Source organism: Stenella coeruleoalba (assembly GCF_951394435.1).
Source record: "Stenella coeruleoalba genome assembly, chromosome: 1".
In the NCBI taxonomy this organism is placed as follows: domain Eukaryota; kingdom Metazoa; phylum Chordata; class Mammalia; order Artiodactyla; family Delphinidae; genus Stenella; species Stenella coeruleoalba.
Window position 1 is genome coordinate 115,154,187 of NC_137169.1, and position 71,679 is coordinate 115,225,865.

The 71,679-nt window shown below is 46.9% G+C and overlaps 2 protein-coding genes and 1 pseudogene across 3 annotated transcripts; 1 reads left to right on the plus strand and 2 right to left on the minus strand.

Moving 5' to 3' along the window:
• Positions 1-29,963: 29,963 nt before the first annotated feature.
• PIGM (phosphatidylinositol glycan anchor biosynthesis class M) lies at positions 29,964-33,419 on the minus strand. Its single transcript, XM_079914992.1, has one exon. The coding sequence runs from the start codon at positions 33,308-33,310 to the stop codon at positions 32,039-32,041; it is 1,272 nt and encodes a 423-aa protein (XP_079771118.1). The 5' UTR covers positions 33,311-33,419; the 3' UTR covers positions 29,964-32,038.
• A 10,189-nt stretch (positions 33,420-43,608) lies between these two features.
• KCNJ10 (potassium inwardly rectifying channel subfamily J member 10) lies at positions 43,609-44,748 on the minus strand (the record flags this gene model as incomplete). Its single annotated transcript, XM_079901158.1, has 1 exon — positions 43,609-44,748. The coding sequence occupies one exon, from the start codon at positions 44,746-44,748 to the stop codon at positions 43,609-43,611; it is 1,140 nt and encodes a 379-aa protein (XP_079757284.1).
• Positions 44,749-58,869: 14,121 nt separating this feature from the next.
• LOC307199014 (mth938 domain-containing protein-like) lies at positions 58,870-59,311 on the plus strand (annotated as a pseudogene). Its single transcript has 2 exons — positions 58,870-58,876; positions 58,940-59,311. The product of its transcript is annotated as a mth938 domain-containing protein-like (transcript).
• The last annotated feature ends 12,368 nt before the right edge of the window (positions 59,312-71,679 follow it).

A 71,679-nucleotide genomic window follows, 5' to 3' on the forward strand; every position in this document is an offset into this window, starting at 1 on the left:
CAGCAACAGAACTTGAACGGCCCATACCTTCTAGCAGAGCCAAATCCTGGGCAAATCAGTAGTGGATGTCCAACCAGCCCTACCACCTTACCCACCCCTCCCCCAATTTTCCTTTGCCACCTTCTCCTTATATCCAGTAGAATTCGGGTAGCTTCTCCAAACCAGAAGAAAAGTTTGAGGTCAGCATCTTAGGATCTCACCACCAAATACATGTAGCGGCCCAGTGGGAGATGGAAGCTGGGTTCTTAGGACAATGCAGAGCTTGGCTGGCCCACACTACACTCTCCTTTGGTGATTGACGAATGAATGTTTGGCCCTTGCAGCTCTAATCTGCTCTAAGTGAGGCCTAAACATACCCAGATGTACCCAGGAGAGGAAGTATTGAGACCCTAAGGAATACCATGTATGGCCTGAGAGACGTCTCCACAACGCAGCAGAGGAAACAGGCCTCCAGGCTCCCCTGCTCATCTATGGGAAATAACCACCACACATGGGTCAACCCTTGCCAGTTTGTGAATTGGTTTCACAACCATTAACACATTTGTTCCTCACAATAATCTGTGAGGTCATCAGTGGCAGAAACCAAAAGGGAAGAGAAACACAAGCTATTATTTATTGAACTGAACACTTGCTCTGTGCCAGACGCCACGGCTGGCACTGGGAACACAGGACAGGAGACCAAGTCCTAACCCCAGGCAGCTTTAGCCACTCCTCACCTCACCCCAGTCTATCACCAGGTTCTGGCACATTTGCCTCCCAAACACTGCTCAGATCCACCTGCTTCTCATCGCTGCCACCGCCCTGCTTCAGCTAGCAGTGACCCCAACAGGATAAGTGCTAACCCAGTCTCCCCATGGCCACCTTTGCTTGCCCTTGTTGAATTTTCTACTTTGCAGCCAGAGGACATCTATCACCATGCAAATCTGATCATATTATCTACTTGATTAACATTTCAATAGCCTCCCAGTGCTCTTGCAGTATGAACCAAAACTCTTAGTATGACCTCCAGACCCCACAAGGTCATCCCTTCTCCACCTATCCAGAAAAGGCTCACGCCAGGCTCCCTTGGTCTGTTCCTTCTGGCCACATGGGTCTTCTATCAGATCCCCGAAACACCACGCTCCCTCTGACACAGGACCTTTACACAGGCTGTCTTCTCTGCCTGACATGCTCTCTCCTCCTCTTCAAACTCCCCTGCCCCACCACACACACCTTATTTATGTGCCCTGTCCTACCCTTTAGATTATTGCTCTTCTGTCAAAGGAAGCTTTCCTGACCTCCCAGATTAGAGCAAGGGTGCAGTGATGGTAATTTTATGCGTCAATTTGGAGGTTGTTTTTGGATGAGATTAACGTTTAAATTGGTGAATTCTAGGTAAAGCAGATTGCCCTCCATTATGTAGGTAAGCCTCATATAATCAGCTGAAGGCCTGAATAGAACAAAAAGACCAGCCTCTCCAAACCAGAGAGAATTCTCCAGGAGTCTGTCTGCAGACTTCACCCGTACATTGGCTCTCCACCTGCCAACCTTGAGACTGGAACTGCACAGTCGGCTCTCCTTGGTCTCTAGCCTTCCAGCCCACACTGCAGTTTTGGACTTGCCAGCCTCCATAATCCCATGAGCCAATTCTTGATAATAAAGCTCTTTCTACATATATATTTAAATGTCTATATCTCTATCTATATTACAATTCTAACACCACTTCCAACGTGTGTGGTTTTCTCCATAACACCAAGCGATTTATTCTGACATTATCTACTCAGAGACAGCATCAGATCCCATAGGTCAAGGGCTCAGTCTCACAAGACTGTCCCCCACAACACACACATACACATTTCAGGTACCAACTGCAAGTCCAGATTGTCACCTGTGCTTCTGGTCAACCAGCTATAGCTCAGACGTTCCCACAACTCCTTCCTCAGGTTCCATTAATTTGTTACAGTGCCCCACAGAACTCAAACATTTTACTTACTAGATTACCAGTTTATTATAAAGGATATAACTCAGAAACAGCCTGAAGAGATGTGTAAGGCAAAGCATGAGGAAAGTATAGAAGCTCTATGCCCTCTCCAGGAATGGAGCATGACACTCTCCCCAAACCTCCATGTGTTCACCAAGCTGGAAGTTCTCAGAACCCAGTACTTTTGGGGTTTTATGGAGGCTTCATTACATAGTCATGATTGATTAAATCATTGGCCATTGATTGAACTCAACCTCCCTCCCCTCTCCCCTCCCTGGAGGTCAGGAGGTGGAACTGGAAGGCAACCAGGCCCCATCCATAGGTCACCTGGGGGCTTTGTCTCATTAACAAAAGACACCTTTATCTTTCTTACCACAGGAAAGTCCAAGGGTTTTAGAAGTTGCGTGCCAGGTACAGGAATGAAGACCAAATATCAAGGGGCAGGGGGCTAAATTAGGAGCTTGGGATTAACAGATACACACTACTGCATACATATTTATTTTTATTTATTTATCTATTTGGCTGCACGGGTCTTAGTTGCAGAACGCAGACCTTTGTTGCCAGGTGCGGGATCTTCGTTGCAGCATGCGGGATCTTTAGTTGCAGCAGGCGAACTCTTAGTTGCGGCATGTGGGAGCTAGTTCCCTGATGAGGGATCGAACCTGGGCCCCCTGTAGTGGGAGCGTGAAGTCTTAGCCACTGGACCACCAGGAAAGTCCCATACTATATATAAAATAGTCAAACAACAAGGTCCTACAGCACAGGGAGCTATATTCATTATCTTGTAATAACCTATAATGGAAAAGGATCTTTAATATATGTATTTTATATATATATATATATAAAACTGAATCACTTTGCTGTACACCAAAAACTAACACAATATTGTAAATCAACTATACTTCAATTAAAAAAGAAAATTTTTAAAAATCACCTATATCTCTATCATTTATCTATCTCTCATCTGTCTATCCATCCTATTGGTTCTGCTTCTCGGAGAACCCCGACTAACACAGAAACCTCCTAGGAGCTCTCATAGTGTAGTGTTTCTCTCCATCATAGCACGATTCTTCAGTTAACATAGACTCTAATTTCCATGACTGCACAGCTGGTGCCCATTTTCCCCTCACCTTTGCATCTCGAGTGCCTAACTCTGTTTCCGGCTTACCAAGTTAGGCTCCTGGTAAATATGTATTTAATACCTAATGAATACGAACAGAACTTTCACTCATGGAGCTTACAGTCTAGTAGGAAAAGACGGCAAATGAGACAATTTCAGTGCTCTATGACGAGCAGTTACTTTCAGCTCCAAATGCCATAACAGCTTGGAGGTGCAGGTCCTAACCCAAGCTACGGGGAAGGAATAAGTCGCAAAAGTCTCTCTGAAGGAGGGGACACTTGAGCTGTGCCTTAAAGGACAAATAAGGGTTAATCATGAGAAGCAGAGAAAGGAAATGTGCTAGGCAGGAGTAACAGCGCGTGCCAAGACTCCAGGCATGAGAGCCCTTATGGGAAACGGACAAGCCTGACGCGGGACCTTTGGATGCAGGGCTAGTGTGCTCGTGTATTATCCCAAAGGTGAGGGGGCTGTCGAGGTAGGCGTGACATGCTCGCTTTGTACTTTAATCAGATCGCGTGGAAGATGGATTGCAGCCTGGGAGGGAATGGAGTCAGGGAGCTCTGCTGGAAGGCTTTGCCCTAACCCAGAGGAGAGGTTGTGACCACCAGGGTTGAGGTGGTGTTAGCGCTGATGCTGAGAAGGACCAATCTGAGCTAGAGGCAGAGCAGATGGGACTTGGGAACCCAGGGGAAACAGGGCAGGAGGAAAGAATGACTCCAATGTCTGGGCTGGGCAGCTGGGAAGTACAGAAGGGGCGAGTATGAGGTCATGGGTGGGGGAGGAGGAGGGAACTGAGGGAAGTTGGGAATAAGCTGTGTTTGAAATTTGAGTCACATGGGAGGGAATTAACATTTGTTGAGCAGCTGCCACATCCCAGATCCTGCGCTGGGTGGTTTTCGTTGATCGTCTCAGTTATTCTCTGTAACTGGCCCTTTAAGAGTCCAGTGTGTGGTTTGGGAGCAAGGTCTCACTTTGAACTCACAACCACACATGGGTCATATCTCCGTCTCACAGAAAGAAGCCCGGAAAGGTCAGGTTCCTTCCCCAAGGCCGCAGAGCGGGGAAGTGGCAGAGCCGGGATTAGAACAGAGGCTCCGTCTCCCAGGAGAGGGCTCGTCCCCCATCCCAGGCTGCCCGTTGAACCCCACATTGCCAGTTCCGTAGTGGAGAAGGCCTGAGGCCTGTTCTTGGGAAAACCACAGGTACATGTGGGGTAACTCCCGTCTCTCCTTTCCTGTCTTCCCCATAGGGCTGGCGTCTCCCCGACTGAGCCAATCTTGCTTCCCTGCTGCCCGTGACCTCTGACTTCCCACCCCACCCCCAAGGCTGGATAAAGGCCAGCAGCGATATTCCTCGGAAGATCCCTGGCAGCACATCACACACGCGGGCCTTAAAATGACCACACAGGATTGGAATCTTTTTTTTTTTTTTTTTTTTTTGCGGTACGCGGGCCTCTCACTGCTGTGGCCTCTCCCGTTGCGGAGCACAGGCTCCGGACGCGCAGGCTCAGCGGCCATGGCTCACGGGCCCAGCCGCTCCACAGCATGTGGGATCTTCCCGGACCGGGGCACGAACCCGTGTCCCCTGCATCAGCAGGCGGACTCTCAACTACTGCGCCACCAGGGAAGCCTGGAATCTTAACTCTGTATTTGAAATCAGGAAAAAATCAGGGAAAGTCACCGCTTTGAGCTCAGCTCCAAGGAAAAGGTGTGGTGTTGGGAAGGAGGACATTTGTCCTGGCGGGGTGGGGAGGGAGTTGGGGGGGGAGGTGGGCGGCGCTGGGAATTGGCAATCAATTTCCCAGGCTTTTGGAGCTACGGCCAGGTTATATGATTCCTTAATCTTCTCCTTAACAGCTCCTGGGGGTCAAATGCAAACCGCCCAGTGACTCTGGCCCCAGACCCCCCAGGCGGGCCAGGAGGAGCAGCCCCTCACCATGACAACCCACCTCACCCCGTAGGAAACAGGGGAACAGAAAGTGGTCTCTGAGCCTGGAACGGAAAGGGGAAGGAGAATGCATTCTGTGGAACATACTCACAGAACACCACAGGCCTCACATAACTCAAAACCATCGGCACAGAAGCGAGGCGCCAGAGGCAGGGGCCTCGGGAATGATGAAAGGTGAATGGGAGAACCCTAGAGAATACTTCAGCACTTCCACAGAATGTGAGGGCCTTCAGGGTTCTATTTCTGTGCAACTCCTTCACTGTGTAGAGGAGAAAAGCAATTCCTAGAAAAGCGAATAGATTTATCCAAGGCCACGCAGCTAAGAACAGAGGCAGGATCAGGCCCAGAACTACAGAGTCCAGGGTCCTAGTCCCTGAGAAGGGTGGATCCCTTCCTCCCACCTGTCGGCTGCTCTGAACCCTGAGCTCTTGGGCCTGCTTGTGCAGGATGCCCACCCCCATCAACCCCAATGAGTCTGGAGTGGGGAAAACAACGACCCAGGGCTGACATTCACTACCATCCTCTGGAGCCTTCCTGGGGGCCAGTGAAGTGCAGGGACCAGAGGGCCAGCCCTTCTTGGAAAAAGGGAGAAGCAGGCACTGAGTGGCGATTAAGGTAATTAAAGCTCTAAGCACATTCCATGCCACACAGAATAAAGGATGCGGGCGTGCGGGCGCCTGGCTGTTCAACCCCCTCCCCAGTCGCACCCCCAGCCTCTGACTCTGCAGCCTCAGTGACAAGGGTGTCCCTGCCCTTCCTGGAAGCTTGCACACCTGAGTCCAGTCACTTTGGGGTCTGCTGTTCTCTTCCTCTCGCCCCCAGAACAGGCTGATGCCAGGTCCCCAGGCCCTTGGTCCACCTGGCACTAGGATGGTACAGGGGGCTGCACTGAGAGTGGCTCCCCGACCAGCGGTCCCACCAACCCTCTCACCTTCCCAGCCCCACCTGGGAGGTTGGCTATTTGCATTTTGCTGGGGGAGGAACAGAAGCAATTTGAGGACCAGTTCACGGTCCCAGGGCTTGTGAACCAGACTAAAGATTATGGGCATCAGAAAAGGGAGAAAAGGATGGGTGTGTGCAGGAGGGGTCCGAGGTGACTGAGAGGCAGAGGGGGGCTTCTAGTCTACTCTCTTAGCTTATTGTTTCCTACTTGGAATTGCCTCCTAACAGGCTCCCCTGTCTCCGGCTCCCGTGCCCTCACCTCTCCCGACTCAGTCTTTGTATAATTCAAACCTGACTGTGTCGCTACCTTGAGGAAATCTTGCAGTAACTCCCCCACTGTTAGCAGGGGGAGCCTGGCTCTTGGGCAGAGCCTGAAGCCCTGCCTCTCTGCATGCTTAGTTCTCCTCAATCCCCATCCCGTCCCCTAAGCTCAGCCTTACGCAGCGTAGGCAGGCCCCATCACCCTGTGTTCTATGGCATCAGGGCCACTCACGCCCTTCCCTCCTCACTTGGCTTGCTCCTGCTTGCCCTGGGAGACTCACCTTCCCAGCCAGGCCTGCCCTGCTCTGCCCTGCACACACCTCACAACTCCTGCCACCCTGCTGGGCAGACTTCTAGTCCAGCAATTGTCACTGTGTGCCAATGGTCTATTTGCTTTTTTTTCCCCACCTTTGAGCTGCCTGAAGGCAGGGACCATATGTTACTCATCTGTGAACCCAGGCCTGGCTCCATAAAGGCTGAAAGATGAAACCATAAATGAACACAGAAATGAATATGGTAGTAACACTTCCCCCTGCCTCCCACCAGAGCCAGCCTAGTGAACGGACCTAGGAGAGGCCAGAGGGTGAGAGCCGCCTTGGTGACCTCAGTGGTGGTCAGATAACCATCACCGAGTCCTGGGATCCTGACATGATGGATGGACCTGTTCGTTCTCCACACCCCACGAGGCTCACAGTGTTTTCCGGGATGGGAGGGGCTGCTGGCGCCTGCCCAACGCCACCTGGTGGGCAGAATCTGCACTGCATTCCCCACCCAGGAGCCAAGCAAGCTTCCCCCACTACCACCCTGCCCCACTCCCCTCCCCTCCTGGGGGAACGCCCTCGAAGGCCCCAGCCCCGATCGGGCAGCCTAGAGGGTACAGGCGCCACCCCCAGGATGCCAGGCAGTAGGGCGTGGAGTGTCAGAGCACAGTGTCACTGGCTGGAGAGGGAAGGCTGGAAGAAGAACCTCCCCTTCTTGCCCGCCGCAAGAGTTCCTCTGCGTCAACCAGCAAGGCTTGCAATTCACCCGGGAGGTGGTCTCCTGTATCCTCTGAAGTCCAGGTAGAGACACCTGCTTGGAAACCTCAGAGCTCCTCCAACGGTCACTGCCCGAGGAGGGAAAAGTCGATTCAAGCTACTAGTTTGTCTGAAGCACTGTTCTCCTCTCCGCACCCCCACCCCCAGCCTGTATGAGAGGAAACGTCCAGTTCCCCACCCTGTGCCCACCAGTCCAGATGTGTGATGTCATACAGATTGCAAGGCGTTTTGGAGACCACAGCAAGGGGTAAAACGGTCCATTTATGAAGATTTGGGAGGCAGGTCAGAGGCTAGAAGCTCCTGGCTGTGAGGTCAGGAAGGTCTTTGTATGACCAGTTTTGTCATTTAAAATAATTCGTAGATGCCCACGCCACCTCCTTTACAGTCAGTCCGAGCCCACATGGGCTCAGACTTCTTCACCCGTTGTCCACCTCAGGCCCCAGGCCAGTGTTTGCCCTCCGGACAGGGATTCTCCTCCTCCAACTTTCTCCCTCTCACCCAACAGTCAATTTAGGACTCTCAGAATTTGGAAGTATAACTCAGGGTTACATTACAACTTTCGTGGGCCCTAGGCAATTTGGTCTTTGTCGGCCCCTTGTTCCGTTAAAAAAAATTGTAAATTATATTTCACAACTGTCAGTATAAAAACAAATGTAATCTAGGCTGGATTCATTATTGTATATTCATTGTAATTATATTTATTTTTGATTTCAAAAGAAATTAAATTCAAATCATGTTCATGAGCTCCCCCCCCCCCCCTCAAATATCGCGGCCCCTAGACACTGTGATTCCCGTGCCTATAGTGGTTAAATCGGGCCCCTCAGGACTGAAGCCCGAACTGCACAGGTGCGCAAACCGGCCTTTTCACCGGGGCGCCCACGCCTGCGCCCTCTGTCGGCAGCGGCCCCAGCGGACATCGAGGAAGCCCAAGTTGCTTTTTTTTAAGGGACCAGTGACCGTGACTCTAATGGCCTCTCTGCTTCTCCCTGAATACCATGGGCACCCTTCAAAGTAGCCAGAACATCATGAGTCTCATCATACCAGTCCTTGAACTGTTTGGTTCCATGATCCAGGGGTTTCTCTGACTCTGGATTATGGAGCACGTGGAGTTGCAATGGGATTCTATCATAATCAAATTGCATCTCCTTGCAAATTACTATTTGAAATCTTAGGAATTCTGAGAAACAGAAGTTAAATGTTAGTGTAAGGTGGATTTCCATAGGAAGGTAAAACGAAATTTACATACATGTGAGGAAGAGATCCACAACACTTTGAATTATTCTTTCAATTAATAATTATCAAAGCAAAGAATATCATAAGGCCACAGATCCATGAATTCCCATTTCATTAAAGCCTCCACTTGGCAGCCTCCACAGCTAGTCAGTGAATGTAAAAGTTCCCAACCCAAATCCTGCCAAATCAGTTGAGTCAAAGCATTAAATCTGTGGCTGAAAAGTTATGAAACCATTTATATTTATTTATTAAATGATGTTTTGACTGCATTAACAGAATCATCAGTTAAGCACATCCTTTGTTTCAATTTGCCAGACTTGTTCTGGATTACTTTTGTAAGCCGAACAAATAGAATAAAAAGTAAATTTAAAAATAAACTGAACAATTTGGCATGATAGATCATTAAGTGAAGAATTGTTTTGCATTTCATCAGTTTTCTAAATTCACATGGTGACATATCAAGTTTCCCCGAGTAGGGAGGAAAGATTAGAACCAGCATGTCCTGTTTTACATAAATAATTATATTGTGTTATGAAATTGTGAAACTCAGAGAACTACTTAGCCTCTTAAGTCCCAGTTCCCACATTTTTTAAATGGAAGCTTGGACTAGTCTGTAGTTTTCAAACGATTTTAGCTATAAAAACATTTCTATCAAGTGAAATAATCATAGTTAATAATAACAGATAATGTTTGTGTTTTCACTTTTCGTCCTCACAACACCGTATGACCACTGTCCAATTTATATTGCAGTTGAAGAAACAGAGGCCAGAAGAGGTTAGCTAACATACTCAAGGTCACACAGCTAACCACAGAGCTAGAATTCAAACCCAGTTCTCTCAACCTCAAGTCTCATGCTCTTTAATCATTTGAAGCCCTCTCTGTGAAGCAAAGAGGGAGGCTTTGCTGACTGAAGAGCAAGTGGGGGCTCCCCAGAGCCCCACTAACTCTACTTCTCATCCTAGGAGTTCAGTTTAGGAAGTGCCTGTTTTTTTCCTTTAAAAAAAAAAAATTCAACTAAGAGTTTTGCCTTTATATTTGGTCAAATAACTAAAAAAATTTTCATCATGATTAAAACAGATTTTTAAATTCTCATAGCTCTCTTTGGTCATCCGGTCCCACGTCGTCGCCCCTCCCCCCCAGCTCCCCCATCTGCCTTCTTCAATAGATTCAGGGATTCCCAGGAGTCTGCAGACCCGCAATTAAGAAATTCAAGTAAAATTCAGGTGGAGACCGTATACAGAATATATGGCATATAGTGACATCTACTGGTAAATTGTGGTATTGCATTCAACTTCCTCTTACCGGAAATGAGGATCCCACGGCTAAATTCTACCCAGTTGCAGATGTAAATCAAAATAGGAGAAATTTCTGTCATACAGAGAAAGCAAGGGGGAGAGCTTGGAATTTCCAAGCACAGTTAAAAGTTCGAGTTATGGTCCTGACTTTGCAATCAATACGTTTGGTGCCTTAGCTCCAGGACCTCACCTTGAATCACCTGGGCTTTACCATTGTGCCCCCAAAGCACTAAGGGCACCCCAAGGGGCCATGTCAGAGAGGCAGAGCCAAGAGAGTGTGGCTCCTCTCCTCCTCCTAATCTAGGCACTTCTCTTTTTATCTCTTCATATGCTAATTTTTAAAATAATATTCTGTTTTCAAAAAGAATTCCACATCTCTTTTCAAAAGTTTCTCAAAATTCTGTTTGTACTCTAAAGAACTGGTCAACTTATGTCGGCATTTACTGTGCCTACCACATTTTAAGGTCCTGTACTAACTCTTTATGAGCTACAACATAGGAGTCCCAGCCCGCTTCTCTTAAAGAGCTTACAGGGACTTCCCTGGTGGTGCAGTGGTTAAGAATCAGCCTGCCAATGCAGGGGGCACGGGTTTGATCCCTGGTCCAGGGATCCCACATGCCGCAGAGCACTTAAGCCCGTCCACCGCAATTACTGAGCCTGCGCTCTGGAGCCCACGAGCCACAACTACTGAACCTGCATGCCATAACTACTGAAGCCCGTGGGCCATGCTCTGCAACTGGAGAAGCCCGCGTACTGCAACGAAGAATAGCCCCCGCTCACGGCAACTAGAGAAAGCCTGCGGGCAGCAACGAAGACCCAGCGCAGTCAAAAATAAATAAATAAAATAATTAATTAATTCTTAAAAAATAAAGAACTTACAATATGATTGTGGAATAAAACAAGCACATAATCTGTTCCTTCCTTAACTAAGCATTTTTGTCAAACCAATTAGGATATTTTTTCCATGTGATCAGAGAGAGAATTCTTTTTATAGTCAATCTTGCTGGAAGGCGTCTTTGCTATAAAATGAGTGTTTCAGGAGTCTCTTGGGAAGAAACCGTTATGGACTTGAGATCCACTGTCATTACTATGTAACAGTGTTCCTTCTCATGGGAAGTGTATCAGATTAGAGACTTGGCCAGTAGTGTGTTTTTCTTAAGCAAAGTACATAAGGCTCTGAGGTTCCCAACCCAGACAACAGGCTATATACCTGCAAATTTCCCATTCAAAGTCCATCTTCATTTTGTAATCAAGTTGTTTGATTTTTAAACAGTTCTATTAAAGAATAGGGAGCAATGTACTACTCAATGATCCAAATAAGGTAATAATATTATGAATTATTAGTGTTGATTAAGTACTCACTCTGGCCCAGAAATTGTTCTAAGAGCATTAACTTATTTTATCCTCACAAAATCCCTAAAAACTACATTTTCTTCTTATCATCATTTTACAGAGGAGGAAACTGAGGCACAGAGTCATTAAATAACAAGGAAGTTACCATTGTCTGACACCACTGATCCAGACTTCCTGCCCTTAGGGAAGTTATAAAAGGGAGTCAGACTAGCTCCATCCTCCCCGCTAGCCCACTGGTTACTCTCAGAGGCCTTACTGTGGGCCCCCTGCTGCACCCAGCTCTGTGCTGTGGTATTATCTGGACAGATGAAGAATCCCACCTTCTGTCCAGGGCCAGCAGTGGCATGGGCAGTGCCTGAATATTGCTTAGCACTGTGTTCAATAAGGAAAAGGAAATTTAGAAAGAGAGAGTCAAGTTTTTGGACTGTCTCTATCTCTTAGCATCCTGTATAAGTCTATATTCGATAAGATTAGATTGATCAGATCTAATCCTCCTTTAGATTAGACAAAGAGGATTATTTAATCCTTTTCAAGTTGGGTCCCCTTGGATGACATTTAAGGCAAAAAGATGAGAGTTTCAGGACTCTAATGGGCATTAAAAAATCAGAATTATTTTACTTTCCCCTTTTTCCTCTATCGAAGAAAATCCAAGAAGTACTTGACTGTAATATGTATAGTTTCCAGATCTTGGTTGAAGATGAGATTTTCTTTTCGAGACTCTGAGAACTCTCTGCAAGACTACCTTCCCTACTCTACCCTACCCTGGCCTTGCAAGGAAAAAGACCCCCAAACCAACTACAGCCAAGCCCTGTGGGCACCGTAGGATAACTCTCAAAGGGAAGTGTTCTCACCTTTTAATTATCTTCCCAACAGCAGGAATGATCAGCTGGAAACTCCCAATCATAACTCACTGACATCGTAGAGCTGCTGAATAGACAGGTCTGCTCTGATAGATACATTATGTGTCAAGCAAGGAACAAAGAAACCCATCATCACTGTGTTTTCACCCTTCTTGTAATATGTATAATTAATCTTCTTTTGGAAAGGTGCATATAAATTTCAATGCAACTTGCTTAAGAATAATAAAGTCACAGTTCGCTACTCCCATTTGTTTCTCAGGAGAAAGGGGAAAACTTTAACTTCATGATGAGTATTAAGGGGACTTCAGGCCCATAATGAGATCTCCCCAAAGGGGAGGCATCTCTGATATGTTAGGTCCTTAAAACAATAAAAAAAAAAACTATGTGATCCCAAGACAGCCCCATCCTTCACACACTGACTAAGAAGCCTTAGGTGACATTGAACAAGGAGGCACATATCTCAGGATTTCAGGATTAGCGAGATGGATTCCCCTTAACAGCAAATGAAAACAGCAGGCACAGAATTTCTGGAAATGAAGAGTATTAAGGACATTGTCTAACAACCTCCCATCCAGTGTATTTTTCCCTTCCACAATATCCTTGGCATATGGTCGGCCCTCCTTTTTGTTGTCCAGAAACTGAGGAAAAGGCTATCTAACTCGACATTAGAGACAAATGCTTATCTCCTGAGTGACTATAAATCCCAGGCAGCCTTCAGGCAGTAACCTGCTGAATAGGCTACAATATTCTCAAAGTGTGGACTGGAACACAGAAGCTGCCTCTCCATCTCTGTCCTCCACGCCACGGGGCTCTGAGAGACCTCACAGATGCCCAGCAGGCCCACTTTTCAATCTGAGAGTCAATGCAAGTGAAATAGGTCATGTTTCCAGTCCAAAATGACAGTCTGAGTCAATAAATTTAACACTGTCCCTTCATAATTCCCAGATGAAGTGACTTCTGGGGCAGAAGAGGACACTCAGTGCCTCAGTGTGACATGGACCAGCGATGAGATGAGGAATTTGTGGAGGGTGGCACCAGATTCGAACCCCACAACCTCCTTGAGAAGAGGACAGACGCTGGAGTTCTCAAGGAGGGGCAGGTGGCCACAGGTAGGCCCAAAGCTTGTTCGCGGCACAGAAAGCATGAGAATGGAGCAGAGGTACTGATGAGGTCTGCTCTTGGTGCGGGCCACCATGCTAGTTGGAGAGATACAGCTGCCCTTTCAGCCTCAGCGGCCACAGAAGGAGCCCTTGAGTCAGAGGTGAGACTGGCTGCCCTTGGCCACCTCTCTCTCACCCTCACACACCATGAAATGTCTAAGGTGATTAAAGTCAAGAAGATGTAAACTTGTTTCCTTTGCTGAAGGGACACATAATCTCTAACAGAACATCTATCCTTTCCCATATTGGACAAGGACAGACCTTCTTCTTTAAGGATGAGAACATGGGGGGAAATTACCAGATATAGAAATAAAAGGGCCACTATGAGGAGTGCCAGGCAAATTCAATAAAATAAGGCTCATGAGGGTATACTCTAAGCAAACATTGAATGTCAAAGATAAAGAAAAAAGGCCTATAGCCATCCAGGTAGAAAGCAAAACCAACGGGCTATTTATACTGAAAAGCAGCAGATCTCTGCTTTGGAAACTTAAATGCAAAAATGTCATTCGGTAGCTGAACAGATGATTCATTTGTGTAATGGAAGAAGATACTGCAGGGAAAATAAGTGTGCTTCAGCTATACCTTTGGCACAGGGGACTCACACTCATAATATGGGGCAAAAGGGGTTTCATAAAAATACAGTATGATTCTATACATGTAAAGATCAAAAATAGTCAAACTAAACACTGTATTATTAAGGATACAAATCTCAGAAGTAAAACTATAAACAAGAAGGTGAGATTACATTAACTCAAAATTCAGGATAATGGTTCCATTTGGGGAACAATTAGAAGGATGCCTTTGGAAACTTTGGGGTGTTGGTGAAGTTCTGTTGATATTCCTTAGGCCAGTGGTAGCTTCATGGGTGTTTGCTTTATTATTACCCTTTACATTGTACAAATACATGTTGTACACTATTCTGTATATATAACATGTTTCAAATAAAAATTAGGAAAAAAATACATCTCAAATAGAAAATTAAAAAAATGTATAAATGAAAAATTAACATTTTTAAGATTTAAAGAATGTACCAGTTAATGCAATTTTTAAAAATTAAGCATGGGGCTTCCCTGATGGCGCAGTGGTTGAGAGTTCACCTGCCGATACAGGGGACACGGGTTCGTGCCCCGGTCCGGGAGGATCCCATATGCCGCGGAGAGGCTGGGCCCATGAGCCATGGCTGCTGAGCCTGCGCATCCGGAGCCTGTGCTCCGCAATGGGAGAGGCCACAACAGTGAGAGGCCCGCGTACCGCAAAAAAAAAAAAAAAATTAAGCATGGGCAGAAGTAGGAATATTATATAAAGTATATGTTAAGAAAAAAATCTGATAAAGCACCAAAAAGAGAAGAGAGGAAGACTACAACGGATGAATCTCATTTGTGAAAACAGATGAAAAATTCCTAATAGTTTTTTAAAAAAATAGGAAATTAGACTAAGAGGCATATTATTAAGGCTAATCTGGTACTGTTAGGTACTGTTAGACTTTATAATAAAAATATGCAAATGGTTTGACACTAGAAAATGTCTTATACTGAATTCAGAGAAAAGTATCAGGATAATAACAGTAGATGCCAAAAAGTCATTCAGTCAAATTCAACACATTTTACTTATATTAATGAAAAATCAAAACATCACAGAACTATAAAAATATACATCTTTGAAGTCAAACACTAGGGGCATTCCTACTAGAATCCAATATAATATAAAGATGTCTGCTATCACGACCATTATTCAAAATTATTAGGAAGTTTTAGGCAAGTGTAATAAGGTAAGAAAAAAGGTAAAGAAGTATACATATTGGAAAAGACAATTATAATTTTTTGCATGATGATATAATTATTTGAAATATCGATAAAGAAAATTAACGGAGAAATGATTAGTACTAATGAGAGAGTTCTTGTGTTGTGTTCAATTGCAAAATAAATGTACAAAACTTAATAGTAACGATCATAACCTCAAACGCCTTCAGGCAGACAATAAAAATGAATGACGCAGACTGGTGGGGACCTTCTGTGACTATAGGAGACAACAGCTTCCCAGCTCCCAGTTCATTTTTTTTTTTTTTTTCCTGTACGCAGGCCTCTCACTGTTGTGGCCCCTCCTGTTGCGGAGCACAGGCTCAGCGGCCATGGCTCACGGGCCTAGCCACTCTGCGGCACGTGGGACCCTCCCGGACCGGGGCACGAACCCGTGTCCCCTGCATCGGCAGGCGGACTCTCAACCACTGCGCCACCAGGGAAGCCCCAGTGTGCAACTTTTGATCAGCATTTTCCTATATAACTATTCTGCAAATATAATGGAGGGAAATGTGAAAGGGAACAAAAATTGATTAACTTTTCAATAGCTCACCATTTGAAATAAATAAAACAAAATTTCTACTTCCAACAGCACACCAAATAAAGCCTGGAGGATAAAGATTTAAATGTAACATAAGAAACATAACAAGCACTAGAAAAAATATAAAGCTGAATATTTATATAATCTTGGTGTGGGGAAGGCTTTCTAAAACTAACAATAAATAGAGAAATTATAAAAGAAAAGTCTGACCTTGATTACATATACTTTTTAAATATTTCAGGTCTCAAAAATTAAAAAGCTGGTGGCAGACTAGGAAAAATATTTAAAACACAAAGGATCAATATCTCTTATATAGAAAGACTGGTCTTACAAATCAGTAACAAGCACCTTCAGAAAATATCAAGCACAGGATGTGGAAAAGCAAGTTGCAAAATAAGAAATGCCAACAGCCGATGAATATATGGTAACATCCCATGTCACTAGTAATCAAAGAAATACAAATAAAACCAGTGACTCAATGCCATTTTCCCCTACTGACTTGACAATGATTTTTTAAAATTGTTTTTGCAGTCCAGTATTGACAAAGACATTTATTGTTGCTAGAGGTATTTTTGAATACAACTTGTAGAAAAATCTGGCAATATGTGTCAGAATGCTTTAACTCAGCAAGTCCATTGCTGGAGGTTTAGCCTAAGGAACTAAGAATATATACAATAATTCAGTTGCAAAAATGTCATTATTGATATAATAGCAGAACCCCCAAACAAACAAAAAACAGAACAATGCAAACACTAATTGAGAAATAGCTAAATTAGTACATTCATACTGGGAAATTCTTGGCCATCAATTTAAAGTCTGAAGAAGTCCTGAAAAAATATTTATTATTATTGAAAGATATTCACAATACATTGCTAAGAGTTTTGTTTTTTATTTTTGGTTCTTTTTTGGGGGGGAGGGATATGTCTTTTAAGTCTCCTTTATTTATTTTTTAAAATTTTTATTGGAGTATGTTGTGTTAGTCTCTGCTGTACAGCAAAGTGAATCAATTATACATATATGTAAAGCCACTCTTTCTTAGATTTCCTTGCTAAGGGTTTTTTAAATTTATTTTTAATTACATTTAAAACATAAAATTAAGTCTATTTTTATTTTAGATTAGTGTGACTCCAAACTACACAATGTATGTACAGAGATCAGAAAGGATATATCTCAAGATATCAACAGTAGTACTAACAGAGGTTATCTCTGGATAGTGAGCTTATGATTATTGTGTTCCAAATTTCCTTTTTATTTTTTTATTTATTGTTTTTAATTTTATTATTTTATTTTTTTGGCCGTGTTGGGTCTTCATTGCTGTGCATGGGCTTTCTGTAGTTGCGTTGAGCAGGCTTCTCATTGCAGTGGCTTCTCTTGTTGCAGAGCACAAGCTCTAGGTGCGCGGGCTTCATTAGTTGTGGCATGTGGGCTCAGTAGTTGTGGTTCGCAGGCTCTAGTAGCTCTGGTTCGCAGGCGCACAGGCTTAGTTGCTCCGCGGCATGTGGGATCTTCCCGGACCAGGGCTCAAACCCGTATCCCCTGCATTGGCAAGCGGATTCTTAACCACAGTGCCACCAGGGAAGCCCCAAACTTCCTTTTTTAACATTTTGTTTTTCTATAATGAATATCTTGTTTTGATAACAAGGGGGAAAGCTTTATTTTTAATTAAAAAATAAGGAAACCTGGGGGTACCAGGTAGACTAATTGATTATTATAGTTACATAGTTATGAGTATTAGAAGGAGCTAGATAGAGTTCACATAGTTCAGTCTGCTCTGTGTGTGTGTAAATATGTATACTGTATATAATCATCAGGCTCACCTTTCTACTTATGTTTTGGTTAGACTGCTTTTTTTTTAATAAATTTATTTATTTTATTTATTTATTTTTGGCTGCATTGGGCCTTTGTTGCTGCATGCGCTCTTTCTCTAGTTGCGGCAAGTGGGGGCTACTCTTCGTTGCGGTGTGCGGGCTTCTCGTTGCAGTGGCTTCTCTTGTTGCCGAGCATGGGCTCTAGGCATGCGGGCTTCCGTAGTTGTGGCACACGGGCTCAGTAGTTGTGGCTCGTGGGCTCTAGAGCACAGGCTCAGTAGTTGTGGCGCACGGGCTTAGCTGCTCCGTGGCATGTGGGATCTTCCCGTGCCAGGGCTTGAACCCATGTCCCCTGCATTGGCAGGAGGATTCTCAACCACTACACCACCAGGGAAGCCCTAGACTGCTTTTAAAATAAAGTCATTTGCTAAACGTTGGTAAAGAGAGCCACCCCAGAAATATGCAAAATGCCATAATAGAGCTTAGGCAGGATTTAATGTAACACTCTGAAAAATTAGAATTTATTGCCAATAATCCACAAAGTGGATTTTCTGCATGTGGTTTACTAGACTTGCCTATAAGAACCTGGTTTATCCCCAGTAACTTAATGGACCTTAGACAAATATTTACAGGCCCAGAGAGAGATTTACTGGCAGACTTGGCCTTCCTGCCAGGCCTAGTTAACAGTGAATTCCTGCCAATCCCTCAAACACACATAAAGAATCTAGAAATATCTTGCCGATGATTTAGGCAAGGAAAAGTGTGGAGCTGTGAAGGTCTGACATTTACCAGATAAATCTGTAGTGTATTCATAAACAATGCAAGTGTCCAAAATAAACTAAGTGGGACATGTAGAACGTACAAATTAAAAGCCTGCACTTTAAAAACAAAATGGCATTTCTCTGACCTCACCGACCACTCCCTGTCTCCATTGCCTGTTGCTGCCCAGCTAGACTTTCTAATGTGACAGTGCCCAGGGCTCGGTCTTAGGTACCTCCCAAGTGACCTCACCCTGCCCCTTGTTGTAAGTAAAGCCTGTAATCTGGTGGCTCCCAGATGTACGGCCCCCATGCTTCCCCATTAAGACATCTGACCCCTCAAACTTGACACGAGATCGATCGATTCCAAACTCCATCTTCCTCCCTAAATCTGCTCCTTCTCTCAGTCTTCACAGCTCAGTAAAGGACATTACTGTCCTTTTAGTTGCTCAAGCCAAAAGCCTAGGATGTGATTTGGATTTCCCTTTTCTTCTCCCTGACCTCAGTTCCATCAGCAAGTCCTGTCAATTCTCTCTCCAAAATACAAAAATACATGCTGAATCCACCCCCTTCTCACCCTCTCCAGTACCTACCCCTTGATTCAAACCACCATGGCCTCTCATCCGGATTATTGCAATAACGTCCAAGTTGGTCTTTCTAGAATCCTTTCTCTATCACCAAACTGAATTTTTTAAATGTAATTTATATGTGTTTAAATCCCTCCAGTGGCTTTCTATTGTACCTAGGAAGAAAAAACCTGAACTGCCCACAAAGGCCTACAAGTTCTGTGAACGCCCTTCCTCTACTCCCATCTCCTTGCAAATTATTCTCTAGCTACAAGGGCCTTCTTTCTATTTCTGGGATTCCAAGTTCATCCTACCAGAGGGCCATTGCACTGTTTGTTTCCTTTGCCTCAAAGTTCTCCCACCCAACTCCCACCCCATTCCCATTCATTAGTTTTTAAAACAGTAGGAAATTAAGAAGGGTGAGCTGTGACAGGGCGAGAGAGAGTCATGGACATATACATACTAACAAACGTAGTAAGGTAGATAGCTAGTGGGAAGCAGCCGCATGGCAGAGGGATATTGGCTCGGTGCTTTGTGACCGCCTGGAGGGGTGGGATAGGGAGGGTGGGAGGGAGGGAGACGCAAGAGGGAAGAGATATGGGAACATATGTATATGTATAACTGATTCACTTTGTTATAAAGCAGAAACTAACACACCATTGTAAAGCAATTATACCCCAAAAAAGATGTTAAAAAAAAAAAAAAGAATATGCATTGAGGGCACATAGTGGTAACTGTCAAATAGAAGACCTGGGTACTTGTCTCCCATTATTTTCAAGGTATAACACCTACCCCAAACCAATAGTGATAAGGACTGCAGTCAGCAATAACTGAGGAAATATCTTGGCTCACGGTTTCCTCTTCTCTAGGACCAGTACCAACAGTTAGCTTCTCTCTTGGAAATTTAAAACCTAGACCCAGAGATCTGCAGACTGGAGGTCATTGGAGCTGGTCACCAGCTGTGGAAGTCCCCAGACTGCCCAGCTTCTTGTGTTCCCAGATTTTCTTGTTCAGCTCTTTCTTTGGAGTTTATGAACTCTCCAGTACGCTTCAAATAAGTCCCTTGGCTAACATTTGTTTCTGTAACTTACACCTGAATTTTGACTAAAATAATGAAGGACTCCATCTTAATTGCCTACTCTGCTTCCGAGAACTCAGCCTCACAGAATTCTTCTTTTACAGGTGACTATTGGCTAACCCAGGACATCCTTGGAACCCAAAATCAGCACTGATGTTGGCATACTTGGACAAGTTAATATTCATCCTGTCCCCTCTGATACATACGTGCACACACACACACACACACACACACACACACACACACACGTGCGCTCCTGAATTCTCTCCAGGTCCTCTCATCATTCTTTCGCCGGCATCCTTGAGCATGGACTCTGCTCTGCCTTGATGTTTGCTCACAGCTCATCTCTCCACTGCATGCTTGTACATGTACATGAAGGGGCCTCATGCAAACACAGCAATAAATCTGAACTCTAAGAAGGAAACATCTCTCTCCTAAGGGGAATTCACTTCCCTTGCCTTTTCTGGTTAATCTTCTTTTTATTTCCTTTTCCCCAGTAGTTATATTTTCATCACCAGGGGAGTAGGCTTCACTTTTTGGAGGTCAAGGACCCCTTTGATGAAGTCTACAGACATTTCCCACAAATAAATGTGCACCATTCCCCTGCGCACACACACACAATTTTGCGTACAACAAAAGTTATTAGATTCCTGATTGAGAACTTCACTCGGAATAGTACTTCTGTGACATTCCACAACCCCATACACACACACACCACTAATTCCTACCCTTCTCTACCAATGACTCATCCATGCCTCTGCTGCCGGAGATACTGATAAATTGAACGTGGTTCCTCCCTTCTAGAGTTTATTCTGCTGTAGGAAAAAAAAGCATGCAAGGCATCCTTAACAATTATAGGCAGTTAAACTCATGAGTCATCAGAAGCTTCCCCCTTTAGAACACTTCCCCATGACAAACATTTTAAAATTTCCTAGATTACAGTTTATCTCCCACAAGTTACATTTTAAATGCTTTCCTTCAATGAGGAGGCACTCTTGGACCCTGGCTGAGAGCAGGAAACAGCCACGTCTTATCAGCAGCACACTTATCAAGAATTTCTTAGATGGGTTATTTCCTGGGAAGATTACCACAGTAATTCATCTCATCCTTTTTTTTTGTTGTCAATTTCAGAAGGTGACATTTTTGACCTTGTTCCCAGATTCTAGGGATGTTGTCAGTTTGAAACCTGCAGCTTCTTGTATAGTGACTCTACCTTCTAATCAGAAAAGAGGTCTGAAAACGTTGGAGTTTTCTGGGTTGCCTTCTCCAAGCTAAATTAGAGTCTGCTGAGGAGACGAAAAGTTGGAAAAGAGAAGAAAGATGGAATGAAGAAAGACTGGGTGAATGCAGTAGAGAAAGAACCATAAGATCGGAGGCAGGTCAGGGACTGGGCAGAAGAGTCTTGTTTTCTCATTAAAGCCAGTAGCTCACGATTGGCTTCAAGCCCCTAAGACATCTCTTCAGCCCGGTTAGCCTCCTAGCAGATGCATTTACTTCGTTTGATTTCTTGCTTTTCAGTAGAGTCAACAGGGTCTAGAGTGGGGTTTCTCAACCTCGGCTCTGTTGACATTTGGGGCCAGAAAAGTCTTTGTTGTCAGCACTGTCCTGTGCATTGTAAGATGTTTAGCAGCATCACTGGCCTGTACCCAGTACAGTACCCAGTACATGCCCAGCACCCAGTAGATGCCAGTAACATCTCCCAGTTGTGGCCACCAAAAATGTCCCCAGGGGGCTTCCCTGGTGGCGCAGTGGTTGGGAGTCCACCTGCCGATGCAGGGGACATGGGTTCGTGCCCCGGTCCGGGGAGATCCCACATGCCGCGTACTGGCTGGGTCCCTGAGCCATGGCCGCTGAGCCTGCGCATCCGGAGCCTGTGCTCCGCAACGGGAGAGGCCACAACAGTGAGAGGCCCGCGTACCGCAAAAAAAAAAAAAAAAAAAAAAAAAAATGTCCCCAGAGTGGAGGGCAAAGCTGCCCCTGGCTGAGAATCACTCAATAGAGGACAGTTGCAGAGTCAGATTTAGATTCCAACTCTAGCTCCATCCCTTACAAGCCTATGACCTTAAAAAAAAACTATTTACTTGAGTCTGTTTTCTTGTCCACAAATAATACTTATATTAAAAAGTTGTTTTGAGGGCTTCCCTGGTGGCGCAGTGGTTGAGAGGCCGCCTGCCAATGCAGGCGACGCGGGTTCGTGCCCCGGTCTGGGAAGATCCCACATGCCGCAGAGCGGCTGGGCCCGTGAGCTATGGCTGCTGAGCCTGCGCGTCCGGAGCCTGTGCTCCACAACGGGAGAGGCCACAACAGTGAGAGGCCCGCGTACTGCAAAAAAAAAAAAAAAAAAAGTTGTTTTGAGAATGGAATGAAACGTGTGAAAACCACACATTATTATTATTAAGTTCCCAACAGGTATTCAATTAGCATTTGTTCCCTCCCCGTTCCAGCTTCATTTATTTAACAAATATTTATTGAGAATTTATGCTGTATACTAAGGATACAAGCACAAAACAATTCTTGTCCTCCACAAGGTAACCAACTCTGAGAGAAGACAGATACGCAAACAACTATACTAGACCAAGTGTATTAATAAAGTTTACCAATCTTACAAGTCTGGCCCTATTTTTCTTTCTTTCCTTAATAGTTAATGTCTCTCCGTAAGCTCACCTCGCATGCCTCCTGGTAGAGGAAGAGGCCTGTGAGTTGGGTCTTAAGAAAATGAATGGTAGTTCATCTGAAGAACAGGAGAAGCACACGTGGCAGAGAGACAGCATGGGCAAAGGCTTAATAGTGCAGCGATTTCGGGAAACTATGTATTATCCCGCGGGCTAGAGTGAGGCTGAGTAGGAGAAACTGGCACAAGACGGAGGATGCTGCAGAATTTAGACTTTTTCTCGCAGGTCACGCCTGGAGTCCTCTGGGCTGCTTTTATCAGGATGGTGACAAGATCAGTCTGCTTCGGAAAGCATACTCTGGCACCAGTGGGGAGGATAAATGAGAGGTGCAGTAAAGGGTGGGAGAGATGGGAAGCACGAGGACCAGTCAGGAGCCAGATGAGAGATGATGAGGGCCTGAACTGTAGAATGGCGAGATGCCAGCAGGCTCCAGGCACATTACAAGGTAGAGCTGACAGGAATCAGTGACTGATGAGAGGGGAAGGCAGGTGGCAAGGGACGAAGAAGTAATAGGAGGTGATTATAAGATCCTAGCTTAGAAAATCAGGCGGGTACCGAGGGCATTGAGAAATGACAGGCACCCAGAAACTGCTCCCTTTCTTTTTCGCAGCTGCCTCCATTGACACTGGGCAAAGAAGCTCACTTTCCCCAGTCCCCACTTGACAGATTCATGTACAACTCAATTCAACAAACCTAGGAAAGTATGTGGCACACCTAACAGCTTGATGACATGGGTTACTCCCGTTCATCTTTGCTTGGTTCTGGGAAAGCCCGAGGAAAATAATATCAATGACTAAGAAATAATCACTATCCCTAGGGAACTCACAGTCTAGATAGCTCAGACACACAAATGGGAAATTACTGTGCAATGTTATCCACTCTATATAATAGAGGTACTAAATTAGAGAATGTTTCATTAAGGTAATCATTAAACTGAACAGGAGGGACTTCCCTGGTGGTCCAGTGGTCAAGACTCCACACTCCCAATGCAAGGGGCCCAGGTTCGATCCCTGGTCGGGGAAATAGATCCTGCATGATGCAACGAAGATCCCGCAAGCCGCAACTGAGAAGAAGAGCAGAAAAATAAATAAATATCTAACAAATATATATAGCTGAATTAGGAGCTGGTAAGAGAGACAAGGGGATGAGAAGGACGTTTTAGCCAAAGAAACGGCAGATGCAAAGGCATGAAGAGGTGATGTGATTTGGTATAACTGTAGGGTGGGGTGAGGTAGATGAAGCTGGAGATATAGGCCAGAGCCCCAGTATGAAAGGTCTTGGGAGCTAAGCTAAAGATGATCAAAAGTATAATCAATCACCTAGTGATTTAAGCAAGGGAGTTTCAAAGAAAGCCCTCAATATTTACTCAGTATAAAGGAAAACAGGTAAGGTAACAAACATCTCAGTACGTAGCGTTAAAAGATAAACCAAAGCATATTAAAACTTTTAAGATTATTTGAGCAAAAATTGATTCGAATTGGGCAGCATCAAACTGGAAGTGGTTAGGAGGGCTCCACCGACAGGAGCTAGGGAAGAAACTTTTATAGAGAAGACGTAGAAGCAAAGAAAAAACTATTTGATTGGCTATAGCCATTGCATTATTTAGAAAACCTACTTGGTTGTTCATGACTTGTTGTCCCTAGGTTTCGGTTTCTTAACCTTTGAGAGGTTAAGGCTTTTTTAACCTTTACAAGCTTAGGTTTTGGCTTGCTTATGCAGGCTGCTAAGGTATTGGAACCATCTCGGTCTAATGGCCTCCTTGTTTAATTAATTTAACACTAATATGCACCATGTTGTCTGCTAGCTTTGTCAAATGGATGGATTAGTGAAATGCTCCCAATTACTTTATGTATTTGCTCTAGCCATTGTCACACTGAATTATAATCACTTTTCCATCTGTGTCCTCTATTAGACACTGTGAGTTCCTTGAAGCAAGGACTGTTGTCATAATCATCCTCATACCCACAGCCTAGCTGAGTGTCTGGAACAAAGTAAACCCTTAGGAAATGTTTACTAAATGAACGAATGAATGATCTGTTGGAAAACTTTTCCCCAAACTTCCTACCTTCTAGGGTCAGTATCTAAATGGCAAGCGTAGTACAGAGAATGGAGTAGTAAATTTTGCTCCAGAAGATATGGGTTCTGGTCCCGTCTCACGTACTAACTCTGACCTTGGGCAGAGTGCATATATTCTAAGCCTTAGGCTTCTCATCTGTAAAAATGGATTGAAGACAATCCTCAACATCTCAAAGTAACATGTGAATGTACCTTGCAACACTGCTCAACTTAGTTGTTTATATATATTTCATCTTCCTTACAAATTAACATGTGCTCAAACGTCAGGAAAAACAGGTTGAGCTCAAAGTTATTCTATTACAGGCCAATAAAAATACTAATGTTCATTGTATTTCTCAACTAGCATTCATGTTCTACTGGATATGGTGAATTAGATTCTGGGTGAGCCTTGCTCACTCCAACCAACTATACTCCCCTTCCTGCTGTTCTTTAAACATGCCAAGCTCTTTCCTATCTCACCTTTGCACTGCCTTCCACTCAGTAGGGTATGCTCTTCCCCAGAGAGCTGCATGAATGTCATGTCTTCGTTCTTTCAGGTCTCTGCTCAAATGCCACTTCAAGATGCCATCCCCAACGGCTTTATCTACAACAGCACCCACACCTCTCCTCACTGCCATCACTACTTCCTTAGCTTACCTTATTTTTCTTTATGGCAATCGTCACGATCATGTGTTTGCTTCTTCTTTGCCTCCCGTAGAAATGTAAGCTCCATGAAGACAGTCTTTGCCTCACTCAGAGCTGCATCCACATTGCCCAGAACAATGTCTGCCACATAGAAGATACTCGGGGCCTTTTGTTAAATGATTGACATTTGGTAAACAAATGAAGCCTTTCACTGTGATCACCTGCATCATATGGAATTAAGGAGGACTTGCAAAATATAGAATTAGAATCAGAAGACCTACTCTTTTCTAAGAGTAGGCCTACAAGCTGTGTGGCCTTAGAAAGTCACTTGCTTCTGAGCCTCGATTTTCTTATCTGTAAAATAGGAAGAGTAATACCTTCTACTGCCCCATTTTACAAATCACAGGATTGTGGTGGAACTTAATGAGGTCTCATATGGAATTTTATTAATGCTTCTGTCCTTACTGTCAACTCTTCAAGAGCGTGGACCTTTTCTTACTCATCTATTATAGGACTTGGCATAGGCCTGGATTTATAAATAATCACCCAAAGAATAGAGAGCAAAGAAGGTTAAAAATTCCCTTTGTGAAATCACTGAGCTTCAAACATTCATGATCCAAATTATCTTTAAATAGTCACTCTAAGTGTCATTTCATTTTATATGGCAGACATAACAATTAGCAAAGTGTCTGAGCAGCTAGAAATATTCCCATTTAGCCTGGTTTTTTTTAGGATAATGAATATGAATGCTGTTTTGACGAAATGAATGGTTCCCCTGGATCAGCGCTGAATAAATGCTTGTGCTATTCTGATGACTCTGATCTAGGCAGAGGACATGTGCTTCCATCAACAGAGAACCAACCCTTGAATGACCCCTCAACACAATGGAAAAAAGAAGTGCTGTGTAACTTAGGGGCAAGAGCCAAACCTCCACTGCGTAGAGCCAGCCAATGTATGACAGGAATGCACAAACACAAAATTGTCAAGCCAGAACTAGACATTTAAAAAACCTGTGCATACGTTTTCACGTATAACTACTATCTTCTCAGAGAACCAAAGTTTAGAATAAAGTTTATATTAACAGAAGGAATAAAGTTTATATTAACAGGTAGTTAAAACAATTATTTAGAAGGGATAAAGGAATAAAGTTTAGAAGGAATAAAGTTTATATTGACAGGTAGTTAAGACAATTATTTTGCATAAATGCAGGTTCTTTTCCTAAATCCTAGTAAATTGGGAGGAAAAGGCTTAAGCCTAAATTCCAAAATGAGCTCCTTCCTTAAAGGCTTGTAAACAGATATTAAAGCTGGGGAGGTGATAGGGAACGGCTTGTCCTGGGCCAGCATAAGCACTTTGGGTTTATTAACTCATTTAACTCTTACAAACAGTTCTATGAGTATTACATTATCATCCTCATTTCACAGATGGAATACTATTTCATCTAGATAAAAGAATTTTGTTCAAGGTTACACGCTGGGATTTGAACCTAAACTATATGGATCTGTGTTCTCTTATGCTATACTATCAGTATAGGACATGAGTTTTAACTGTATGAATGCACACTGCAGAAGGTACATTGTAGAGCAAGAGAAATTGAACAATAATCATTTGGAAATCATGGTCACATAATTTCCATAGCTTGATTTACAAATAGATGGGCTAACATGTGGTTCAGCAAATCGGCTTCTTAGACCAGGCTATGGAGGGAAAGGGCATTGCAAAGTCAGCAGTAACAAAAAAATTATACAATTTGGTGAGAGGGTTTGATTGTGGGAGGGGGTTATTAAAGGTCTGGAATTATTAAAGAGAAAAGTTTGGGGATGACAGAAACTTGCACAACTGCAAGGGACTGCCCCTCAAGCAAATACCTAAAAGATTAAGGACAAATTGATTGGCAAGACATTTGTTAGAGTGGTGATGAGTTTCATTTATTTTGCCACAATCTTTAATCATTGCAACTGGGCACTTTAGAAAAATCCAAAACCTAATATAGTGGAAAGAGTATGACATTTAGTAAGGCAAAATTTCCTTCAAATTCTAGCCCTGTCACTTATTTGTGCCTTTGAGCCTCTTTGTTCACCTTTGAAATGGAAATACAAATATCAACTCTAAAGTGTTGCTGTGAAAACAAAATGAAACCATATGTGGTGGAATAGGTACCCCAACTCATATAGTCATGAAAAGCCAGAACTTATAATCAAGATTTAAAATCAGTTAATCACCTGTTGTTGGAGGAGAGGGGTAGGTGTTAAGAATCTAAACGTGGGACTTCCCTGGTGGCGCAGTGGTTAAGAATCCGCCTGCCAAATCAGGGGACACGGGTTTGAGCCCTGGTCTGGGAAGATCCCACATGCCACGGAGCAACTAAGCCCGTGTGCCACAACTACTGAGCCTGTGCTCTAGAGCCCGTGAGCCACAACTACTGAGCCCACGTGCCACAACTACTAAAGCCCGTGCGCCTAGAGCCCATGCTCCGCAACAGAGAAGCCACAGCAATGAGAAGCCTGCGCACCGCAGTGAACACCGAAAACAGCCAAAAATAAATTAATTAATTTTTTTAAAAAAAGAATCTAAACATGGGGAGTTCCCTGGTGGCCTAGTGGTTAGGATTCCGGGCTTTCACTGTCATGGCCAGGGTTCAATCCTTGGCTGGGGAACTGAGATCCCGCAAGCCGTGCGGTGTAGACAAAAAAAAAAAAAAAAAAAGAATCTAAACATATATAATCTTTTATTTGGAAAACTTATTAGGGATGATTACCACCCTGTATTTTCTTAGGAGGGAGACAGAAAGATTTGCACAAAAAAACTGTTTGTTCAACTTTGATGGATGGTAAATCCCTTTAGTTCTCACTTTGTTTTAAAGATCAGGGAGGGCTTCCCCAGTGGCGCAGTGGTTGAGAGTCCACCTGCCGATGCAGGGAACACGAGTTCGTGTCCCAGTCTGGGAAGATCCCATATGCCACAGAGCGGCTGGGCCTGTGCGCCACAACTACTGAGCCTGCGCGTCCGGAGCCCGTGCTCCGCAACGGGAGAGGCCACAGCAGTATACCGCAAAAAAAAAAAAGATCAGGGAAAGTTCCAAACTTCTTAATCATAGATTATTTATAATCTCTTTCTTTCATGGAATCTTTGAGATCCAAGAATGTCTATTCTTTAAACACAAAATAATTGGAGAGATTTGAAAATGGACAGGATGTTAAAATTATATTAGATAACAATATACTAGTTTTGTAAGAAAAGACTTTTTAGGAGATGCACGCTGATGTATTTAGTGCCGAAGTTCAATGCTGTTTGCAACATTGCATGGTTCAGAAAAAAATTATATATAAATAAATAAAAATTATATAAATAAAGCAAACATGGCAAAATGTTAATTGTTGAACTTAGATAGTAGGCATATGGGTAATGTTTAAAATTGTTCACAGTAGAGCATTAGGGGGAAAAGAAACAAACAAGAGGTTGCGTTTAGGGACTGTCCCATGTGAAATTTTCCATTTTTTCCGTTTCCACTCATTGCATAGATGGTTGAGGTAAGGGTGGTTAGAATAGAAAACAGCTGGAGAAATAACAATATATTCAGCCACAGGTCAACTAACTAAAAGACAAGTCCTACAAAACTTTTGAAACAATGTTATGTCACTTACAGAGTCATTCAGCTATATAAGTCAGTAACTGAAACAACATGGTTTTAACAAAGAGATTAGCCTTTCCAATGGACCTAATCTAGGGACTTTATCTAGGGATATTTAGGGACCACATTTTGAAGACATTAAGGCAAGTACAGAAGAAAATAAGTAATGCAGTCCCTCTGTTTAGAACACAGACCATCTTAAGAACCATGCTTCATATGCTAATAATTAATGCTTATCTGTAAATGGGTATATTGATCTTAAGAGGTGGCATAAGAACAAAAAGAATCATATAGGAAATAAGCCAAAGTGCTACACAATTTTAAAGTGTTATTACAAGATGAATAAAGAAATCAAAGGACTGCAAGTGAAAAGAAGACAAAAAGAGATTTTACAAAACTGGAACACAAAAATAAATGAAAAAAATTAAAAAACCCAAGAGACCAAATGAAATCATTTCTTGAGTTAATTTACTAAATGTCTCACAGCATATAAGCTATAAAATACTACTCTCTGCATCTTTTTTTTTTTTTTTTTGGTAGTACGCGGGCCTCTCACTGTTGCGGCCTCTCCCGCTGCGGGGCACAGGCTCCGTACGCGCAGACTCAGCGGCCATGGCTCACGGGCCCAGCTGCTCCGCAGCATGTAGGATCTTTCTGGACCGGGGCACGAACCCGCATCCCCTGCATCGGCAGGCAGACTCTCAACCACTGCGCCACCAGGGACGCCCTCTCTGCATCTTTTAAGAAACACCTGCAGTTCTTTGGTAGAGAATTTCTTGGAAGGCAGGATCTGCAGTTCCCTCCAAATATCCCAACAGAACTCCACCGACTTCTAAGAATGTTAAGGGAGTGATCTAAAACATGCAAAATGTTTAACGTCTTATGACGCATTTACAATGTGAACATCTGTGTGATAGAATATTATTCAGCAATTTCAATGTAAGTAGGAAGAGTAAAGCACAACAAAGAATGTTAAAGTAAAAAAATAATAATAATAAGGAAATGAATAAGTAAGTACACTTGTGACTATTAAAAGACTAGTCAGGGGGGCTTCCCTGGTGGCGCAGTGGTTGAGAGTCCGCCTGCCGATGCAGGAGACACAGGTTCGTGCCCCGGTCTGGGAGGATCCCACATGCCGCGGAGTGGCTGCGCCTGTGAGCCATGGCCGCTAAGGCTGCGCGTCCGGAGGCTGTGCTCCACAACGGGAGAGGCCACAACAGTGAGAGGCCCGTGTACTGCAAAAAAAAAAAAATTAGTCAGGGATACCAAAAAGACAATTATAATGAGATGTTGGAATTCTGTTTCCATTTTCCCACTAGTTCTACCAGAAAAATTTTTTTTAAATTATCATTATAAAGGAATGAAGGGAAAAGAACGGTAAGAATGCCTTGGCTGGAAGGCCACTAATGAACAATCACATACAAAGAGCCCTTAAGATAATACCTAATGTGGGATATGAATAAAGATGTTATAAGCAAGGTCACCGTCCTCAACAATTAATTGTCTCTGCTCTTTTCACCCTAACAGCAATCCATGCAAAGCCACCCATTCATCCCTTCTTTCCAATGGTGGGTCCTAAAAGGTATCCATCTAAGAAGTGCTGCCAGTAATAGCATTCTTAATTGTGACCTGCCTACAGACATCTTATCCTCAGAGGCTTTTTAGGCCTGAACTGACATGAAATATACTACTTCTCTGGAGGTTTTTGTTTTTCTGTTTAACTGTGAAAGAACAATGTTGTTAAATTACTCATCTTTTAATATCAAAATCATAAGCTCACTCACTGCTAATGCATTTTAGAGTGTTAGGGAGTCTCCACCTAGATAGGCTATTTTTTTTTAATTTTTTTTAACTTGCTTGTTTGAAACTCACAAAGCATTTTTTCCTAGAAATATTATAGTAAAAAGGTAAATGGATCTGGCCACCAAAGCCTCATTTCCACAATCTCTCCCTCAATTTCCTGGTCTAAAAGACTAATGGCTATTAGGATGCTTCTTATGCTTTCCAGGAGCCTCCCATGCAGGCCTCCATTCCTATCACGGAATTTTCACGAGTAAGGTATTTGTAAGTTGGGAAATGCCTTATTAACTATTTAAGATTTTACCACCTAAAATCTACTAATCATTTTTACAACACTGATAACATTTGATTAACTTAAACTCTAAGTGAAAAATGTTTTTTAGCAATCAGCAAATTAAAAACAAAGGGCTAAAAGCGAGTTCTAAAATGTCCTTACAGTGTGTGACCTCAAACATATAAAGCAAGATGCTATTTTAAAATATGTTGAAAAGTTTAAAGATGGATGAATTTAAATTTAATCCTTTTTGTAAAAAACCAAACAGCAGTCTATTACCACTGGGACTAAGCACTGAAAAACTAAGTTATAAAACAAGGACATGAAACATGACTACAATTTAAATTCTTTGGATTCTTTATCTTCTAAGCCCCCACTTTTAATACAGAATTAACTTTTCCAACCTAAGCACAGCATCATTATTTAACACTTCATATCTAAAAGCTGTACTTTAGGAACATTTTATGAGTTTTCAGTTATCAAGAAAGCTTCAGAACGAAAAAGTGGGAGTTAAAAGATAAAACAGCTTCAGATAGTACAAAAGATAAGACAGCTTCAGAGAGTACCACAGTATAAATACTGGCTTAGAATTTTATGTTTTTTGACTTTATGTTTCCTCTATTTTCCACGAAAACCTTTTAGCATCTGATAATTTCATCAGCCCTTCTGTTTTTTTTAATTGCTTTTTAATTTAGCCTAATAATTTTTTTTGGCTGCGTTGGGTCTTCACTGGGCGCAGGCTTTCTCTAGTTGCGGTGCGCGGGCTTCTCATTGCGGTGGCTCCTCTTGTTGTGGAGCACAGGCTCTAGGCGCATGGGCTTCGATAGTTGTGGTTCATGGGCTCTAGAGCGCAGGCTCAGTAGTTGTGGCACACGGGCTTAGTTGCTCCGCGGCATGTGGGATCTTCCCGGACCAGGGCTCGAACCCGTGTCCCCTGCATTGGCAGGCGGATTCTTAACCACTGAGCCACCAGGGAAGCCCCAGCTCTTCTGTATTCAAACTAGTAACCTTTACTTCCCATCATGTCCCAGATAAATGAGTCCTGAGATTTCCTAAAGGGCGGACCTCAGTTACTGAGTCCCCTTTATGAGGCAAATATTCATTTAAATTTGTTGGAATAGGGTTTTATGCTCTAAACCGAAGTTTCACTAGAGTGCTTAGGATGTTCAAAAAAATTCTTTCCAAAGCTCTCTTTGGTCCATTCAGAACAATCAGAATGGAAGTTGCAGAAGAACTGGAGCATCTATCAGTCATATTTGGTTCTGTCTGTCAGGGGTTCCTCCTCGTAATGGGAAATGATTTGAATGAGGATGAAACAGTTGATAAGGAGGAAGAACAAACCAGCTAACCAGATAAACAGAAAGGTGTTCTTTCCTTGAAACTCAAGAACATAAGCAGGAGCCAGCCATAAGGCCTGCCCTATGAACCATAACATGAGGAGAACCACAGCTCTTCTCCAAGGCATTCTCACTAGTGGCATCACAAGAGGCAGGAGGCAGAGGTACCAAAGAAAGTACTGGGAGGTGCAGACTTTGTTAAAGGTCACAAAAATAGACGTATGAAGAAAACAACAAAAGGCAAGGTCTCTGTAATAAGCGAAAGACACTGCTGAAAGCAAGATGAATTGTGGCAGGAATGCAGCAATTCCCAGGAAAAAACTCCACTTGCTCTCTGCGGTCAAATACAGCATGTAGAAGTATGGAGAGAAGTTGTGACGGATATCCCGCCTGGTCAGGTGATAAAGGTAGGTGTGCTCCAAAAACTCCCAACCATATTTGTAGTAAAAACCGAAGCTCAGGGCAAAAAACGTGAGTCCAGCAACGGCTACGAAGAGCAGCACAGCCCGATTACACAGCCTCTTCATGAATTCATACAGACGAGCCTGGGAAGAATACCGGGATTGACGGAGACCTTCGTCACTGTCGCGTTCCGGAAGCAAGTGGAGTGCTATGGGAAGGATATAGGTCACCGGATACATCTTCAAATGCACTGCGAAACCATAGAATACAGCGGCACACGCGACGAGCCTTTTTTCTATTAGGTACAGGGTCATAAGCACCAGGGAGGAGACGATTGAGTCCGCATTGCCTCGGCTGGACACCGCCATAGGTAGGGGGTTAAGAAGCCAAAAGACACAGTAACCGCAAGCCTGGCGGCGACCCAGCCCCTTAAGAAGCAGTAGCCGGTATACGAGGTAGGCGGTGAGGAGGTCGAAGCTGACGAAGAGAAACTTTCCAAAGAGTTCATTGAGATAGATGTTGGGAGTGAGGAACCACCCCAGCAGCGGAGTGTAACGGTACGTCGCCCTCAGGTAAGGGGAGCGCCCTTCCGTGACGAAACGCGCGGCGTCGGTGAAGACCTGGTAGTCGATGTCTGTATACCTCACGAGCAGGGTCCGGTCCTGGAAGAGCCCATAGAAAACCAGGGCCACTCGGGCAAGGAAGGCCACACCAAATACCCCGGCGGGGGACACCCACAGGTTCAGGAACCACTCTCCCGAGGGCGTGGTCGGGCTCATGATCTGACTGCACCACAGCAGCTCAGTCCCCAGCTCTAAACTGCCTTGGAAATTCTAACCCTCGCTGCATGCAGTTCCTTGCTTCAGGTTGCCGGCACTACCCCTACCAGCTAGACTGCCAACCGAAACAACTGCGGGACGACAACTTCCGGCAGGAAGGCCCGCCCCCGTCCTGTTTCCGGTCGCACGCAAGGCACTGGGTTCTTAGTGGCCCCAGCGGGAGAATTACCTTCCTTCTGGGCAGGCTATCTCGCGTCCTCTCCACCTCCGGCGGGGGCGGGGTTTCCGGTCCGGCGACTTCAGTTTGCCCGGAAGACCGGCGCTGGGAGGTATTTTTACGGAGCCGGGCGAGTGTTACTTGTGGGTGACCCTCTACTTCCCCCGCCTCAACTCTAGTTGATGGAGACTGACCCCTGAAGCGGAACGAGCTTCGAGCTTCATCCCTCAGGCCTGGGCCGGTGACCCGAGAGTGAAAAAAAAATAGGAGTGAAGGAAAAATAAACCTGTGATGGTTTCTCATGCTTTACCTCGCCTGCTCGTGGGTAATACCGGGGGGGCGGGGGGTTTGTGGGCTCCGGGGGGGGGGGGCCGAGCTAGGATGAATTGAAGGGGGCCCAGAGTGTGTGCGATATTTGGGACATACTTGTATTTTGAAATTATTCGTTGTTTATCTAAATTTCAATTTAACTGGGCATCCTGTATTTTATCCCGCAAACCTTGATGGAGGGATGGGAAGGGAGAACAGGAAGCTTCGTAGGGTTCCTGAACTATATCACGCCCTCATGCCTCAGTGTCATTGTACTTGCTATTCTTTCTGTCAACGTTACCTTCCCCTCCGCAGTCACTACGTAACCCTTCAGGCCTCGGCTCAAGTGTTAACTCCTAAAAGTATATCCTGGCTCTCAGCTCACTTTTTCATCATGCACTGCGATATAGATGCCTTTCCGCTAACTGAGGGTAAACGAACAGAGGCCGAAGGGCTCTAAGCTCTAGAAAATCACTCACACAGAAGCCCCTACCCTTCTATGTAAACATAGAGTCCTGTCCATTGACTGCCCTCCCATTGCTCCAAAATTCCCTTTTGGAATGACCATCCCTATATTATAGCATTTGTCAGTGATAACTTTTTTGTTTCATTTTCCTAGTTTTCTGTCAGGGCATTTTGAGTTCTTTGAGAACAGAGATTATCTTATCTTCTGTACCTCAGTATATAACACATTACCAGACACAGGAGACATTCTGTACAAGTTGAATTGATTTTTGAGGTTCCTCTTACCAGGATACCTCTGGAGTGGCATCTTTGGGGTGCTCCCAACTCCCAGTCCTTTCCTCTTTCAAATATCCTTTATCTATTTCAAGTTCTTCCCCCTTCACCCATCCCACTCCAACCATACTCCCATGAATTTCTCACCAAGGACTCTAACCCATTAGCTCTTTCCCTTCTGTTGGCATTTATTGAACTTACAGTCTGCAATTCAGAATTTCATAATTTATTTTAGATTGTATTCATAACCCTTTCAATGAGATTGTAGGGTTTTTGAGGTTAGGGGTTATATCTTATCCTTAATTTTAAAAAATTACTCATAATTTATTGCAGTCTTAGGCACATGGTACATGTTCAGTAACTACTGACTTACTTGATTTTACAGATTGATCCTGCTTCCTAGGGGACGTCTTCTAAACTAGCATCTACTAGAGTAGATGACTCCATCCAGTCTGAACATGCAGCTCCCAGGACTACCCTCCATTCATCCATCATACAATTTACATTCATCCTTTGTATGAACCAAGTTAATCTCACACATTCCATATTCATATTCTGATATCTCTTTGTCTTTATCTGTACCTTGGTATAAGTATATGCCTTATGTTGATAGTTACTTTTAACCATTTTTTTTGCGGTACAGTAGCCATATATACAGTGGCAGCACGTCATCATTCAAATAATGATGATGATGATTTCTTTTTTTTAAAATGCTATTCTCACATTTAGAAATCAAATCTTAAAGATTCATGAAAGCTATAGTTTTTTTTTTTTTAATTTACTTATTTTATTTATTTATTTATGGCTGTGTTGGGTCTTTGTTGCGCACAGGCTTTCTCTAGTTGTGGCGAGCGGGGGCTACTCTTCATGTGGTGCGCGGGCTTCTCACTGCGGTGGCTTCTCTTGTTGCAGAGCAGGGGCTCTAGGCACGAGGGCTTCAGTAGTTGTGGCTCGCAGGCTCTAGAGCGCAGGCTCAGTAGTTGTGGCGCACGGGCTTAGTTGCTCCATGGCATGTGGGATCTTCCTGGACCAGGGCTCGAACCCAGGTCCCCTGCGTTAGCAGGCGGATTCTTAACCACTGCGCCACCAGGGAAGTCCATGATGATGATTTCTAATAGCCAGCTTTGTTGAGAACTTATTTGCAGTGTGTCAGTCACTGTGCTAAATACTTAACCGTGTAAGGTAGATACTCCCACCTTCACAAATGAAATCAAGGCTTATGGAGATTAAGTAATTTTCCGAAGTCACATAGTCAACTAGTGGCAGAGCTGGAACTCAAAAGCAGGTCTCTCTGGCCCAGAGTATTCTTAACTTCTATGTGGCTAACCTGCAAATAAAATGTTGATGATGAATCTAATTTCCCTCTCTGCCTCCTCTCATTGATCTCTTGTTTGAATCTTTCTGATATTTTCTGTCACTGTGATTCTATATATTTATTCTTTTCTTCTGCCAGTGATAGATAAGTGAGGATTAGTCCCAGAAGGTAGAGAATATGGGAGGTAGATGTCAAAGGATTAATTAAGTGAGGGTTCCTCTGGTTGGGTTGGTTTAGGTAGTATGACAGAAAGGCCTCAGCTAATTTGTCCCTATAGAGCCTAAGTAAATTGGTGAGAGGCACCAAATTTGGGCAAATAAGGAAACAGTAAGCAACTAATCAAAAGAAATGAAGCTTGGATCAAAATGAGATGTAGATAGTGTTTGTGGGACTGAAGAGGGGACGGGAGTCCAGTAAAATTAACTGGACGTGGTGTGCCAACTACTGTTACTATTTCTAGGCGAGACAGAAGTATCACGGGGTTTAAGGACGCCATATTGAGCTTTTTGCATTGGGTGTAGGGGTTCTGTTTTCTCACTTCTCCCTGAAAGGGCTGCATTTTTTCAAATGCTCAACTGCTCATTACCTCTTGAATTATTACTTACAGCCCTTCCCCATTCTCCCTTTCACTGTCTGTCTCTAGGTTTCCATTCTTTTAGAGCCAGTGGCTAGGGAAGGCACACACATGCATACCTCATCCCTAGCATCCTTAGCCAGGACCTTGGCCTTGGTCACTATGCCGTATATGCTGTCATTACCTTTTTAGATCCATTCGCCATCTCTTCTGCCCTGTTCTGTGCATCATCACGCAGTCTCCCTTGCCCTCTGGCTTCTCATTAGAACAAGCCAGTGGCAGGCACTAGCAGATCTTCAGCAGTGGCTGAGTTCCTCTACCTAAGGCCAAGGCTCCTGCTAAAGCTGTAGCCGTCTCCCTTCAGAAACTCTCACCAGGTTTCAATGATGGTCCCTTCAGCTTTAATACCGGTAAAGGCTTCCTACCATTGCAAGTCCCTGGGTGCTTCACAAGCCCTTGTTGGTTTATTGACCCTGCCCACACCTTTGTAAATACTCCCTTCATTAAGTCCTGTCCAGTTAGCCCTTTGAGTGTACCATCTGCTTCCTGCTGGCACTGTAATTCAATCACCTTCTTTTTTCTTTTTCTAGATCTTGCTTATATTTCCTGCTTTGTAATTTCTTTTGAATCTATCCCTAATTCTTTTTGGGCTCAGCATCCTGCACCTTAGTCCAGACTTCAACAACTCAATTTGATAACAGTATTGACACCTGTACTCAACTAGGATCTGTGGCAATTACCTTTCCCCTAAGGTTTTGCCAGTCTCTTAACTGGTTTAGTGTCTCATGTCTCTCAGTTCTACTGCCAGATTGTTATTCATAAGCAGTACTATAATTAGATGCTTTCCTTTCTCAAACATCTTCAATAGCTCCCAAGCCTGTGGAAAAAAATAATAATTTAGACTGACATTTAATCCCTCCATGACCCTGCCTTTTCAACCTGTTCACCTAGAAAGCCCTCTGTTCTAGGTTTTTTCAATTTAATTTTTATTTTATATTGGGGTGTAGTTGATTTACAATGTTGTGTTAGTTTCAGATGTACAGCAAAGTAGTTCAGTTATACATATACATGGATCCATTCTTTTTCAGATTCTTGTCCCATATAGGTTATTACAGAACATTGAGAGAGTTCCCTGTGCTATACAGTAGGTCCTTGTTGATTATAGTCTAATATAATGGTTAGATGGTTAATCTCTTAAATATGCCTTTTGCTTTCTTACTGTGGTACTTTTGCCTGTGCTGTCCCACCTACAAAGAATCCTATTTCTCATCACTTATTTGTATACTATTTGTCTCTCAATGCTAGGCTCAAACCTGAACTCTCTGGACTCTTCCTAAATCTTAACTAGTGGAAATGATCTCTCCCCAAAAACGTTGGTATTTATTGTCTGTTCTATTTTTTTAAACAGTTAATTTTGTCATGCCTTATGAAATATGTTGTCTAAATCTTTTACGGTTATTTAACCAATATACCACCTCCACTGCATACTAGCTGTGTGAACTGTAGGCAAATTCCTTCCCTCCCTGTTTTCTTCCTTTTCTTCCTTCTACATGTATTGAGCATCATACATGCAGGTGCTGTGCTAAGTGCCCAGCTGTACTGGTGACCCAACACTGACAGGAATCCCAGTTACAGTTACATGGCACTTAAACTCTAGTGAGTGAGGCAGACATTAGTCAAATAAATTCACAAGTAATATAAACTTGCATCTGTGACAAGTGTAATGAAAGAGGGGTACATGATGCAATCACAGCTTTTAACAGGGTTTGGTCTAAGATGGGCATACTGAGAGTTAACTTGGGAGTTGGCAGGCAGTACGGAGAGTTCCCCAGAAGGAATAGCAGGTATAAAGCCAAAAAAAACCTGTACGTACCTTGCTGGCGTGTGTCATGTCTTCTGTTTCTTTGTCACTTGAATGGTACATTTCATGTAATAGGAACTCAGTTGATTTTTCTTGAATCCTGTGTCAAATGTGTTCTAACCAGACCTCTTAGATTGATACCATCCCTTGCCTAGTGCCTATCCCTGGGGAATGTTTTCCACAGAGATCTCACTGTTTAGAACATGTTGTTAATGGCATACCTGGCCCTAATGTATGCTACTTGTTATTTTATCTTATTTTCTTCACAAGTTGGCAAGTTTCTTCATATGTTATGGGACTCTATATTTCACATATCTCATATATCTCTCATGTCTTATGACTCATCCCTAAAAAAGTGTTTCCCAAATGTTGTAGATAAGTATTTACTGATGACGGTAAGAGACCCAGTTTTTTCCCTCTGTCCTTCCATTTCTGGGGAACAAGAGTCAGTGACCATAGGGGTCTGTTACTTCAATTCAGGGCTGGATATTGATAGCCAGGCCTTTTTCAGGCTATTGATAGATAAGAATAGAAGAGAAACCCACTTCTTTGAGAACTGGGCCAGGAAATGCCCAGTGATTAAATGAATAGGCATATAGAGGCTTGAGGATATATAAGGAACGACCTGCACTGTAGTGTGGCAGGGAAGTTGGGTGCCTGATCACTGGCTGAAAGGGACAGTACCCGGGTTCCAAAGCAACTTGACTTTCCTGGATTAACCTGAGCCAATTTTCAGATGTCTAGGTCTTAACTTTTTTTGTAATCCTTTAAAAACTGAGTTTAAAAGGTATTTGCTACAGGACTCTGAAGTTAATGAGGGGAGGTGTGGGAAGGGAGTTGGGGGAATGCATGATAGCACCAAAGGGGAAAGGCCTGGCTGTGTGGTCAGAAGCTCTACCAGCACAGCTCAGTTCCACCCTCCTTTCCCAAAGGTAGGTCAGTGAGTTCAGGCCTTAGTAACAGGATTAGTTTTGTTTTGTTTTGTTTTTAACTTTTTTTTTAATTTTTTTTTTCTTTGGCTGTGTTGGATCTTCGTTGCTGCGCGAGGGCCTTCTCTAGTTGCGGCAAGCGGGGGCTGCTCTTCATAGCGGTGCGCGGGCTTCTCATTGCGGTGGCTTCTCTTGTTGCGGAGCACGGGCTCTAGGCACGCGGGCTTCAGTAGTTTTGGCACATGGGCTCAGTAGTTGTGGGTCACGGGCTCTAGAGAGCAGGCTCAGTAGTTGTGGTGCACGGGTTTAGCTGCTCCTTGGCATGTGGGATCTTCCTAGACCAGGGATCGAACCCGTGTCCCCCGCATTCGCAGGCGGATTCTCAACCACTGCGCTACCAGGGAAGTCCCCAGGATTAGTTTTGATTTCTAAAAGAAGCTAGAGTGAAGAACAGAGATTCAGCCATTTTATTTAGTAACTTGTTCTGAACAGACAAGAATAAAATAAACCAAAATAACTCACATGTCTTTTTTCCTAGGTACATTTGACCTGGTTTAGTCTTTAATGCAATGAATGGAAAAACCATCCCTAGATATTTCTGCTTCAGTAGAGTTGGCCATTACTGAGCCGGAGCCCAGGCTAACTTTACAGCAAAGGTAGTGTGTTATTTTACAAATAAGCTAGGTTAACTAGCAAGGGTAAAGGACCATGGTAGCAGCCTTGGGAGGGGGCAGTGTCCCTGGCTTGTAGCAATAGTATAACTGGCTTCCTTTCTCTTCTCAGGCCTCAGAGAGAAATCCCTGGATGGTCTTCTTAGCTGACAGGTTGGGGTAGGAGGTTGGGCAGGTAATGAGGTGAAGCACAGAGTAGGGATTTCAGAAGCCTCTCCCCATCCCCTAGGGCAGCTGGTACCCGCACTCCTCATTTTCATACAGAGATACAAAGCTAAAGCGCCATGCCCTCCCCCATGCTCAGATGCCAGGATTGGGACTCTTCTAGCATAGAGGGCATTCTCTTTGGGCTGCTTGCAACCATACAGAAAGCTGATCCTCTGCCTTGGGAGTATCTTGGGCCCAACAGCTCTTTAGTCCTGGCATTTAGATTCTAGAGTTGAGGCTTCCCTTGAGTGCCTCCCGCACACTGAAGTGTTCAGCTTCTTAGTTGAATAGCCATCACCTCCCGGGGCTGGAGCTGCAGTTGCCCCACCCCTGTGGAAGAAGGGGAAATACAGTGTACCTTAAGAGAGGGAAACAGGATTTTTCTTTTTAAGTGCTACAGTCACAGGACACTGCTGGGGATGGGAGCGCATAGCCTAAGTAGTAGGTTCTCCTAGATTTCCTCAGATGGAGTGTCTCCCTCCTCATGTTCCTCTTATCTCCCCTCTTCCTGGTCCTGTCAGCAGCACAGGGTTTGTCAGAAACCTCATTGGAAGCCTCTTTATTTCTGAAGAGCAGCTTCCACCCCTCCCTTTCCTGTCATCAAACCTGAAAGCCTTAGTCAGGTATCTCACTTCCATGTTGAAACCAGGATCACTGGCTGTAAGTCTGGGAATGTGGGGAGTCCTACCCCCAAACCAGAGCAAGATATCTGCCCCCATGCTAAGCTCTCTGAATACTTTCTTTCTGTACATTCAGTATATTTGGTCCTATATACATCTATATACATCTCTCTACATATATATATATATATATTATCTGTTTCTCTTTCTTAGATAAACCTTTCATTTATATATCATAGCTTAATTCCCTGAGCCTCCACCTACCTCTTACCTGCTAGCCCAAGTAACACTCAAGGGTTTCATTGATTTCACCAGATCCCGCAGCACCACCCTTCCTCATCTGCATACCCTGAGTATCCTCCCCCATCAGTTGTGTTGCCTGTCCTCTGAAATCTCCTCCCTTAAGATCTGTGCCCAGTGCTCTCCTGAATTCCAAGTCCATGGTTGGTGTGGTCAGGGATCCCATTTCTCATCAGACCTGGCTGCTTCGAAAGCTTGCCTGATAGCCTGAAAGATGATTTCAGCTCAGAGGAGAGGGGGGCTGTAGTCTAAAGGACCACTTAGGGTTGAGGGAGGGGGCATTGCTCTCTGATGGGGCTTATGGGAGAATAAGCCAGGTTGTATTAAGAGGAGAGTATGATTTAAAGTGCAATTTAAAGGAAAGTGTGGAATCATGCAGGAGAATCAAAAAGGTTAAGTCAGAAAGTGTTCTCATTTTGTTATCCAAGAATCTGAGGATTCTGGAGGCTTGGAATAGACAGCAGGGGAATGGGAAGAGAGTGTTTCCCTCAGGAGGGAAGCAGCTCTGTGCAGAAGAAACTTGATGGAGGATAACTTGCTAATGGATAAGAAGATACACACACACACACACACACACACACACGCACAGGTTGAAAGAAATCAAGTGAGTCTAACATTTGAATAAAGTTGAGAGCCCAGAAGCTGGCTCTTTGCCTTCTGTTCTCTGTTTCAGATTTTCAAGTTGTTCCGGTTCTTGTTTTCTTGAGAGCTAGGTAGTAATGGTGGGGTTTACAGTAAGTAGGGAATGAAGGGTCTTCATCTTCAAGATATAGTTAGTTGAGTTCAAGGAGAGATCAATATAAGAGGATCTTGTGCAGTTGTATAAATGGTGACCATGGGTCCAGCCTCCAAATTTCGTGGGTTTCTCTGTGAGGCTCTGCACACAGATGCAGGTACTCATTCTGGATAAATGTGTACCTTATAACAACTGGCTGGTCCACCTTAAATAAACGGCCACTTGATTCATACAGGGACTCTGTGCCAAACCATTTGGGGTGGGGGAGAGTGTCCCTTGGTACCTAAATGAGAACAGGAAGCACTCTTGGGATTTGGAGCTTTAGAGAAAGTTCTGGTGCCCATACACCCTTCCTGACCCCATACCACAGTCCCCATCAGGGAACAAGGAGTGGCCTGAGTCTGATCTCGTAAAGTATGCCTTTTAACTTGCCTGAAACTGGCTTCATAGCAGAGGAGAGGAGAGATGAGACTGATATTCATTTTATACTGTCTCAGGAATGGCTGAGGGAGACCATGGTTATTTGATCAGGAGGTATAATTTCCTTCCCTCCCAGCACTGCCTAACAAAATAGCTGGCACTTTTCAGAAGGGCACTGGGAGGGGTAACAGGGTGAATAGTGTCTGCCAGCCACAGAGTCCTGCCTCTGCCCAAACCTTAACAAAGCACTGCCAATTCCCAGAAGCTCTATACAGCAGTCTGGAAATCGGAGAATGTACTCATCCCATTTGGTTGGTTTAACTTTCCTGGGGACTCTGTGCCCTGTGAGGCTAGTTTTAGTGGTAAGAGAGGAAGGCCCTTGCATTTTCTCCCCCTTCCCCCGAAGTTGGGTTTAGGTGAGAGTGGACTGGGCAGGAAAGAATCCGAGAAGCCAGGGACAGTGTAATCTGGAACACCATTTCCAGACCTTTCTGTGGGGCCTGGGCGTTGGACTTTTTCCAGGGGAACATATTGGGGAAGGTCATTACTTTCATGGGACACAGGGAAACAGATCCCCCCAGGGCTGCCTGGAGGCCAGGTTCAAGGTTTTAGACAATAGCTCTGTATTAGTCGCCCCACAATGAAGAGTTCAGTATTCAGGTCAGGAGCAGGTGTGGTGGCTGTGCCTGTGTGCTTTATATCTCCCGGGTCAACTTCAGTTCTCTGGGAGCAGAGGCATCTATGTGGGAACTGGGTATCCTAAGAAAGTGTCCACTTGAGAAACTAGAAAGAGGAGAACAATGGGGACCAAGGTCCCAGGTTATAGTCAGGAGTTGCCAACAGAAATTAACTACACCATGAAAAACCCTGGCTTCTTTCAACAGGTTTTGGTAGAGACTTCAGAATAAAATGATTCTGGACTCCTATATTTCTGAGGGCACAAACCCCAAAGGGACCATCAGAGAGAGAGTCTAGCCTTAGGGAACTTGCTAAGTGGAAAGATAGGGAGGGGACTCCAGCCTCAAAGCACCAAACTTTCTGGTGGTGGTGGTGAGAGGTGGCGGGGTGGGGGGAGCCTATCCATCCAACTGCATGGTCCTCCTAATGTGAGTCTCCAGGCATGGCTGAGGCCTTCTAAGCCACTTCAGCCTAATCTTCCCTCTCCTTCCCCCATCCTGGCTTAAGGGACGTGTGCATCTTGGGGTGGAAGTGCGGTGAGGTGAAGGGAACAATGGGAGGAGGTCCAGTTGGCCTAGACTACTACAGGCCAACTGGGTTAAAGAAGAGGGAGTGGAGAAGGGTGCTTCTGGGGCTGTCCAGTAAGCCTGGGTAATATCCCTCACCCAGGATGCCAAAAGAGGAAAAGAGACCAGAAGTACGGGGAGGTGGGGAACCAAGCCATCAGACATTGCTGATGCGCACACTAATGGCACTGCCCTCCTTCTCATCCTGCTCCCTTAATGACTCCTCCAACTTGAGCTTTTCAGGGTCTCTGTAGCGTACACTGGTGTCGCGGAGGCCACTCGGAGAGGCTACTTTCACAACTTGGTCAAAAAGGCTAAAGTCTGCTATGTATTTGCCACTGGCTGACAGCGAGATGGCGGGTGTGAACTCGTAGCCCCAAAGGATCTCCTCCGGCAGATAGGAAGTGCGCACCTGGCAGGTGGCGCTGGTGGATTCCACTGTCCCACTTAGGATCAGCACCAGCTCGAAGTCACCCTCCCCACTGCGGAGGGGCAGGTCTTTCAAGGGACTGGTCTCATCCACCACGTGGTAGAAGGTAAGGGGCAGGATGAGGAAGGGGCTGTCAGAAGCCGTGTCCACTTGGAAAGTCACATTGACCTGGTTGAGCCGGATGTTCTCACCCTCCTTTGTCTGGTGGGTCTGAAGCAGCTTGCCTGTCACCTGGCAGCCAATGAGGAGGCTCTTACGCATGTTGGCGACTCGGATCATAAGACAGGGCTTTCCATTGTGTGCAGCTACAACCGCATGCTGGCTGAAACGGATGGTCTCCGCCCGCTTCTTGGGCCGGGCAATCTTTGCCAGGAAGGTACCCGTGATGAAGATTTCCAGGATGGTGGTGAGCACCAGCTGGGCAATAAGAAGCACGATGGCCAGTGGGCACTCCTCACTGATGTAGCGGAAGCCATAGCCAATGGTGGTCTGGGACTCAAGGGAGAAGAGGAAGGCCCCGGTGAGCGTGTGCACCTGTACCACACAGGGGGTATGGTTGGCTGGGGGTCCCAGCTCCAGCAGGTCCCCATGGGCTACAGCTACCAGATACCACACCACACCAAAGAGGAACCAGGTGCCTGCAAAGGTTGCAGAGAAAAGCAGAAGCTTGTAGCGCCACTGCATGTCAATGAAGGTTGTCCACAGGTCCTTGAGGTAGAGGAAGCGCTTGTCAGCAATGTGCTCCATTCTCACATTGCTGCGGCCATCTTTTGTCAGGACTCTCCTCCGTCGTATCCCTGGGCCCATTAGGGGCCGGCTTTCTGTCTGAGTGGTTTGGCTGTAATACACCTTGGCAACCGACGTCATCTGCAGAGAGCAAGACAGCATAATGAGCGGTATTGCAAAAATCCAGCAACTCCCAGCCACCACCCAATGGGAAGGGAGAAGAAACATTCATTTTAGTGCCACTGATTTGTCCTTTTATTAGCAAATGTTTACTGAGCACTTGCTATATGCCAGGCACTGTAGTGCAAGATGCTGGAAGGTCAAAGATGAATCTGATGGCATCCTTGCTCGCCAAGAACTCACAGCATAGTGAGAAAGATTCATGTTCAGTAAGCAAACAATTGCAGCACAGTCTGACATTTGTAATTCTTAGGAGAAGCAGAGAAGAAAGAGTAATAAGCTCACAGTTCCTTGAAGGTGGGAGTGAGACTAATGGTCTACTGGTCTCCATTCACCACAAAACCAGTTCCGTGAAGATCTCTAATTCTGAAATAGGATCCCTCCCCACCCTCAAGAATGGCAGCAGCAAGAAAGACTATCCTGTTGAACTCCTTCCAAGCCAGTCCCCCTTAACACACACATGCCCTTAATTTCTCCATTCTCTCCCCTACCTCCACGTCAGTACTCACTGGTGATACAAAGATATTCGCCTGGCTCAGAAGATAGCAGAAACTACCCATTCTTCTGCCCCTTAAGACGTTCTCTAAGCACCCTGCCCATTTCGCTATTAGTATTATCATTGTCATTATCATTATTATTGTCATCATCTATTTGCATCATCTGGGGAAATTAGGTCCGGGTTAGGGTCTGGGGTGGTGTTGGGAAGAGCACAGACAGAACTGAGCAAAAATAAACAAGTGATGGTGGGGGCTTCCCTGGTGGCGCAGTGGTTAAGAATCTGCCAATGCAGGGGACACGGGTTCGAGCCCTGGTCCGGGAAGATCCCACGTGCCGCAGAGCAACTAAGCCCATGTGCCACAACTACTGAGCCTGCGCTCTGGAGCCCGCGAGCCACAACTACTGAAGCCCGCGCGCTTAGAGCCCGTGCTCAGCAACAAGAGAAGTCACTGCAATGAGAAGCCCGCGCACCACAGTGAAGAGTAGTCCCTGCTCTCCGCAACTAGAGAAAGCCCGTGCGCAGCAATGAAGACCCAATGCAGCCAAAAATAAATAAATAAATTTATTAAATAAATAAATAAACAAGCGATGGTGGAGGAAAAACATCAAACTGAAGCCTCCTGGCAGCACAGGAACATTTTCCCAAGGACTGGGAGAAACGCCAGGTTGTAGGTGGCAAAATTGTCTTGACTGAGTGAAGTAGAAGAGTTAGGAGTGTATGTTAGTTTGTGGCTATGTCTGCACAAGTTCAAATTCAGGATTGCTATTTACTCTGATAGTAGAAAGTGGGACAAGGCTCTGAAATAGGAGACAACTCACTTAATACAAAGTGCCTGGCACCCCTGCCCAAGGAATAACTTGTACTTTTCCATCAGAGAAAGAATTGCAATCACTTGAGCCCTTGGACTCTGGATCTGATGGCCAGACCTTCTGGGAAGGAGCAGGTGACCTCTGGGGAATTTTAGTTCTTCTTGGAGAACACAGAGTGGCTCATCACGTTCTCCATTCCGAAAAGTCTATACCACTGCATTTTATCATTCTCCTTCACCCTGCCCTTATTCTGTATTCCCATGGCCTTACCCCTGGGGAACTCTAAATTATTTGGGTCCATTCATATATCCACCCAAGCAGACACTAAATTGGAAACCACCAACAGACGAGAATCCCAGAATATTCAGAGGCAACCTGGAGCCCATTTTACACCACGCACTTGGAACTTCCATACACATGAGACTTCTTGGCCAGAACTGGATGCCATCCACTTCCCAATATCCTTGGCTACTTTCAAGCAAGAGGGAGGCTTTGTAATTCTGAAGTTTGAAGAATTCTTATTTAGAGCCCAAGTGAAGCCCCATTCAGTACTCAATAGTAGTAATATTAATAAAAGAAACAACCACCGCAAAGCTTGCATCTATGTACCATTCAAAGTTTACACATTAGCATGCCTTCTCCTTTGACCCTCAAACTCGCGAAAAGATGTGAAACCTCTACAGGAGATTTTGAGGAACAGGGGAATCTAAAACAGATTCTAGAGAACAAAGGAAGTGCTGGAAAGTTGTGGATAAGTGAGCATAATTTTAATTTTCAAAAAGAAAAATGAAGTACATTTCACAAACTACAGACAAACAGATAAGGTATCAACCACAGGCAAGATTCTAGAATGGAACATTAAGAAAGTGAATTCTTGGGCAGAGTGGGGGAAAGGTAGTTATCAGTAGGACCCAGTCTGGGGTCACTAAGAACAAGTAACATCACATCACGCTAACTTAATTTCCTTTTATGACAAGGTTACTAAATTGGCAGATCAGAGAAATGCAACAGAGAAAGTGCATCTAAGCAAGATTTTGACAAGATCTCAAGTTAGGTCCTTGGGGATACGACAGAGAAAAATGAACAGAATGCTTCTCTAATTAGGTGACTTAAAAAATCAGGGCTTCCCTGGTGGCGCAGTGGTTGAGAGTCCGCCTGCCGATGCAGGGGACACGGGTTCGTGCCCCGGTCCAGGAGGATCCCACATTCCGTGGAGCGGCTGGGCCCGTGAGCCATGGCCGCTGAGCCTGTGCATCCGGAGCCTGTGCTCCACAACGGGAGAGGCCGCAACGGTGAGAGGCCCGCGTACCGCAAAAAAAATAAATAAATAAACATAAAAAATCACTGTTACTGGTGAGTGGATCATGATAGCCTGGAATCAGTTTTCTAGCAATGTACCACAGAGCATTATCTTTGGCCTTGCCCTAGTCGATGGTCTTAACACTAATTTTATTCAAAAATATGGAACACATGGCCATCAGTTATGCAGATGACACAGAGCTGGGACGGACTGCAAATGAAAGGTCTGAGGCAGAATTAGGATCCAAAAGGAGCCAGAGGAGTGGGCCAAATCGAGCAAAAAGGATAAATGTTTGATTACATTTGGGTCCAAAAATTACCTGAGCAAGTTCTGCGTTGGAAAGATGTGATCTCGTAAGCAGAACCATGAAAATGAAATTAGGCATTTTAACAGAAAGTAATCCAGTGTGAGTTATCTACATGTTTTGGTTGCCAAAAAAAGCAATGCAATCTTAAGCTGCTTTAGTTGAATTAAAGTATCTAGAATAAAATAAGGATTCAGTTGATTTTGCTCTGTTGATCCCACATCTGCAGTATTGAGTCTCAAGGAGCAATCAGGACATGAAAGGATTCAGAACCAAATCATATGAGACGTGTTTGAAGGAAACGGGGAACATTACTTGGGAGGAGAGACGATCTGAGGGATATGAAGGCTATGTGAGAATATTTGGTTTGAAGGGCTGCCATGTGAACAAAGGTTTGGATTTGTTCTTTGAGCTCCAAGGGGAACAACCAGGACCAGTGAGCTCAAACCACTGAGAAAAAGATTCCAGACTGATATGAAGAACATTGTAACAAATGTAGAAAGAGCATCTCAAAAGGTAGAGAGTACCCTTCCCCCAGTGGTGTTCAAGGACAGGTTGGATGAGCGCGTTGCAGAGATTCTAGAGAGGAGATTAAAGTTTTGGGTGGGAAGGTTAAAGATTGTTTTTAAGTTTCCAACTACATTCATAGAGTTTCAAGATGCCTGCCTCCTCCCCATCTCTACCCCGCCCCTTCTACCATGACATCCAGAGATCCCACATCAAAGCCCTAGCTTTGTTTGTGCCGAAGAGAGACTCTATATCTGGGGAAATGGAAGCTCTTGGGGCCCAAGGAAAGTCTTGCTTATCGTTCCCAAGATAATAGTCTATGATTATATATCATTTTACAGTTTATGAAACATGTAATTTGACCCCCACACCAGGAGGTAAGTAGGAAAGGCATCATTAGAAACTAAGGTTCAGAGAGATTTGCTCCAAGTAGTTTTGGAACCAGAACCCAGGTCTTCTGGCTTCTGATCCAGAACTTTTAAATTGTAGCAACTGCTTCTGTGCATCCCAGGTTCATTCTCACAGTCTCTTGTTTTCAGGAGGTGCCTCTGTGGTCCCCTGTATAGAGGATCACAGCTGAGACAGAGAAGACAGAGCCCGGAGCTTCCAGAGCCCAGCGTTAAGGCTACAGATTCGGGGCACTGGAGATTTTGGTACTGGCTAGACCTCTTTGTTGCGATTGCCACCTCCAGCTGTGTGCCTGCTGTTGCCAGCCTTTGTATCTGCCTCCTCCAGCTATTATCTGCTGCACCTCCCAGAGCCAGGCAGCTTTGTTCTCCCCGGTAGTGAGAGTCAGCAGCAGATAAACAATCAGCCACACTCCACCCCCCCGGGCCCCTGGGAAGGGAGCAGGCCCGAGTTCTGGAAATGGTTTGTTGCTGCCCCACCTGAAACACACAAACTCTCTCCTCTAGAGGGTGCTGTTTCCCCCAAAACAGTCCCAGCCAGATACCAGGGACAGGAGCTGAAGAATTCTGAAAACAAAAGCAGCCTCTGAGTGGTCAGAAGAGAAACAGACACAATCACCTTCTTTCTCCTCTAAAAATTAAACTAACGAGTCCCTAAAACAAAGGCAGTCACACCTACAGTGATGTCCAGCAGGTTCCCTCAGCGAATACCTCTCCCTCCTTCTGCTTCCTGCCTGCAGACTGACCTAGAGCTTTCTCTACCTGAGTCATTTGTTCTCCAGAATGAATGGATTTATCAGAGCCCTTCTTGAGGACAGGACTGCTCTGCAGTACAGACACTCCTCTTGTGAGTAAAACTGATCCCCGGCTCCCCACTGCTCTGAGCATGGCACTCAAGGCCCTTCATGATTTGGTCTCTGCCTCCTTCTTGGCTTTGGTCTTGCCACTCTTCCACACGTATCGTAGACTCCAGCTCCACAAAGCACCTCGCTGTTCATCCCTTCTACCTTTGGACCCGCTTTTGCACTGGACCCGCTCCGTGCCCACCTGATGACCTCCAGCTTACCTTTCAAAACTCACTCAAGTGTTAGCTGCCCCTTTGGAAGCCTCCCTGACCCTCGAAGAAACAGCTCATCTCCTCTACCTCCCCGCCCCCAGCATGGGTTTACTAAGCATGGTTTGTACACATTCCTATTTTCAAACATCGTCGTGCTTTGCAATGGTTTGTTTACCACTGTTTGCCATCTGTGAGTTCTCAATTTAAGCCCACAGACTGTGAACGTCACCTGTTTCCCCAGTACCAAGTGCAGTTTGTTAAGAAAGTCTGAGTAAAGGGATGACTGGAAGCCTGATTTAGAGAGACAGAGGCCTGAGTCAGAGCTGCAGCCTTGGTCTGCCTCACGGACTCTGCTCATGTGCAAATGTTTGCGATTTCTTTTTTCTGAAGGTGGGAGAGAGCAAGCCCCAAGGCACTGGTCCCAGCTCCCTCTGGGTTCGCTGTCCCCTTTGCTGGAAGATGAAGGAGGAAAACAAGCCTTGCTTGGGAATAGCTGTGGGCATAGGGGCAGACTCTGTCAAATTGAGTGACCAGAAAGGATGCTTCAGCCCCTCCGCGGGGCAGTGGTGGAGGGGGCAGGTTAGAGCTGTGCACCTTCTCCTGAAACCTGTCAGGCTGGGGTAGGGAGGGGTGGTGGGCAGGGAAGCAGCCCTGAGCAGAGAGCTTTATCTGTTCTCTCTGTGGCAAGAGCAACCTGAATGAAGAAGCTTTGGGGCACGAATCCCAAACGCATCCACCTCCACGTGTGAATGAACCCTTTCTTCTCTACCCCTGCCTCTCTTTCGTTTCCTAAATAGTTAACAGTGCCATCATCCTTTGAAAATCTAGGGATTATCTCAAACTCCCCTCCTTCCTCATCTCATCTCAATATTCACTGGATGCCACGAGCTGTGGGTTACTTGTGTCTCTTCCCCTTCATTTCACTGTCTTACTTTAGGTCCTTCACACCTTTTTGCTGAATCATCAGCCTCCTACACATCTCCTGTCTCTATTCTTTCTCTCCCCAAATCCTTCCTACGCTACTACTGGATCACTCTTCCCCAGTTACACCTCTGATCACAAATCAGTACACATGTATCCACTTCACAAAGCACTTTCACATTTTATTCTCACGGAATTCCTATAAGGTATTAAGATGACAATCCTTAGTTTATGAATGAAGAAACTGAAGCTCCGAGAGACGATGTGACTTGGTAAATCGAGACCTTCGGCCTCCCAAACCTCTCTGCCTCCAAACTCCACTTGTCATTATACTGTAACTATCTCCAAAATCCTTCCCCAACTCAATCCCTTCGACCTTTGGGTTTAGGTTTGACAGATAATGTGTCCACTAGCCATCAAAGAGAAGCCAAACTCAGTCTGACACAGTTGCATGGTCTGCTTCTACACCTCATTCCAGCCTTATTTCCTGCCTCATCTCTCCTATGGCAAACTTCAGACAAACCAACTGTCCCCTGCTCCCTGTCGCATACACCCATGCTTTCCTGCCTTCACGTGATTGTTCATGCTCTTCTCTTTTCCCGACCTCCCTTTCTCCTTGTCTCTACATAGCCATGATATCTTTCAGAGCCCAGTTCAAATGACTCCTCTTCCAGGAAGCCTTCTCTGATCCGCACAGCCTTAAGTAAGGCCTCTCTTTTCTGAATATATGCATTAAATATATCTCCATCTATATCTCTTATGGCACATCTACTTGGTATAGCATGTGTCTTCTACTACAAAGAAGCTTCTTAAAATAAGGATTCAGCCATAATACGTTTTGATGAGTCTGATATACGACTAACACAATGTATGACACAGAGTAGGTGCTCAAGAAGTAGTTTATGAGTGAATAAATGAGCAGAAGGGGCTCCCAAATCACTCCAGGTGTAGGGGCCAATCTAAGAGCACTGGGAACGGACTCCATCCTCCAGGAGGACTAAGGATATGTGGAAGCTCTTGGCCTGGGTACAACAGATGCAACTTCACTCTGGTCCAGGGCCTCTCTCCCTCTGGGGCCTTCTCACTCCCCCTTCTTGTTTGTGTCTTCTCTTGATTTTTCCTACGATGTTTTCTCTTTTTCCTTGTATCCACAGAAACCCCACTAACTAATTATAGACACTAATAGATACACAAACAAACCAAATGTCCTCATCTGTAATGATGCTGCCCACCACACAGGAAGATCCATGCAGTCTCAGTTGTGTTTTCATGCATTTATACAATAAACATTTACAGGGTGCCGGATTCTAAACAAGACGCTTGAATTATGCAGGTGAATTAGGTGTGGATTCTGGCCTTGAGGACCTCACAGTCTATTAAGGGAGACAACCACATAACAGGCAAGAAGTGATAAGTGCCATGGAATAGGGACCCATGAAGTGCTGAGGGACTTTGCAAAGGGAAAGGTGACATCTAGCTCAAGGGGGTGGGGCTGAGAAGGTGACGAACGTGTACTGATTGAGAACCTGTTAGGTGCTAGGCACCGGGCTAAGTTGTTGGGGATATTTTAATGTTAGCTCATATAATTCCTCAAACAACCCTGTAGGAATGTTATTATCCCCATTTATTATCCCCACTTATTACTAGGTTGTTATGAGTAAGTCACAACCAGGAGTTGAGTTTTTTCCTCCATACCTGACTGTCTCACTCAGGGGAGATTATATAGAGGAAGGTGGCATTGGGACTGGGCCTGAAGGATAGGCAAGATTTGGACCCTTGGAGACTGGAGTTTGGGGGTGTCAAAGAGCAGGCACCTCCAGGGAAGGGAGCAGTACAAGCAAAAGGTATAGCATTGAGTAGATTCAGGGCCAGCAGGGGATAGGAGCCAATCATTTTGGTTGAAGTGTTGGGAGCACATGAAAGACTTAACAGGACAAATCGGGAAAACAATGATGGGCTCTGATCCCACAACACCCTCCTGCCTTGTGGCCACTAGAATGAAGGGTGAGAGCCACACGGCGTGGGTGTGGAGCCCCATGCCTCCCACAGGGATCAGATGCAGGGACTTGGCCTCCTCTTCATGGTGCTCTAGCCGCATACCCTTTCACAGAGCCACTGGGTGAGTTTTCTCTTTTGACCATGGAGTACTTCTTCCTGATGTTTGGTTCAAGGAAATGGAAGAAGAGAGAAGGAGAGCAACTATCATTTACTGAATGCCTAGTTTAGACCAGCACTTCACATTTTATCTTTGCAACAACTCTGGGGAACAGAGTTTTTATCTTCACAGTGACTTCTGAAACTGGGGTTCAGAGAGCCCAGGCAATGCAACATATAAGTAGCAGAGCTGAGATTAGTACCTAGCTCTGGCTGCATTACAAAGTCCTTTCCACTGTAGCTTCAGGTTAATACTGTATACTGAATTTGCCTTTGATGAGCAAATTCCACACTCAACAAGCAGAGAAGATGGACACCTAGCGCATGATAGGAGTCTAGCAGGAACCAGCCAGGTGTGAAGAATTCACCAGCAATGACACCCAGGCTGCATCTGATGGTTAGCGGTGATACTCTTTTGTTATGACTGTTCCATCTCAGTGCTCCTCTCCTAGGTTTGCATGGCAGGTCTTTATCCTCCCCATTTCATTCTCTTGGGCTCTGCTCCCAACTCTCTTCTCATCTCTTCTATCATCTACACTGCCTTGCTCGTATTTCATGCTGGCTGTTACCAAAATGTGTCTCCCTGATTCTATCCTCCTTTTCACTGTCCTCTTTGTCTTTTCACTCCCTGCACATCTGTCTGGATCATCCCTTCTTCCCCTAAGAGTTTCTTCAGCCTCCTAGAAATCTGATTTTGGAAGATGGCGATATGGAAGGATACTATGCTATCCATCAAATCGCAGCTCTGACCTTCAAATTCTGCGTCACACTGTATCTCCACCCATAACCCGAAGCCTAGGTGCCCGCATTAGTAAAGGCATTCTAAGCCCCACAACCTTCTATTCTCCCTGCTTCTTCCCTCCAGAAAAGAGCCTCTTGATTTAGGGGTTTGGAAACAGGATCAGAAAGGAAGGCAGTTTCTAGGAAGACAGGAGGCGTTCCCACTATAGCTATGAACTAATCCGATTATTTTAGGTGTGAAGGTACAGGAATACCTGAACCAGTCACTGGGGGGTAGAGACAGAAATAGAAAGTGGTAGTACCAGCTCCTTCTCTGTCCCAGTAACTGTCCATCATGCTCAAGTGCTACGTTTTGAGACAGCCCTGCACACAGAGAGGTTGTGAGCATGGCCAGCTCCCGGGCCTGAGGCTGGGCTGGTCTCTAAGCCCACACTCATCTTAGACAGCTGAGCTAGGTACGTGTCCAAGCCTAGCATCCTGGAGACAGAACTAAGAAGGCAGCATTATCTGGTAGAAAGTGGGCTCGGCTGGGAAGCAAGAGACTTAGGTGCCAGCCTCAACTCTGCCTCTGACTAAAAGTGACCTTGGGTAGGTGTCTAAACCTCTTCAGCCATTATATCTTTAATTGTGGAAAAAGGGCATTGGATTAGCTCCACACTTCTCAAAGTAGTGTGCCAGGAGGTGTTCGGAAGCACAGGATTAAATTTAATGTATTTTCCTGAGCTATCAATTTTACTCAAGGGTTTTGAGGGAAAATCTTATTTTAATATTAAACAAACGATGTCTGATGGAGTAGAATGAAAAATTTACATAATTCAAAAGACAAAACAGATTTCAAGGATGTCCCAGTGTGTGGGAGCTTATGGCCCATCCCTGTGTCTTCTGGGGTAAAATTCCCTCTGCCCTTCACAACCTGTTTCTGGGTCAGGTTGGGAGGCTCTGTGCTTGAGGGTTTTCAAGGTCGTTTCCTGTTTTAAATGTCCACATCCAGCCTGTGTCCCTCCCAATACAGGTTCGTCTCATCCCTCCCACTGGCCTTGGTGGAGACAGGAGACTGCTACTCAGCCCCCTCTCACCAACCATATTATCTCTGTTTTGGATACCAACTCCAACTTGAATAGCGGATTGGAGGCCTCCAGGAGGAGATCAGCTGCACTGGGGACTGAAAAGGAGCATTTCTGGGCTTTCAAGTGTTCTTAATGAGAGAGGGGGGAAGAGAGGAGAAAGGAGACGGGTGTCAAGGAAGGCCTGGAAGAAAAGCACTGCGGGATTATGTAAGCCCTCAAGGTTGGGAGAAGAATGGAGTCGGGTTTGGGGTTCTTTTTAAACTTGATGGCTTTGTTCATTAATCTCCCTTCTGTCCTGCCCCAAAGAAAACAAACAAATAGAAACAGAGCCAGATGCACACAAATCTTGAGGTGGGGAAGAAAAGGGCCGTGTGTGTGTCGGGGGGCCTGCCTTGCCAGCTGAGTCACTGCTGCCTCTGCCTCTCACCCTCCAGTCTCCTTCCCCTTCCCTCCCATCCTCTAGCCTCGGCCTGACACAAGGCCCTGGCCCAAGGAAGAATAGGCTTTTCTTCCCTTGTGTCAACGTTTGGAAAGTTCTCATAGACTGATCAAAAGAAAGGATAAAAGCCTTCAAAGCGTTTCCTGGGAGCCTGTGACCTCCATCTGGCCCTTCTGACCCCCCTGTGTGTTTTCCGGTCAAGAGAGGGAAGAACACAGAGATGGGGCCATGTCAGATGTTCACCTCTGTCCAGACACCACCCGTCCTGTCAGTGTGGGCTGATTGGGACCACTGCCCCTTCTTCCGCCCCAATCCCCAGGCAGTGCCTCTGTGCCCTGTGAGAAGGGAACAGTGTTCCTGCAGAGAACTGCCCAGAGTGGGGTACCTCAGCGACCCCCCTTTCCCCAGCTGGAGAGGGAGGATGACTTCCTGGCACACGCAGCCCATGGGGACTGCCTCTTTGATGCACCTGCCTCCTCACCCTCCAGCCCCCCCAGCCCCCCAGCACGCTCCCTCTCTGAGTCACCACAGCGGCCACAGCGCCTGCGCCTACCCATTGTGTAGGGCTGCAGGGCTGCACATCCTGGTCCTGTCTGAGAAGCTTGGCACTGTGCAGAGTTCAGCTGAGGACAAAGGATGCACCACTGCCTCCTCAGCCCCAGCTCCAGCCATCCCAAGAGCCTGCAGGCCTGGCCCCATCTGGGTCCTCACCCCAGAGGAACATCTCAGAGACATTAACCCATCCCTCCTCACCTTGACCGAAGAGCCAGAAAAATCAGTCCAGGTGCTAAGACACGGCTGGAAGCAATGGCATTAGTACAAATAACTTCTGTTGTCATTGTTATTCTACTGTTATCAGTAAGACCTGCGACACTGAAAGGGCTCCCAAGCATACTGGGGGAGATTTCAGAGGGGCTGGGCTGGCGATGATCAAGGGGTCTGTTGAAGACCTCTTATTCGTGTGTCAGCCTGCTCTATTTAATCAGTCACCACCTGGCCTAGGCTCCTGGCTTCTCCATAGGGGAGAACCCAACTGATCCCCAAAGATACTGGTTGAGAGGATCACCCTAGTTGAGAGGTTAGAAGTATTCTTCCAGACAGAGCCCCCTAGGGAGAGTTCACCCCCATGCCCAGCTGGACTTAGTGGAGAGGGTGCTGGCAAGACTATACAGATGGCTGGAGGGGAGCGGAGGAGATGAGAGGGACTCCTGCAAACTTCAAGCCTCACCGATCCTCAGCCTGGGGCTGAAGATTACCTCCCCGCCACCAGGGGGCAGGGCTCCCCAGCCCCATGGGACTGCCCTTGCCCTGGCGGCTTGCCTTCTCCTGTCCTCTCCTGCCCACCAACCCCAGCCCACCCCCTTTTACTGTTAGGTTGAACCATATGAAATCACCAGTTTTAAAGAACGGGTCCCATGTCAGCAATATCAAGTGGTCCAATTTACCAATATTTAATAACAGTAAAAATAACAGCATCAGCCTCCTTCAGACTCCCAGGCTCTGCATTGATATGAAGCACATTAGACGCAATTCCACTTGATCCGCACAGCCAGCTGGTGGCAGTTAGAGCCGCAAGAATCTCTCTCCAAGGTCACAGCTAACCTTCCAATCATCAAAGCCAAGGGCGTTTTCTCAGTCCTCGACCCCAGCAGTCTCTCTGCGTCATGTGAGACTGATGGCCAGCCTGTCTGCCCTGGACACTCTGTCCTTCGGTTCTTATTGAGATGTGGTGGGGATCCACTGATTTTGGAGACCTTGATTAGCTCATTAGTGGCCCTGCCACTTCTAGGCTTTGGGATTTGGAGCAAATCACTTAAACTCTTTGAGTTTCCTTTTCCTTTACCTGCAAAAAAAAAGGGGCCTAATGATATCTACCTCACCAGAGTGCTGGGAGAATTAGATAAGTGCACAGACGTACCAAGAGCACTGGGTGGGGTCAGCACTAACGGTGCAGAGTCTCATCTTCACTCTCTGACATGGTCCTCCAGGCTCTCTCCTCCCGGTCTCTTTAGGTTTGGTCCATCTCTCTTGCTGTGGTCTCTCGCGGGCCCTGAATTGTTGGTGTTTCTCAGGGATCCCCCTTGGCATCTCTAACCACTCTGCTCTCCCTTCCTCGGCTGTTTCAACCACTCCCACAGATTCCCCTCACCTCTGCCCTGTACAACCAACACTTACAGGCTCCCTCTACCTGGAGAGTCTAGTTTTAACGTGTTCAGACTGATATCCTCTCTACTCAGAAGGGAGTCTCTCCTGTGCTTCCCCTCTTGTTCCCAGCATCACCGTCCATTCAGTGCCCAGGCTGGAAACCTTAGAGTCGCCCTCGGTTTCTCTCTTGCCGCTCATGCAGCGGGTCACTGGGTCTTATCAATTCTGCCTTTGTGGGCTTCTCTCCAACTCCTTTGAGGCTGCCCTAGTTCTCTTTCACCTGAAGTGCTGCAATGATCTCCTGTCTTCCCACCCCCAGCCTCGCCTCCCTCACCTCCACCCCCTCAGCTGCCACAGTGCCTTTCAACAACACAATTACATCCCATCGCTCTGGCTTTCAATCCTTCAAGGAGTTCCACAGCTTCTGTAGTAAAACCCAAACTTCTAGACATGGCATTCAGAACCCTTCACCATCTGATGCCACCTTGATTTCCAAAGCCTCTCCTTTTGGTACTTTTCCCTATGGACCCCATCTTCTAGCCATATAGAATTGCCACTGGCTCTTCAAATGCAGTCTGCACCCCACTTGCACGGCCCCATGCTTTTACCAAGCAGGTCTCTCTGCCTAAAATGCCCTCATTACTCTCTGTACGTTCCTGGGACGCTTTGCCACATCATCGATATAGCACGCCTCTGTCCTTGAGAGATGGTGAGCTCCTCGAAGGCAGAGACTACACCTTAGTTCTCTTGTCAAGCTGGTGCCTTTGAATTTAACCTAATTGATTCGTATAGAGGAAAGACTTAGACATGAAATCCCTGGTCTGATTCCAGGCTAGGGATGCCAACCAACTGCGTCTGGGCCGTCATTTACCCCACCTCCTGCCCTTAACAGATATCACTGATTCATCACAGTACTTTTTTCCTCACTGAACCTCAGAATCTTTCCCAGCATGGTGATACAGAGAGCCGTTTTCCATCCAATGCAGTTAGCCTCACAAATGAAACCTATTTGTTATCCTGGCAGGTCTGGGTCACAGCCAAAGTTCCCTATCTATCCTTCTTTCCCACTATTTGCCATCCAGATCTGTGCCATCTACTTGCTATGGGAACTTCAGTCAATCTCTTCATCTCTCTAGGGCTCAGTTTCCTCACCTAAGGAGGCAATAAAACCTTCCATTGTTTGGTTGGGATTACAGGAGATAAAAGTATGTGAAATCTGTAAGGCCTGTATGCAAATATAAGATATTATTATTAGCCTACTTTGCAGATGAAAGAAAAATACCTAGCAAATTAGAGAAACCAAGGCTCCGAGAGGTAAAGTAACTTGCTGATGTTTATTTAACGGCAAAGCCGGACCCTCTGTCTCCAAGTCCCGTGGACCTTCAGTCATGCTGCCTCTCCACACCCACGTGGGCTCGGTGACGCTCCAGCTACCTCCTGCCTTATTTGTCCTTTCTCCAGGGTAACAGTGATTCATGCGGTAGGACTTACTACAGCCCTGGAATTGGAGGAGGCTTCCAGCCCACCTCCTTCATCCTACCTCCCTGTAATTCCATCATAATTCCCAAGGTGAAGCTCCCTCCAAAACCCATTCAACCTGCCGAGAGGTAGGAAAGGTGTTTAGCGAGGGATGACACACAGAACTCAGTTCCTACATCATGCTTGTTGGCCCCTTGCCCTCCTGCTTCCCCTTGGGGGCTCCAGCCAGCTGGCAGGCTGCTCAAAGCCCAGGATGAGGGGTAAAACACGGAGAGGTTTGGGATCGTAACTCTGAAAAGAGAGGGCGTTGGAGTTCGGTTAAGCTCCTTCGTCCCCTGAAATTGTTTCCCTCTCATAGGGGGCAAATGAAAGTCCCAGGCTCTACTAAAATCTGTAAGGACTGCAAAGCGTGGCCAGGGGGAAGTCAGGCTTGGGACTGGAGAGAAACAAGAACTGAGCGCTCTCCTGGTGTGCAGCCTGCAGATGTGCAGGAAGTTGTCGAGAAAGGCGTGCTGACCCTTGTTATTGGCCAGGGGATGAGTGACGGCTCGAAGGTACCCTCATCAGCTGTGGAGTACCTCAGGAAACAAGGCATTGATGTGCGGGTCCTCCAGACAGAGCAGGCACTGAAGGAGGATAATGCTTTGGTTACCCAAGGCATCAGGGTGGGAGGGGTCTTCCATTCCACCTGCTGATGGAGCCTTAAGAGAATAACTCACTAAGAAATGATACAAAAAAAAATTTTAATTTTTTAAAGAGCCCAGGATGGCCAGGCCCCAGAAGATAAGGTTTTTGGGGTGGAGGCCAGGGAGCCACTGAGCTGTCACCAGATCTGCCACCAGAATCTGAGAAACCAGAGAGAGGCCAACCTGATGGGACCGGTTCCTTAGGGTCCTGGAACCAGTGGGGCTCCCCACCTGAGAGAAGAGAGGGAGGCTGACCTACCTCCCGGCTGAAGCCCCCTTCTCTATACCTTTTCTCGCCTGTGATCTTAGAAGCTGTGTGGCTGTGATAAGGGAGGCCTTGGACCTAGTCAGTGGAGGGTCCAAGAGGCAGGGTAGGTGGCGGGGAGGCAGGAGAGTTACCCCCTCCTGTCAACGATTCTCCTGTCAATCAGGAGAATCATTTCTGAACTGCTTCCTAGCCTGTGTTTTGTTCATCTTTGTGACCTCCTCAGTGCCTAGTATAGAGCTTTGTCTAAGTATTTCTTGGCTTAAAAGAGCCCATAGGATTGATAATGTACATTTCTTTTCCCTCCCTCAGTCTCCCTTTTTGGTATGTGACCTGCTTCATCCTTGGGAAGTCCTTCCTCCGAGCTTCCCATTAAAGCGTCAACCTTCAGACAGCTGCGCGCACTGACTCGGTCTCTCCATCCGCCTTCGCTCCAGGCTGAAGAGCTGTTTCCCTCAGCTCTCTAGTTTCTCTCTCTCTAGTTCTCTCTCTAGTTTCCCTCAGCTCTCACTCCACACTGCCCTCAGCCCACTGCCATCAACACTCTCGTGTCTCTCTCTCATGAGTGGCCAGGTGGGGGAGGGCCCACAGTGGGTACTCAGTGCTTAGCACGGAGCCTCAATGCCAGAAACCCAGAGCCTTCTGCAGGAGGCAGATCCATCTTTCATCATGGGAAAGGAGAGAGGCGGAAGACTCCAGACCTGGACCCCAAACTGGTCCAGAGTCGGGCAACTGTGGATAGAGCTTCTCCCTGGACCGACCAGGTCCTCCTGGGAAGCCCAGTGCTTCCTGGAGCCCACGTGACCAAAGACAAGAGGACTGAGCTTGGGAGAAAGAAAAGTAGGAAAAGAAAGATGGAGGCGAAGTGGAGGGATCCCAACTCGTAAGCCCCTAGAATGACAGGTGGGACAGAGTATGTAATAAGCTGGCCTCTCCAGCACCAGCATTCTCGGTCCTCCACCCACCCCTCACACACAGCCTCTGCCGCCAGCTACACTAAGCTTCTCCCAGTGCTTGAACAGGCCATGCCTTCTCTTACCAACAGTTCTTGGCAAACAGTGGGGCCTCTTCCGTGAAGCACTCTTCCCCTCCCCACTCCACCTGGTCGATCTCTACCCTTCCTCCAAGCCTCGCCTTAGATGTCACTTTCTCTGAGAAGCCCTTCCAGACGCCCACAGCCCCAGTGTGAGCTGCTGCCCCTCTGTGTCCCCACGTGCTGCGGACTTCCCCACCTCAGCCCTTGTGCTGGGTTTCCACGTACCACGTCATCCTATCCTCCCTGAGAGGTGGGTAATGCCATTGCCTTCATGTGAATGTGTGGAAACCAGACTCAGAAAGGTTAGTTGACTTGTCCAGAAGGACCACGAGTAAGGAAGAGGTGACTGCAAGTTGAACCCAGGCCCACTTAAACTGCACTTTTCATCTGGCCACCATATCATCATGGCATGTCGGCGCTGGGAGGCCCGCATGTCTCCTGTTCAACCCCTTCATTTCACTAAAGAGGAAGCCAAGGTTTAGAAAAGTTGAGTAACTTTTCCACAATCACACAGCCGGCTTATAGCACCAGAATCAGAGCAATAACCCTGACTTTCTTCTTCATCCCAAAGCTCTCTCTTCCTACCAGATCTTTTCTTAACCCTGGGGTCCTGAAGGGCCAACCTGGGAGCATTATCCACTGAGCTCTTCCCCTCCAACCAAAGCCCCAGCCTAGGGGTGTCCAGTGTGCGCCTCCCATCAGCAGGCCTCAGGAATCTCCTTGCCCCACAGCAGCTGGCCCAGAAATATGACAACAAGAAGAGCTAGAAGAAACAGCAGATAGCGGGCCCGTTGGGAAGGGGCAGATTCAATGATGTTCTCTGCTAGGGGCTGTGGAAATGATCAAGGGAGTTATCTGAGACAGCTGGAAGTCCATGGCCCACAGGGGCCCTGAGCCCCTTTGGAAATGTCTCCTAGGCCACCCAACCTCTGTTCAATAGGCGGCTAAGCTGGGCCTCTCTTTCTCATCGGGGGAGTGAGTCTTCCACCTCTTTCCATCCTTCCCCTTTGCCTGCTAATCCCTTATACCCAGGAAATGCTTCCTGCTAAGTCAAAACTTACTTGCTGCTGCCTAAGGAATTTGTTCTTATTTTTACCCTTGGTGGAGATGGACACCCATAGGCACCCTGTGCTTCTGATGCATATTCAGGGAATTGAGCCACCTTCCCCGACAGGGGTCCTCGCCACTCCCTTTCCTTCTCAGGTTCCACATTTGAAGAGCAACCTCTGACCCTCACATAGAGAAGCCTGGCGTGGGGGGGCGGGGGGGGGGCGGGTCTACTGTCACCCTGGGAGGGAATCTCTCTGCCCTTCCCCGACTTTCCACTTATTCCTTATCCACATTTCTCCTTTGACTAGAAGGATGGGGGCAGGGGTGGCCCAACGACACTGACTAGATGCAGAACTAGATTCAGAGGTGGCTGTCTCACTGTCCCCCCCACCCCCCCGAGCCTGAGTGCAGCTGGAGGGGTTGAAATTGTCCTTTGGCCAGGCCTCCTTCTCCAACAGGGGACATTTGGAAGGGCACTTGGAGTCAGAAGAATACACCAGAGGATAAGGGCTGGGAGAGGAGTGTTCCTGCGTGGAGGAAGACAGATGGATGACGCAGCTTCAGCAGAATCTGGCAGCCAGCGGGGGAGCATGCTAGGTGAGCAGTGGGGTTAAGGCATAGAAGGGTCCTGCAGGGGGCTTTGCAATTCTGATGTAAGGGAAACATCATGGAGATCGGCATTCGATAACATTTGCAGATGAGCAAACCAACATCAGCTTAGTTCTCCATCTAATGGGGTTTCTGCACCTGTGACCCCATCAACCACCCCGGGTCCCAGCACACCATCGCGCAAGCAGCCCTCAAATCCTCGGGGTCCTGGTCCTGGTAAGCCCTCCATCTCTTCCCTTTTTTTTTTTTTTTTTTAATCTTTTATTATTATCTCTTCCCTTTTTAGGGTACCTGCTCCAGGCTTCCAGAAGATGTCCCAGACCAGAATAGTAGGAGAGGCGTAGACCTGCCCTATAGATCCTTATACAGACATAGGATATTAACAGGGAAGGTCAGAGCCGGGTGTTGTGAAGGACTTATAATCAACAGAGATCTCAAACTCCAAACCCTGGCCAAGAAGGCCATGGGGCTCCTCTCTCCAGTGATCCATCAGCAGTGGGAATGGGGCCCATGGGAATGTAGGAAACGAAAGGAGGTAGGCTCACCCTGCCTAGAGGCAGTCAAGGGTCAAGGTGAACTTTTGAGTTTCTTTCTGGATGCAGAGTCCTGTTTAAGGTCCCTGTACCCATTGTTCTCCCCCACTCCAACCCCAACATGCCCCCACTCTTCCCAAAGAAGGTGGGCAAAAGATAATTCTGTGAAAATTCCACATGGGTTGGGTCATCTGAGTGAAGCCAAGAGGCATAGTGACCCCTCCCCCGCAAAACACAACCCAGAAAAACACCCAGCAGCAAGAGACTTCCATTTGAGAATGGAGTCCCAGTCTTGCCACCTGGATATGTCACGTCACCTGTCAGAGCCCTACTATAAAACGGGGAAATGATAACGAGGCCATCTACCTCACAGGGTGGTGAGAGGCCATGACCCTGAGTGCACTGGGCAGATGCAAGGGCTGGTGGCCCTGGGCTGGTGGCCCTGGGCGGGTGCTGGGGCAGGCTGGGGTTGGTCATTCCCGCATGATTCCATTCAGTGTGTTTGGCTCCGCTCTGGGGCGGGGGTCCTGGCTCACCAAACCTCTCTGTGGTCTGTGGGATGGGGGGGAGGGGCGGACGTGCTCACGGTTCAGCAGAGACCGTGTCCGTGGTTAACGTATAAGCAAGTGCGGTCTGGAGCAGCGGGACATTCCCCGCCCCAGGGCCACATTCTTGAGGTCACAACAAGTGCAAACTTGTCATAACCTGTGTTGGAGCAGCAGGGGGCAGCGAGGGCACGGGGTGGGGGGTGGTCGGGGGCTGGGGCGCTGGTCCTGAGCCGCTGGAGGCTGGAGGCTGGCGGAAGGGGTGCAAAGGGGATGGAGGGCGGGTGTGCTGGTGCATATGCGAGTGGCCGGTGCGGGTCTGTGTACCTGAGTTGGCCTGCTGGGTCTGGGCACATCCGCTCCGGCGTGCGTCCGGGAGCCGTGTGTGGGGCCGCATGCATGAGCGTGTGCCTGTGTGTCTCTGCATATATGAGCCTCGTGGTGGGAGGAGGAGGAGAGGCGGGAAGGCACGGGCCGCGGCGGCCGGGCATGTGGAACCGAGGAGTGGGCAGGCTGAGTGCCCCTTCCCCTTGGCCGGCCTCACGGAACCTGCATTCCAAGTCCATCCACAGACTGCCCCACCCCCGCCCCCTGTAAGTCGGGGCCTCTCCCGGCCTTGGGCCCATCTCCCCAGCCTGCCCGGGGAGGAGGGGGGGAGGGGTCGCCTCCTGCCCATCCCCCCTGGCTCTGGCCCCACTCCCCCAAGCTCGCTGGGCCCTCCGGACACTGGGGCGGGTGGGGGTGGGAGCGGGGGGAGACTCTGAAAGCAGGTGACTGTTTGGGGGAACTCGGGGACAGAGCCCCCATTGTGCCCTACCCGGAGGCGCCTCAATGGAGCTCTGGGGCACAAAGGGGCTTTGACAATGGGCAGGACATTAGTATTCAGAGCCAGCCCCTCGGCCCTCTCCCTGTCCCACAGCCCAGGGGCGGGGGCTGGGGGGATGCTGGCCTCGCGGGTGGAGGCAGGGGGTGGGGCAGGGCTGAGACTTAAGAGATCTCAGCCCCCGGGGGCTCCCCTGGGGACACTGCCCAGGAGACAGGGAAGGGAGACTAGACCAGGGCCCCCAAACCTGCCACGAGCCAACAAGGGCTTTCCAAATGGAAAAAACCAGGGGGACTGGGAGGGATGGGGGAGGAGGGGCTGTGGGAGGCCAGGCCCCTTCCTCCCAACCGGACTCTGGAAAGAAGCACGTGGGCAGCCTGACCCCACCCACTTTGGGCCTCAGTTTTCCCATCTATTCTAGGGAACTGGGTGGGTGGCAGAAGAAAAACTGAGCAATAGACAGCAAGGTCTCAAACCTAAGCCCGCCCCGGCTCCTCAGGCTCGGGGGCTGCTGGTGGGATCTGACCCTCCAGAACGCTTCTGCTCAGGGTGTGTGCTTGGGGTTTGGGGTATTTAGGCTTCTGACGAGGTGGTACCTGCAGCCCAGCTCAGGGGGGTTTGGCTGACAGGCCAAAGAGCCAGGGCTGGCTCCTCCCACCCTCGCCCCTGGTGTGTTCGTCTGTCTCCCCATCTGCCTCATCCCCACCCCCACTGGCACCCTTCCTAAGGTGCACGCACTGCCCGTGGCACCACAGCACAAAGGGCAGGGTCAGGAGCCACCGGGAAAGGGACCCGGAGCCTGGAGTGCTGGGAGACTGAGAGGAGGGAATGATCCAGGAAGGGGCTGCAGGCAGTGAGCAGGAAAGAGACACCCCCGGAGAAGCAGTGTTGCCCGATCCCAGACTTCCTCTGCCCCGGGCCAGGAACTCTTAGGAGAGAGGGCTGGGGCCGCTTTACAGAACTGCTCCCCACAAGGCAAGATGGAAAAACCTTCTGGGCTTAGGAGTGCCTTCTCCTGGCTTGCTTTCTCCTTTTTCAGTTGCTGTTGAGGTCAGGAAGTCCCTCCCTGCTACCCGCCCTCAACTCAAGGCTTCCTGCTCTACTGCTATTGGCCCTGGATGGTACACTTGGGATTGCTGGGGGAAAGGTAAGTTCTGCTCCCCTCCTCTCAGGACCTTGGGTTTTCTTTCCCCCACTGAAAAAGTCTGGTGGGGAAAGTGTAGGGCTAAGAGTTAGAACTCCTGGGTTCAGGGCCCAACAACCCTGTTAACTTTTCCTGGGACCTCACACAAGTCACTTTTCCTCTCTGGTTCAAGAAGCCCACATCTGCAATTTGGGAAAGGTCACTTCTGCATCGCACTGCCTCCTGGGCCCGTGGGCAGTGGATTCAGGGGCAAGGCTCTGGTATTTAATAAGAGCTCATATTATTTAGCACTATGCTAGGCCCTTTTCTAGCGTTACATCATCTAATTCTCAACAATTCTAAGAAGTAGGCACTTTTTTAAAAGCTCCATCTTATAGACGAGACAACTGAAGCACAGAGATGTTAATAATCTGCCCAAAGTCACACAGCTAGTGAGTGGTAGAACTGAGATTCAAGCTCCAGTAGGTAGTCTGTCCCCAGGACCCACGTGATTAACCACTACCCCATACTGCCTCCCTAGTGAAAACATTCAAAAGACCATGGGCAGCTAAGGAAGATCAACCAGGATGTTCAAATCACCTGGGGCTTTTCCAAACTGTTTTCTGACGTTCCTGTGGACTAGTTAGTTCTCAAAGTGTGGTCCAGGGGACCCTGGGGGGTCCTGAGACCCTTTCAGAGGCTCTATGAGGTCAAGCCTATCTTCATAATAATACTAATATGTTATTTGCTTCTTTTCACTTTCATTCTCTCATGAGTGTTCAATGGAGTTTTCCAGAAGCTACATTGCAATATGATATTGTAACATATTGAATGCAGAAGCAGATATGAAACGCCAACTGTCTTCTATTTAGCCAGATATTGAAAAGATTTGTGAAAATGTGAGACAATGCCACTTACTAAACTTTTGTTTGTCTGTTTTTAAATATAGCTATTTTTTCATTTAAGATATGTCATCTAGGGCTTCCCTGGTGGCGCAGTGGTTGAGAGTCCGCCTGCCGATGCAGGGGACACGGGTTCGTGCCCCGGTCCGGGAAGATCCCACATGCCGTGGAGCGGCTGGGCCCGAGAGCCATGGCCACTGAGCCTGCATGTCCAGAGCCTGTGCTCCACAACAGGAGAGGCCACAACAGTGAGAGGCCCGCGTACCACAAAAGAAAAAAATGTCATCTAAATTGACATGCAAAACGGGTTTATTGCTGTTATTTTTAAATGAATGAATGCATATTTTAAGTTTCCTCCCATTTCTAACCTATCAATGTAATCCACGTGAACAAAAGCGCTTTGCAGTCTTCAATAATTTTTAAGATGTGAAGGGGTCCTGAGACCAAAAAGTTTGAGAACCACTGCCCTAGACTCAGACATCCTCGCCCTTTCCTCTTGCCATTGCCCATGTCTTTTTTACAGAGGGTCAACCAGGGAGATTTAGATGTGGGGAGAAGGTATGTGCCCGGGTCTTGTGGTTGGGAAAAGGATGGGGGTGGAGCTGAGGATATATCGCTAAAAGGTCAGGCCTAACCCGACTTGAGAGCTATGCCCACATGTCTCCCAGCTTGCAGGCTCCCACCCAGAGGTATGCTGCAGACAACGGGGCTGTCCCAGACTGGACTCTGGCCTCTGCCCCTTTCCCACTCCAGACGCCCACTGACAAGCCCAGCATCAGGCAGGAGCAGACCTCCCTGGCGAGGAGAGAAAGGTTCTGTGGATACCCACGTGGATTTTTGTGTTTGGGCCAGCAGCGCTTAATCTGCTGCTTATAATCTTAGGGTAAAACTGTCTCCACAGGATGGGGAGTTTAGTAGGAGAGGAGTTTCTCTGGAGGTTCCCTAGAGAGTTGGATAATAGAGTCTTACATATACCCTAGTCTAGGACACTCCTAAACCTCTGAAGTCAGGGTCCTCCCCCAGAATTAGCAACCAGAAAGGTTTCCTACCTAGAGTCAAGCTGGTCAGTAGACAGTCTGTGCCCTGGGGGCAGAGGGGTCCAGGGAGGGAAGAGATGCCTTTGCTTCAGGGAGTCGACAATCTGACAGGGGTGTAGGCCTCACCCTAGAGGAGCTCCTGTTATGGTAGGAGACAGGATGTCCCCTCCAACATTACCACTGTCCAGGTCATCCTGGGCAAATTCATAGACACGAAGGACAAGGAACAGGCAGGATGCTGAGGAGAAGGGGTACAAGATGACAGAGCAGATAGGGAAACAGAAGGATGGAGATTTGCAGGAGGGGCAGGACTTGGAGGGGTAGGCCTGTGTGAGGGCCCAGGGTGGAAGGGGTGTGGCTCAGGGATTACCATGGGATATGCTCCCCCAGAACAAGGTCTGAATCGATGGGGGTCCCAAAAGATAGGGGAACTGGAGGGGATGGGAGAAAGGTTGATATAAAGTATCTTGAAGACTGTGATTGGGAGTTTTCATCTGAAAACCCACAGAGACGTCTGAGTAGCAAAGGGGCAAGATAAAACTGATGCTTCATGACGACAGTTCCAGGGATAATTCTGTGTGGAGTAAAGAGGGAAATCAAGGAGAAAGAAAGGTGGAAGTTAGGAAGATCATTAAGGAGGCCACTTTGGACACCCCGGCTCACGGGATGAACAGGCTGATCAGGGGGCAGAGAAGAGATGGACTCACACACCTGAGCGGAGCTGTGGGGGAAATGCGGGCAGGGAGGAAAGAGGCAGGGCCATGGAGGGACAGGGGTGAGATGTCGGGGTAGAGAGAAGCTGGCGTCTTTGGCTGGAAGACGTAAGTCACCCAGACGGGGAAAGAGACTATTTTAGGGAAGCCCAGCAGCTCGGTTACATTTATCGAATCCAAGTTGGAGACAACACATCTGCTTGGTGAAAACTCATGGAAAGAAGGGCCGAGGGGCGTGGAGACCCAGGCGACGTCCAGCTTGTGGGAATGAAGACAGGAACCTCATCTTAAACGACTTGATAATTCTCCCACCTCCCCAAACTCTAGAAGGGTGGAGAGACAGAGACCTAGGACAGACCTCAGAAAAGCCACAGAGAAGGGCTGCAGCAGGCCCAGGAGCCAGGCAAGACGAGGGAGTAGAAAGAGTCAGAGGTGGGAGAACCGTAGCAGCCAACAACTGCACTTTTTATTTTTAACATGTTGAGCACCACTCCAAGCCCTTTACAAATATCGAGTCTTTTAATACTCAACTATAATTAGCCCCATTGTAAGGCTGAGGAGACATTTGTAGCTACTAAGCAGTGAAAGCAGGATTTTAAACCCAGGAAGTCTGACTCCAAGGCTGTGCTCTTAACCACTACGCCTCTGCCTCTCAGACAACAGAAAGGAGCCCTGAGACAGCACTGTGGGGTCGCACTTTCCCTCCAGAAGATTGACAACTGTTGCAATAATCCGTGCGCTTCTCTGAGCTTCACAGCTCCCCCTCACAAGCCTTAAGGATGGGCTTTTTTTTTTTTTTTTTTTTTTTTTTTTGCAGTACGCGGGCCTCTCACTGTTGTGGCCTCTCCTGTTGCGGAGCGCAGGCTCCGGATGCGCAGGCTCAGCGGCCATGGCTCACGGGCCCAGCCGCTCCGCGGCATGTGGGATCTTCCCGGACCGGGGCACGAACCCGTGTCCCCTGCATCGGCAGGCGGACTCTCAACCACTGCGCCACCAGGGAAGCCCCCAATGATGGGCTTTTTTCGTTGGGGGTGGGTTTGTTTTAGTTTGGGTCCAGAAGGTGGTCTGCCTCTCTTTCCCAAACTCCATTTCGGACCTCTTTCCTTTTATGGACCTGCTTCCTGAAATCTAGCCTAAGTCCTTCAAGCTGCAGCCCCAATCCTTTCCCCAGGTCTTCTGCCATTGGAAGGGGAGCAGAATGGCCATATCCACTCCTTCTATGCGACACCTTTTTAGGGGTCTGAAGTGCTAGTTCAGTCCTCTGAAGCCCATGCCTGTCCAGCCTCTTTCTCCAGGCCACCCCGTTCAGTTTTCGCTTCTCTCCTGCATTCCAGAGCCAGTCCCTCCCTTCTCCCCCACCTCAAATCCAGCTCCCAGCTGGCAGACACCCACGGGGGACTTTTTCCCAGAATCCCTTTCTCTGTGCCCTTTCAAGCTTCTGATGTGGGGAGGGGATGAAGAGGGGCCACTCAGATGCACCGTCTCCATGAAAATGGTGGCAACACGTATATTAAACTTGGATGAAGGGAGAAAAGCATTGAACGCAGCCTGTGGAAGAGACAGGGCGATGTGGTAAACTCAGAAAGCTCTGATTCCCAAGAGCCGCCCCTGCCAACCAGCCTTCACTGGGTGCTAAAACACTTGGATTCCAGATCTCCCATCTCTAATCTTTCTGCAGTTTCATCTTAGCAGTGTGCCTTGGACTGTCCCTTCTCTCTGCCCCTTCCAGGGCCTCACCACCATCCTGGACAGTCTGGCATTAACCCGGACAGTAGCACTGACCAGTCAGGCAAGAGAAGAATCTAGGCCGGGGAGGGGAGGGAGACTGGAGCTTTTCTCCTTCCGTCCTAAATAACCCTTGGCAGGAAAGTTGAGGGGCTCCACTGCCCAACATCTCTTTCCCTCCCCACTGATGCCAGGAGGTTCGGCCTAGCTTCCATCTTGTGTGCAGAAGCCAAGCATTTTGCTAAAAGATGCAGGGGGTCTTTTCTCCTCTGTAGAAGTGGGTCTTTCTGCATGACTCACCCTCCACCCCCCAGAGCCCTAAACCCCTTATTCCATCATTTCGGGCATGACCCCAGAGGACTTGATCTAAGCCCACCCAGATCCAAGTGTCCCAGCCTCTCTGGTCCCTAAGGAGGACCAGGGAAGGAAGCCCCTGGGTCTTCTGCCACGCCCTTCCCTTCTAGCCCAAGCCAACCAGGCTGGAGTTATAGACGAGCTCGTGCACAGAGGTGCAGGTGTGGGGAGGGGGCGCCGTTCAGTGGGGCACAGGGAGGAGGTGAGGGATGCCAGGAGTTGGACAACTAACCCTCCCACACAAACGTATGTGTCCACAGACCGCATGTAGGGCAGATGTTGGGCAGACAGATTTTTTTCCCTCAGGGTAGGGGGCAGCAGTGGGATTCTGCATTAGAACCACGGAAGGATTGGGACCCTAACCCTGCCCCCGCCAGCCCTCTCCACTCAGTGGAATCGTTGCCATTTGATATCCACTGAGACAAGTTGGCTGCTCCGCTCGGGGTGGGGGGCGGGGGGATGACTCAGAAAACAGCAGCTTCTTTCAGGACCCAGGTTGGCAAGGGCTTTGGGAGGCTGGACTGGCCCAGATCACCCCCCAACACCCCCTCTCTCCCTCCCTCGCCACCACCACCAAAGGACTGGAGGGCGGGGAAGAGGAGTTGGCACTGCCTGGGCCATGCCTGTTGCCTCTGCAGACCAGCCCTGGCCCCTCTCCCTGGCATGATGCCTTCCCTCCCCCTCCTCCCTCGTTTCCTCCTCCCTGAAGAACTAGCTATAAGCCAGGACACTTGGCTGCTTCTACACTTGGTCCCCCGTACCCAGCCTATACCATGAGGAATTAACAAGCCCTGCACAGGATGGTACCCACCATCATGCCAGGAACGCGTAACAGAACAGAAATCCTTGGAGATTAGCAACAGCACTTCAAGATGAAACTGAATGGAATTCAGAGTAGCTTCTGGTCCCTTCTCAGACTGGTTTCCTGATACCCACTCCAGGCCCTCGTCACGCCTAAACAAGTGTCACTCCTCACAGAAGCGCACCAAGTCTCCCATCATCATCTCCCTCCCATCCAGAAATGCCTAAAGCAGTCCTGGTGGGGAAAAAAATTTCAAGCACCATGGCCAAGGCAGACGGGCCAGAAATCTTTAGCCAGAATACGTATCGATAAGCAACAGAATCAGGCTTTCAGCCTAGGCCCCCTTTGGGGTCCAAATCTGGACTGGCTTCTTCCGCACCCCCACTTCTCCATCTGCCTCACTGTGCCTGGGGCCCTTCATTAACAAGCATGAGATCTCAAGATACAAGAGGTCCTACGCGCACGCGTCCCCAGTTTTGTCCTTCCATGCATCCTGGGGCTCAACGCTTCTCCCTCAAATCAGGAAGTTCCAACCGGTCTCTTTCCTAACGCAGGTGCCCTTCGTTAGTTCCTGATGGGGAGAAGGGATGGGATGGGAAAGGGGCATCTCACCTGGAGGGTGGTTGTTATGGAACCCAATCTGCCCTTCTTACTCTAGCAGAGGTGACCCTGCTGCTCTCCTCCAGGTGATCTCGGTGTGAAACAGCTGTGGCGAGGGGAGGAGGGTTGTAATGGGGAGAGGTGTCTTGAAGCGGGAGGCAAGTTGGAATGAAGGGAAGAAACTGGGCGGGCAGGGGTCCCCGTCACACCAGGCTACTACATCTCCCTAACCTGAGCTGTAGGTGTTTTCTTCCCCTGTG

Coding starts and splice junctions, on each gene's coding strand:
- PIGM (XM_079914992.1), bottom strand. CDS start 33,310: ATGAGCCCGACCACGCCCTCGGGAGAGTGGTTCCTGAACCTGTGGGTG.